Here is a 59,294-nt window from a genome sequence, read left to right on the forward strand (position 1 = left end):
TGAATTTTCCCTGAACAGTTGCATTATTTCTCTTATGCCGATTCAAGTGTCCTGTGAAAGATAAACAAAACGATAGCTGCTCTCAAAAGCAAAGAGTGACAGAAAAGAGAGTTGAGCAGAGTTAAGTGTGTGGGTTCATATTGGTGTGTGTCTCTTGGTAAGAATATAAAGTAGAAAGTGCTGAAAAATGCTTTCAGAAAAAAAAAGAAAGAAAAGAAATAGAAAATCCCCTTTGAGTTGTCCCAACTCCGCCTCCAGTTTCCTCATTCTGAGTTAAACACAAGAGAGTGTCACAATGGCTTTGGGAAATTTTCTTACTTCAATGCTGAAGGTAAAGTTTCTTCTGTTTGTCCCTCTGGGAAAACCTTTAAAGATTATAACCTTAAAAGGATTGTGTCTATACGGCAATGTTTTCCTTTCAGAGAGAGAGATTCAGGAAGAATCTGTTTAAGAAGCCAGCAACTTCTCAAAGAACTCATATTTTTTGCTCCCTTATGAAGTCATGTGATCATATGACCTTGTCAACATAGTGATACTGATGTAACGAGTCTGAATGCAAACAGTAAGTTCCCTGGACCAGAGGTGTAACAAGGTGAAATCTTAATGTTATAATTCTGCCAGAAGAATATATTATGACATAACCATGTGAAGCGGGTGATTCTATATTGTGTTATATTTAAACTGTTATTGTTAAATTAATAAAAATGTTTGGCAGTACATGTTTTATGTATTATGGTAAAGATAATCAAATCAACAAATCATACATTTTTAAGTAAAAATTAATCACAATATTGATGAATAAACATTCCACATTATATCACTTAAAAGTCTAAATCATGAGGAGCAGACAGCAATAAAAGCTTTGGCATAGAGATGTTGTTGGTAATGTCTTTAGACATGATTAGTTTGTAATTATTGTAGTTTTCCTGGTACAGTCTACTTGAATCCTGTTCTGATTTAAAAACACTGTTACATAGAACTGCTAAGAAGATTAAAAACCTTTAGGGTTGTATTAAATGGTTTAGGCTCACAGCTGTGCCGATATTCATCCAATCAGCACTCCCTTTTGGGTGATATTGTTTAACACTACAAAGCATTCAATTCAATTCAATTTTATTTATATAGCGCTTTTAACAATGGTCATTGTCTCAAAGCAGCTTCACAAAAATGAAAGAATTTTTTAGAAAAGAAAATTCTTAAAGGAAGCTTAAACAATCATTTTTCAAAACAAAAGTTTTTAGTCAAATTATGGAAACACATCTAAGGTTCTACATCGAGTTTCTTTTTGTCTAGTTACAACAACTGTCTGAAGAGATCTATATAGAAACCCCTCCACTCTGCATTTATATGAGAAGGGATTTAAAAAAAAGATCTTTTAAGGGTTTGATGGTTTCTTGTTCTAGAGAAACCTGCTCCCTCATTTACTCATCATCTATACCACTTTATTATACAGTGTTGTGGGGAGCCTGAAGCCTATCCCAAGAGACTTAGGGTATGAGGTGGGGTACACATTGGACGGAGTGCCAATCCATCACTGGGCACAGAAACACTTACATGCTCATTCACACACTACAGGTAATTTGGGAATGCCAGTTGGCCTAATCTTCATGTTTTGAGACTGTGGAAGGAAACCGTACTACCCAGAGGAAACCCACCAAGCACTTGCAAACTCCATGCACACAGGTGGGACTCGAACCCGAACCCTGGGCGCCAGGAACCGGCTAATGGCTCTTAATTTTGTGTATATGTCTGATGCTTCTATTTTTACTGAAAACTAAATCCAGAAAACAAATCCTTTAATTTATTGATGATATAGTGTAGTTATTATTGTGTAGCCTGTATGAAAAAGTGATCTAATCATCACCACGTGCAGTAAAAGTGTTGTACCCTCCAGCTTTGGCTTTCTTCGGGTGATTATTCCATTGTCTAGTTAAGCCCCCGAGGAGAGAGCGTGTGTGTGTGTGTGTGTGTGTGAGGGAGAGAGAGAGAGAGAGAGAGAGAGAGAGAGAGATCTCACTACGCCCTCCAACCGCTCCTCGGCACTGCTTCCAGCATCCTCTCCTCTCTGCTCTCTCTAAAGCCACACACTGATATTTGTGATCAACTCCCATTTGGAGGTTCTCTCCTCACCACCAGCATCAGCAGCCCAGAGCGGCCCCAGGGGGTCCGGCATGTCTGTGTCGAAGAGCTTCTTTTGATCACCCGCTTGTTTGTTTTGTGCCGCGCGCCCGTCTCGCCTTTAGTCCAACCGAGAAAGATGGCCGCCGCCGCCAAGCTGCTGACCAGCGCGGGCCTGCTGCTGGCGTTCGGCTCCCTCTGCCTCCTCGCCATGGCCATCTGCACCGACTATTGGTACGAGACGGACGCGCGGCGGCACCGCGAGCGCTGCAACAGCTACGCGAGCAACCGCAACGACCCGGGCTACATCTCCATCTCGAACCGCAACCTGCCTCTCCGGATGCCGCCGGAAGCTGCTGCTGAAGGGCTGACCAGAGAGAAGCGGCATCTCGCCGCTCCGCTGGCGGCTATAGAGTTCCACTGCAGCCGAAGGTTCAATTCCACCGTGTCGGGTTTGTGGAGGAAGTGTTACCGCGACGGCTTCGACCTGGAGACTGACGAGCTTATCTACAGAGGTGAGCTTGAGTGTCAGCCATACGTGTCCTATATGCAGAAATAGTAAGGGGGGGCATTTGCTTTAGTCGACAGTAGAGATTAGAGCTTTGCATTGTTTTGCATAGTGTATGGATTTTGATTGATATTATTATGTGTGTATGTATTCTTTTGTTTATTCCTACCATTATCCAGGCCCTGTGTTTTGTAAATGTCTGCACTTCTCCTAAACATTCAGCTCAAACTATCATATAGCTCAGATTCATTTTAAAATCTATATTTACAATCATTACATTTTATCAATGTCTTGTGCAATTCTAGTAAAGCCACTGGCGATTCAATCCTCTGTCCATGGTGCTGAAATGTAACTGACCTTTTTACTACTAAATTGTAGTAAAAAAAAAAAATACAAACCCATGGAAAAAAAAAGATCTTCAGGACTCCCGTTCTGCAGCTTGCATTTGCCTCAATGAGAAATCCGCCATGATATAATGAATTATAATGGGTTTAATGTGTGGAGGGGGTGTAAGAGAAGCAAAGAGTGAATTATTTATAAGCTCACCGGCAATAGGGATTTGAAGAGTTGGGGGGTACATGAAAACAGGGGCTACACAGATTTCACCCTGGTGTTTTACATGGCTGGAAGATGGCTTAGTAAGGCCAGAATTGTAATTTAGGATCAGAAAACCACCCTAAATGCTACAAACTTCGCATTGGCATAAGAGATGTTAGGTTCTACTTTGTCCAGAGCAAATGGCAATCTGTCCTAACAGATTATAAACTTGCCCACATAGCATATTTTTTATTATTTGACATAATCTATACCCATAGCTCAATATTTTCGCCTCTTGCACAAGTTCTGTTACATCTTGGCTTCCAGACAGCTTGACTTCATATTCATCAATAATTCGTTTATTGGATTTCCCTGGTGCATTTAAGTGGCTGCATAGATGCCGTGAATGATAAAGTAGTGATAAAGCACTTTGCCTTTTCAGTGCATCTGAAAGAGAGCCAGCAGTCAGGATAAAATTTCTGTCTGCTTTATAGCTCAGAATACATCTGCCTTTCTCACTCACATCATGTCCATGACCCATTTGGCTTTAACTTTAAAACATGTGAATCAAGGAATCTGGCCAGTTATACAATAATATTTGCTCTTTTTCGTGTCTCAAATGATATTCAATTACTTGTGCAGATGGTAAGAAAATTGAGTCTGATGAGACATCGGATTATATCATTAGTGTCAGAGTTAATATGTGCAGTTCATAACTGTACTTTGGAAATCAGTAAGCCTTGCCCTCTTAATGAACAATTATGTGGGGCGTGTTTAAAATAACACGAGAGTAATGAAGGTGGATATGGTTTCAGTTTTCCGAAATGGGAATCACTTCAGACAGGTATTTGACTGGCTGAATTGTACAGACAATTCAAGAAAATAGACAGAAACAATATTGTATAATAACTTATATTTTTAAAAAATCATTGTTTTTGGTCTAAAAGCTTTTTAAATCATAAGAATATTCTTAATATATATAATTTTCATTCAAACGTGGGAACTGTGGCACCCCTGATTTTACTTTATAAACATTGAAGGAGTCTGAAGGAGTGGTCCATGATCCATCTGTTTCAGATGAGGCCTCAAGAAAGGTTTTTAAAGCTAAACTTACAAGTCATTCTATGTGTAATGTAATTTGGAGCACTTTTTTTAAGGGTGCCAAAATGTTGGGTCAACTATTTATTTAATTTATGTAACCTTAATAGATTTTGTATTATTTGGCATTGGCATTATTCTCCATCTATGATTATCTGTAATTTCTGCTTATAATTAAAATGTGTCAGGTCAGATGAAATTAAGATGTAGAAGCCCCTCCTTGATTTATCATAAGTTGTTTTCAAACATTAAAACAAAATAGTTTCTTAATTTCTTTCAACTGCATTGAAGAAGATGTTTACTGGTATTATGAGTCATTTAGTGCTACGGCTTCCTTCCGTCTATCTTGACCGATAATTCACATTGTCTTGTTTGTTGTATGTTATAAATAGTAATCTAATTCATTAATCATCCAAGTAAACTGTATAAAATTTCTATCCGGTCTGTAAACTTGATGTTCGTAATGTTATAGTAGCTAAATAGGACATCCTCTAATCAAACTTAATCTGCATATGTGCTGTGTATGCCCTTTATACGTGTGCTGATGCTGCATTTCCACACACAATAAAACAAATGGTTACAGCCAAGCAAAACAACTCAGTGGTGTGAACCAGGCTATTATCTTCCACAGCAGGCTCTGGTTATATGCTGGCACTGATAGACAATTGAACTTCTTCTCTGGAACTGATGGTCTCGGCTTGGCCTGACTGAGAATGAACCTGATGCCTATTTAGAGCTTGCACTTATTAGGGAATCATTTTAAATCATTTTAAGCAATGGCATAATCTAATCTCCATTCATATATAGGTCTTAAAATTTGTATAGGTCCTTGTTCTCACTTTCCGGTGTGAATTAGCAGAGCAAGGTAGTGTGAATGTCTATTTTCTTCTGTTCATAGGAGATTAGTTTTTTCACCCTTCTAATAATGGCTATGCATAATTGATAGTGATGGATTTTCCGGGGTTTGTCAGAGGTAGAAAAGTGATCATTAATAAATACATTCCTGTTTAGAAAGAATTTGTTTCTAAGAAAAAAAATTGCATTATATATTAAGTAGACTGTTAAAAATAAAAAATATATTTTAAAGCCACCTAGATGCAGATAAAAAATAAGATAGTAACAAATGACTGAACATGATTATATGGAATTAAAAGTTGTGCAGTAGCAACATTTATACTTTATTTATGGCTCAGCACCTAGCATTGTTGCCTCATACCTCCAGAATTGGGAGGTTGTATCTTGCCTCTGGTCTGTGTTTGTGGAGTTTGCAGTTTCTCCCTCTACTTATTGCTTCTTATATATCAGCTTCCAAAGACATGTCATGTAGACTTACTGGTCTTTCCAAATTGCTCGTATCTGAATGATTGAGTGTGTGCTCCTATACCCTGCAGTGGGTTGTGCCGTGCCTTGTGCCACGAGTTTCCTGAGTTGGCTCCAGGCCCCCCCATGAACCTACATTGGATAAGCAATATAGAAAATTAATGAATGGTAATATCAAACATTTATTCATAACTTATGTGATGTTTCAATCTAATAATGGACCTGCCTTAATGTGTGCGCAAGTGTATGTGGGTGAAGCTTTTTAATTAGTCCCATATTTAATATTGGCTCTAAGGAAATCACTGTATGAACTTATATTACTATATACAGTATATCTCCAAATTATTTAATATCTTTATAAGGCAATTCTTTGCAAATCTCCTGGTAAATTCTGTTGTAACACATTACTTAAGACTGCATCTGAACAATCTAGACGCTATTATATATATATATATATATCACAATTACAATTACAGGACCATCATGCTTTCAAATGCTTTTAAATTAGCTGTAGCTAGTTCTTTATGGATTAGCACTATCATATAATAATGCAGTAGAAATTCCTTATTATTGTATCTAATTATGTTTTGAATGTATGAATTTTTCAGAACACGTATTCTACTTCAATTTCATTATATATGGCAATATTAATAATGTCCTGCCAGCCCATTGTAATTTCAAGGCTAAAATTAAGATAATGTTTCAACTCTTTAGATGTGAGATTTGAATTCTATTGTTCAATCTATAGGGATGATTTAAAGAGCCAGTTCATGGAGCCGACCTGTTGGAGCATAACCATTACTACTTTTACCTCATGAGAGAAAACACTGAGAGACTGGAGAAAGTGTTTAAAACAGTTCATAAAGGAGGAATCAGACATACTAGGTCATACTGCTGTTGGAAAATAATTCACAAAGGAGTGCTGACATTCAGCAGATTTATTTATTGATTAATGAAGTAAACATAGGAACATATCGTATAGGGAGGCCACAATTGTTTATATTTTTTTTACTCCTCCATTTATCATGTATGATGCTTTTATTACTGAATATATAAAAATATCTGAGAAGCTACAAACTACATTTTGTTGAATTTTCAATATAAAACGACAATAAAGAAGTTAGACCTTTTAACTATTTGTACTTGCATTTAATTTATGGAATGCCTGCAAGTTATATTCTGTATCATTTACGTTAATATCTCCAGCCAACAACTTCTCTTTTTTTCTCTGTCCTTAAGGTAGAAAAAAAAATACAATAAAGACAAAACTAAATACAGCTTGTCTTGTGCCTGTAGTTTGTCCTAAAGACTCTCCCATGGCAAAAAAAACAAAAACAGAAAAACATGCTAACTCTTAAATTTTTATCTGATCAACAATTATATACAGTGAAACCTTGGATTGCAAAAAAACGCGGTTTGCGAGTGCTCCGCAAGACAAGCAAAGATTTTTAATAAATTTTGATTTGGAAAACGAACAAGTCTTGGTTTACGAGTACCGAGTATCATGTATCACGCATGCGCTTCTTGTTTTGATGCCGAGCATCACGTGATCACAATTGAACCAATGGTTTTTCTCTTTCTTGTGCTTTTTTTTGTGGGTAATTGTCTTCTCTGCTGGGTGTTAGTGCGCCTACTGCGTCTCTTACTGGTATAATCAACATCCGTGCACTGTTACCATAACACTGTGACCACGTGTGTGTGTGTGTAAAACATATTTTATTTTGTGTCTGTATGTGTGTGTATAGCGCGTGTAAAGCAAAATCAAGTCTCATTAGAGAGGTTAAAAATCCATTTTCTCTCTCTGCTCAAGCCTTAGCCTGCTCTTTGCCTGCAGTGTGTGTGTATGTGTGCGCGCCTCATTGGACACTGGGCCACACACACACACAGACCTCTCCTACTTTCGCCTTTACAGACACACACACACAAACTCTTTCTCTCAGCTTTACACAAAACAATGCTCTGTCGTCATTCTTTTCAAAGGTAAAGTGCAGGTTAATTTTTTTTTATTTTTGCTTTACAGCAGTGATTCCTTTAGTACTGTATGTCACTCAATCAAGTGTCATTAGATAGATTTCTTGTTTATTTTTCCGATAAACCAGCATTTTAGTTGTGTCCGCGTGTATGTGTGAAAAAAGCGGAGGAAGGGTGATTGCGTAAGACGGAGAGGAGGGAGCTTACTTTAGATTCACACACGCAGCGCCTGCACGTACAAACGGAAGGACTTATCTGTCGGGATTTATTTTTACTTTTTTAAGAGGAAAAGTGCAGGTTAATTTGTTTTATTTCTACTTTTATTTTGTGTTAATTATTTTTATGTATTTATTTTTTTGGGCTGTGGAACAAATAATATGAGTTTCCATTATTTCTTATGGGAAAATAAAATTTGGTTTACGAGTTTTGGAATACGAGCCCACTTCCGAAATGAATTATGCTCGTAATTCAAGGTTCCACTGTATTTAATAACAGCACCTTTTTTTAAATTAAAAAAAATATGTTTTTAGATTATGGATAGTGCATGTCATACAAGTCCCTGTGTGTGAGCTGTTACTATAGAAAGAATAAGGTAGAACATTCAACACATTACTAGAAAACTGTGATTTACACCCATAACTGTTGTCAGAGCTGCAGCTATATAAAAATATCAACACCTTTAGATGCTAGAATTCAACACCCTATTTTAGTTTTTGTCTTCAGCCACACAGTTGGACCAAAGGTAGTGCTGAACATAAAGAAAATAGCAGACATGTTCTCTACTTTTTTTGTTCGTACTGTTGCTTTTTGATTATGCTTAAAATGTGTAATAAGTAAGTAATATGGACAGATACAGTAAGTTCCCTCTAATTTTCATACCCAGGTTTGTTTGCTACATGTATATATAATATATGTTAATTTATTACTTGAGTAATTTTCCCATGGCCCAATTTTAACTTTCGCAGCAATTATTAATTAATTATTTCATACTTATTTTTTACTGCATCTGACACAAAACTTGTGGTAAATAGTTTTATATAACACTGATGCATGGTACTGGTTTATTCCCCATCAGAAGAACAGACAGGGTTGAGATCTGATGTCTATAATGTATGATGGTGACTAATTGGTATGAATTTCTCACCTGCTAGCTCGAGTTTAATTAGGGGCTGATGAGGGAAAATGACACTTGCTTTTTTTAATTCATAGCTGACTGGCACTTCCATGCCTTCATCCTCTCTGTCTTTGTCATGCGTACATACATACTGTACATACATACATACATACATACATACATACATACATACATACCTGTACATACCTGTATTTATACATAGATACATACATACATACATACATTACTTTATTACAGCTGATGCAAAGTAAGAGTATGCACAGCAAACATTTTTGCCAGTTTATTTAATTCTGGTATAACTCCCCTTCAACAATCTTGAACCTTAAATGTCCCCACTTTTTACTTTGCTATATTAAAAATGCTGTTGCCAAATATTTACTATGATATGGACACTGTTTTCTAACTTTACTTGCAGCTTGGTTCACACATCCACTAAATATTGCAAAAGTTTATTTCTAGGCGTTATCAGTAATTAACGTCTGACACATTTGATCACGTCATTCATTTGTTCTTTTCACACATTATTATATAAATCATTACCGCAATATAGCAGTATAGTTCTCACACTACACACATCATATTTTTTACTACAATCTAGCACGTCTCATCCAGCATGCAAGTGCTGGGTAGCATAAACTCAAAAGAATAAATGTTAGTACATATCACAGTCCTGTTGAATTCTTGATGCTGAGCTGATTTGTTGATTTGATCATTGCTGGTTAAATAATAGTGATAATAGTGCTGACTGTAATTCAAATCACAGGTTTATATTGATTCATGTGTTCTTACATCATGTCTGTAGTGCTGATATACACTAGGGATTGCATGACCACATAAATGGATTACAAACCATGTCATTTTTGATACGTTGACATTTTCTCAAAGGAGATGTTTATTCGGCATTTTTGAAAGGAGTTTCCAATGTCAGTGCTTTCTAACAATCAGAGGTAAAATTCCAGAAATGGGAAAGATTTCAGGACAGACTTGTCACATTTTCTCAGTAACATGACAAGCTGCCTATTTTTGGGCAAGTGAAAGAACAAAGCTTTATAACTGCTGTGACATGTATAACATGGTAACAGGATCTTCCTTTAATTTAAATGTTCAACAGTATTAAACATGTGTTTAGCACTGTCACCTCGCACCTCCAGGTCCTGGGTTCAGTTCCCGCCTCGGGGTCTGTGTGCATTTGTGTGCTATCCCATATTTGGTGGGTTTCCTCCAGGTTCTCCGGTTTCCTCCTACAGTCCAAAGACATGCAGATAAGGCTAATTCCCAAATAGTCCGTAGTGTGTGAATGTTGACTGGAGGTCCTAGCATCGTCATACAAGTGTGAATACATTTCTACAGCTGAAAGCATCTAAATTCAGAGGACTGAGAAGGTTGTAGGCTGGCGAAACAATAGCATTGGCAATAATGTAGGAACATCTGTGAAACCCAACACCTTCTATCGTGTTGGAATAAATTAGCTTTTTTTAATCTTTCTAATTTTGCCCAATGTGTGTGCCATTTTCACACTCAATATTAACATTTTCCAGTGTTCCAGCATCAAGAAATGTTTTTCTGGCTTGTTTATTTTTAAAAGCATGTGGAATTGAATTGAAAATTCATTTATGTCCCATCATTGACATACAGACAACGGCCACTTCATTAGGCATATCTGTTCAACTGCTTGTTAATGCAAATATCTAATCAGCCAATGAACATGGCAGCAACTCAGTGCATTTGGGCAAGAACAAGATGATCTGCTGAATTTCAAACCGAGAGAGAGGTGAATTAAGCAACTTGGAAAATGGTCTTGGTTGTTGGTGCCAGACGGCCTGGTCTGAGTATTTCCAAAACTGCTGATCTACTGGGATTTTCATGCACAGCCATCTGTAGGGTTTACAGAGAATGGTCTGAAAAAGAAAAAATATGGAGTTAGTGGCAGTGCTCTGGCGACAAATACTTTGTTGATGCCAGAGGTCAGAGGAAATGACCAGACTGGTTTGACTAGACCTTAAAGCAGATGGGCGACAGCGGGCAGAAGGCTACTTCTGTCAGGTAAGAACAGGAGACTGATGCTACAAATCGCATGGGCTTACCAAAATTGGACGAGAGAAGATTGGAAAAACATTGCCTGGTCTATTGAGTGTGGATTTCTGCCATGACATTGGGATGCTAGGGTCAGAATTTGGCACAAAAGCATGAATCCCTCCTCCCTTGGAATAGCTGGTAGGTATAATGGTATAAAGGTGGTGGTATAATGGTGAGGGCCTGTTAGTACCAACTGAGCAATGTTTAAATGCCACAGCCTTGTCACGCCATGTCACAAAGCTAAAATCATCTTAAACTTGTTTCTCGAACAAGTACTTTCGTACTGTACTTAAACGGCCACAGAGTCACCAGATCTCAATCCAATAGAGCACCTTTAAGATGTGTTGGAACGGGCGATTCGCATAATGGATGTGTAGCCGACAAATCTGTAGAACCTCTGTGATGCTCTCATGTCAATATGGACCAAAATCTTTCATATAGACAAGGTTTCCAGCATCTTATTGAATCTGTTCCACAAAGAATCAAGGAAGTTCTAAAGGGGGTCCGTACTAGCAAGGTGTACCTAATGAAGTGGCCGGTGAGTGAGTGCACAGTTATACTTTTTACAATTTTCAAATCAGCCCATCATGTGTCCAGTTTTAATCAGTCTGTGGGCATCCAATGATAGCATTAGATTCCTCTTCTTGGCTGACAGCAGTGTACCCCCAGAGTGGTTTCGATGTTTCTGCTGTTGCAGCTTGTTTTCCTCAAGGATCGATGTTTTGTGCATGCTGAGATGCTTTTCTGCTCAGTTGTGAAGAGTAATTATGAGCTACAATAGCCTTCTTGGCAGCATGATCTGGACAATTTTTTGTCTGACCTCTCCTTTTCACTCATGGAATTGTTGCTGACTCAGTGTTTTTTCTTCTTCACACCACGCGGTGTAAACTCCAGAAACTGTTTTGCGTGAAAATTCTAGGAGATCAGCAGTTTCTGAAATACTTGAAACAGCCCATCTGGACTCGACACCCATGCCATAATTATAATTACAAAGATCACGTCTTGTCCCTGTTAAAATGTTTGATGTGAACGTCGCCGGAAGCTTTTGAGCTGCATCTGCATGATGTTACAGGATTAGTTCGTATTATAATTACATAAATGAGCAGGGGTACAGGTGTTCCTAGTGTAGGAGAGATATTTAATAGAAAATAGCTACTAATTAGATGGCAAAATCACTTTAAAATCAACAAATTAAGCTTCATATTTGGTTTAAATGTCATTGTATCAAATATAGGAAGGATTCCTTTGGTATAAATAAAATACTTTTGTTTGATAAGGGAAATTTCTCATACTCAAATATAGTAACCTATAAAGCTTTTTGGGAAAAGATGAACCCTTTTTTTCGCTTAGTATTGAAGCTATATATATATACAGTGGTGTGAAAAACTATTTGCCCCCTTCCTGATTTCTTATTCTTTTGCATGTTTGTCACACAAAATATTTCTGATCATCAAACACATTTAACTATTAGTCAAAGATAATATAATTGAACAAAAAAATGCAGTTTTTTAATGGTGGTTTTTATTATTTAGGGAGAAAAAAACTCCAAATCTACATGGCCCTGTGTGAAAAAGTGATTGCCCCCCTTGTTAAAAAATAATTTAACTGTGGTTTATCACACCTGAGTTCAATTTCTGTAGTCACCCCCAGGCCGGATTACTGCCACACCTGTTTCAATCAAGAAATCACTTAAATAGGAGACACAGAGAAGTAGACCAAAAGCACCTCAAAAGCTAGACATCATGCCAAGATCCAAAGAAATTCAGGAACAAATAAGAAAACAAAAGTAATTGAGATCTATCAGTCTGGTAAAGGTTATAAAGCCATTTCTAAAGCTTTGGGACTCCAGCGAACCACAGTGAGAGCCATTATCCACAAATGGCAAAAACATGGAACAGTGGTGAACCTTCCCAGGAGTGGCCGGCCGCCCAAAATTACCCCAAGAGCGCAGAGACAACTCATCCGAGAGGCACAAAAGACCCCAGGACAACATCTAAAGAACTGCAGGCCTCACTTGCCTCAATTAAGGTTAGTGTTCACGACTCAACCATAAGAAAGAGACTGGGCAAAAACGGCCTGCATGGCAGATTTCCAAGGCACAAACCACTTTTAAGCAAAAAGAACATTAAGGCTCGTCTTATTTTTGCTAAAAAACATCGCAATGATTGCCAAGACTTTTGGGAAAATTTCTTGAGACAAAACTTTTTGGAAGGTTCGTGTCCCGTTACATCTGGCGTAAAAGTAACACAGCATTTCAGAAAAAGAACATCATACCAACAGTAAAATATGGTGGTGGTAGTGTGATGGTCTGGGGTTGTTTTGCTGCTTCAGGACCTGGAAGGCTTGCTGTGATAGATGGAACCATGAATTCTACTGTCTACCAAAAAATCCTGAAGGAGAATGTCCGGCCATCTGTTCGTCAACTCAAGCTGAAGCGATCTTGGGTGCTGCAGCAGGACAATGACCCAAAACACACCAGCAAATCCACCTCTGAATGGCTGAAGAAAAACAAAATGAAGACTTTGGAGTGGCCTAGTCAAAGTCCTGACCCGAATCCTATTGAGATGTTGTGGCATGACCTTAAAAAGGCGGTTCATGCTAGAAAACACTCAAATACAGCTGAATTACAACAATTCTGCAAAGATGAGTGGGGCAAAATTCCTCCAGAGCGCTGTAAAAGACTCGTTGCAAATTATCGCAAACGCTTGATTGCAGTTATTGCTGCTAAGGGTGGCCCAACCAGTTATTAGGTTCACACAGGGCCATGTAGGTTTGGATTTTTTTTCTCCCTAAATAATAAAAACCATCATTTAAAAACTGCATTTTGTGTTTACTTGTGTTATGTTTCACTAATAGTTAAATGTGTTTGATGATCAGAAACATTTAAGTGTGACAAACATGCAAAAGAATAGGAAATCAGGAAGGGGGCAAATAGTTTTTCACACCACTGTATTAAAAACACTTTAATCTTTAAACACTTTAATTGAATGGATCTTGAAATTGAAATCTTCTAGCATATTTAATTGATGATTATGTATTTGTCCTTTTTCTTACTACTCTGCTCCTGCAGGTGTGATTCAGAGATGCACTCCAGTGACATATCACTACACCTCCTCCATCCTGCCCCGAAATCTACCAGTCAACATCACTAAAACAATCCGGCAGGATGAGTGGCATGCTCTGCGTAAGTCTTAATTAACCTTTATCCAATGATAGGATACCAAAACCTATTGGTATACCCATATTACTGTACATATGATTAAATTATTTACATTTTGCTATATTTTTAACTGCATAATTAAGAGGTTACATAAATTGTGTGTGTGTGTGTGCGCGTGCACAGATCTACGCAGGATGACTGCAGGCTTTGTGGGCATGGCTGTCTCCATCATCCTCTTTGGGTGGACCATTGGGGTGCTGGGCTGCTGCCAGCAGCACGACCTCATGCAGTATGTAGCTGGCCTGCTCTTCCTCATGGGAGGTAAATTTGTGTGTGTGTCAGTCTTTCTGTTTGTCTGTTTGTCTGTGTGTTCTTGTGTGTGCTTTGAATGCTGAGTTTATTTTTAGGCCATTGTTACAGTGATCACTGTAACCTGGGCTTATTTAAATCTAATCACTTTGATTATGTCGCCATCTAGTGGTCATATTATGCTATCTCATTTAGATGACCTAGTTGTAAATCATTTGTTTGCTTGTGAAAGTGGATTTGAGTATTGATAATTATAGATGTAGTGACTCAACTCTAAATGAGAAAACAAGGTCATCGCAAAAAAAAAAATGCTGACATTAAGAAAGGATTTGTTAAATTTATTTAAATATCAGGAGATTCACTAAATACCAGGCCTCACTGACATTATATGGGTATAAAAAAAAACACCTAGCACAAAAAGCAGTGACATGATTAATGCTTTTTAAAAAGTACCAATGGCGTTCAGGTTATATTCATAGCTTGTGGAGAGGTTTTGGTCTTGATCATGATGATGATGATGATGGTCATGATGATGGTGATGATGTTTTAACTAGTCTGTGCCATCTGTTGTAGCTTGCTACTCCTTCTGATGGCTTATTTTGTACATCTGTTATTTTAAACATACCGTGAATATTTAGTTAAAAACATGTTTTTTTAAGGTATATAGTTTTTTTGTAGTAGTCTTTTGTCGAAGGCGAGATTCATATAGTGCTAACTGCTAAGCCACTTTTCTGTCATTTAAAAAACTTTTGGTATTATGTTCGCCTATTTTGTTCAGTTTTTCACCATGCACATGTTTTTGGTCAGTATACACACCTTTGTTTTGAAATATACATATTTACATTTATTTTTCACAATTTATTATTATTTTTTTATATAAAGTGAAATTATTTTACAGTATGTATGGCTATTTTAGTTGTGTTAGTAGCATGCATAGTTATGTTGCACCTTAATTAAGTGTGCATGCTCAAAATTCACTGTTGTTTTTAGCATGCATGCATGTATACTTTGATGCCACAAAAAATTTGAATCTTGTAGGTTGCAATTTGTGCTGTCAATCAATAAACATATATATATATATATATATATATATATATATATATATATATATATATATAGTCATAGACTATGATTAATCACAATTAATCACCATTTTAAAATACAGGAAAACCTCGGTATAAAAAAAATACATTTTTGCGTGCAAAAATTTACATTTTGTAAGAAATTTGCATCAGCCTACAAAGCATTTTCAGTATATGGATGAACGAACCAAACTCAACCGAACGGGGGGGTAAGTTGGAAATGGCAATTATGATATATTCTTTTTTTTAGTTGTTTTTTTTTTTTTTCATTTTGTGCAAGATTCAGTGAAGTTTAGCAACAAGATAGCTAGCAAGGACAGTAGCAAGAAGAAAAGATATGTGCAATATATAATTATAATGTTGAAAATTGATAATATTTTTAGGTGTCTGGAACGCATGATCTTCATTAAATTATTTCCTATGATAAAATGCATCTCACAATACGAAAAACTCGCCTCCAGAACGAGTTAAATTCACATGCTAAGGTTTCACTGTACTCAGATTAACTTGTATTATACACGATGTTGGAATAAAGAAATGCAAGACAAACTGGTTAAAGTAAACAGATTCAGCAGTTATATAATATCTCAAGCATTAACATTTAACAAATGTTAAATTAAAAGCTCTCAAACAGTAAACTCCTTGCAGGATCAATCGTATTGTGAGCGCTGTCTGTTCCTTTAGTGCTGAACATGTCTGTCATCTCTTTTTCCACTTGACTAGAGCAAGTGTGGAGCACATGCTTCAGCTAAATATCTTCCTTGTTTTTTTTAACACGTCCAGAGTGAATGAGTGTAGTTGCCATTAGTCAACGATTAGATGTGCTGTCACACCGAGGTGGAGTTATGGTTACTTACTGATGTCCATTAAGTGTCGCCACTAAGTGCAATAAAAGTAGTTTCTGCCAACTGCCTCATTTTCACAGCCTTTTCTGCTAAAAATTCTAAATTAACCACATGTTAACTCGTTAATATTGAAAGTGCTAATTACAATATAATTGGCTGTACATACCTTACACAATATGCACACAATATGTTGCAAAAACTTTTAATTTGTATTACGGTCTACATCGTTAATGTCTTATTTATATATCACATGACCTCACCTACAGTTAGACATTTTAAATATTAACACTGATTGTTTGAATTTCAATAACTTAAGCGTCTGTGTTTTAATCTTATTCCATGTTTTTATGTACTCTTTGTGCACATATGGTTTTCCTTATGGTTTCTATTTTTCTAAACTATTTGGCAGGTGGATTGAGTGTGCTAAATTGTCTGATGTGCGAATGAGAATTTGAATGTGTGTGTGTGTGTACATGGTACAGGTCCAGAATTCTGGATTCAGGCCCAGTGAACACTGAGGCTCCACCATCACCATGATGAGATCGGGGTGAGAGTAATTAAAGACTCACAATGATGAATCATGATGATGGAGGAGAATTTTATTCTTGGATCCAGAAACATACTCTATGCCGTGTCAATAAATCCTATTTATACCAATGTCAAAAGTAATTTGTTTTTGAATCTAGTGTTCGGGTTATTCTGCATCTGTCTGTTTTGACCCCACATTCATTTTTCTCCTGCCAGGAACCTGCTGTATCATCTCCCTGTGCACCTGTGTGGCAGGAATCAACTTCGAGCTGTCACGGTATCCTCAATACTTGTACGGCCTTCCCGAGGACATCAGTCACGGCTACGGATGGTCCATGTTCTGTGCCTGGGGTGGTCTGGGGCTAACGTTACTGGCTGGCTTCCTGTGCACGCTCGCACCTTCCCTGAGCAGCACCTCAACCCAAACAACCGTCCACAAACCACGGCACGAGAATGGAACTGTGTGAGAAACCTTTCCACAAATTGTACACCACAGCAGCACAGGACGCTGGTCTGGTCATAATCACAAACACACACACACACACACACACACACACACACACACACACACACACACACTGCTGAAATTACTCTATCATCCAGTTTAACACCTCTCATCAGCGTCAGGACATGAGTGCTGGAGGTGACTGGATACTAATACTCATCTCCTGCATGGCAGCTAGTGACGTGTAACCGTACACAACAAACTAGACTGAGCGCTCACTGTCACTCCTTAAGCACACGGAATAAGACACAGGATAGTTTCGGCATAAACAATGTAGATAATCAGACACAAACACAAAGACGACATACACGTATAGACTATTCCAAATAAACATTCCACCTTCCTAAACCTGAACTGAAAACGGTTGCATTATGAACATACATCTTAAAATGGTGCTCTCTGTTCTAAATACCACGTGCACAAACATTTACATGCGTCAGGACTAACAGGGACAAAGACCATCTGGAAGCCATGTTTTATTATTATTTTTTAATCCTAAAGTACTGCATTTTTTTTTCTAGATTTAAATCCTAATCAGGACTTGCGTAAACACCACCGTGGTCCGAGCCCTTTGTGCTCCATCAAAAGTCTAGACTAACCTTGTAGCATTGGTACTTTCCTAAAGCCGCTATTGCAGCAGTATTAAAAGAAACAAATAAATCCTGCGACAGCAGTTCCTGATTAGAGCTTTGAAAAGAGCAAAATCAGCTAAATAAATAAATAAATAAATAAATAAATAAATGCTACAATGGTTTCCACCGAGGTGAAGGATCTGGACTTATCTCTGTAAAGACTGTGACATAAGCCCGAGGACTTAACTGAAGAGGAGAACAGCCGCAAGAGGGAGAAAAGGATGTGTGGAATTATGAGATAAAAAGAAATATCAAAGGTTGGATTGAAGCATTGATGCATTAGTGGAGTAAACTTTCTAGGGCCTCTGTAAGTCAGTCTGTACTGAAATTCATTTTCTTCTGTACTTTTTATTTCGCTATTTATTTGAAACAAGGTCTGGCAAAGAATGGGGCTCTATTTTTTTTTTTCTTTGTCATCAGGCTGACACTGGACGACTTCACTTTTCTTGAGGGATTGGAAATGTTTCCGTCCTTGGGAGTACGCAGTATAGTTGAATAGCTGAGCTGAATTTTGTAACAGTGCTCCTCTGAGCATCACGTCTTGTTGAGCAGAATGGCTGCTGTGAGCTCACCACAGGAATCCAAATCCAGATAAAATTACCTTTACAGTTGTTTTTCTTCCACAGTGCTCTCAGATCCTTTCTATAAAAGCACAAAGATGCATGAAGCCTGTTACAATTTCTCACAAATAACATGCTTAAAATGTGTGTTGCATAGAAAAGTGTCCTAATGCTACAGTATAGCGTAAGGTACACTGTATATCGGTGTGTAACATACAGTACTCTAATGTTTTCGTTACCCAGACTGCACCTTGGCGAGGGTGGGCTATACAGCAAAAATGTTACCGTGATATATAATCTTTACTAATAAAGTGCCTCCAAAACTCCAGAGCCACATTTAAAAGAATTAGTGTTATAAATGTCAGTGATATACGTGTAGTAGTGCTGGTAAGTGAACTGCACACCACAGTACTGTTCTGAGTTCTAGATTCTGACAAGACAGATGGTGTTAATTAATTTTCATTAAGACGAGCTCTGACAGTTTTAAAGTTGTAGTGAAATTTTCTGTAAGGACATACTTTAGCATATGGAAGGAGGTAAAACTGTAGCTTGCTGTTTTCTGACATAGCCTTCGGGACTGTGCAGTTTCACCAACATGACAAGCTGCGTTTGTTTCATTCCAGTGAAAGAAAAAACGAGGGATGGTCAGGGACCGACTGTTTATAGCTGCTATAACGTGCTGTGCCAAGAGAAAAGTGTTTAGCTCGTTTCATGTTTCCCACATTTTATTATGTTTCCCACATCTCTTAAAATGGATTCAATCCTTTTTTGCTCCTCCTCATTCTGCACATAATACTCCATGGTGACAAAGTAAAAGCAGGTGTTTGGAATTGTTTTGGTAATTTATTTTTATTTCAAAAAAAAAAAAAAAAATGAAATATCTAATTCCCATAAGTATTCAGATCCCTCTCAGTATTTGATTGACGCACCTTTGGCAGCAGTGTGAGTGATGCTGCAAGCTTGGCAATGCTTTCTTTTCGAAGGGTCTCCCATTCCTCTTGGCAGAATCTTTCAAGGCAATCCAAGTTGAATAAGCAAAGCCATTTCAGGTCTCTGCAGAGATGCTCTACTGGGTTCAGATCCAGACTGGCTGGACCTCTCCAGGACTTTCACACAAAAGCCATCTTCAGAAGCCAAGGCTGTGTTTTCTTAGGGGTACACTTTGGGTTTTTGTCTTATTGAAATGTAAACCGTCTTCCCCCAGCCTGAGATCCTGAGCATGTTGGAGAATGTATTCTATACTGACTAGTCTCCCAGATTGCAGAAAAATATCCCCACAGCATTATGCTGACACCTCCGCTCGAAGGATGGATTTAATAAAGTGATAAGCGGTGCTTGATTTACTGATTCCAAATGGTTTAATCTTGGTGTCATCAGATCAGAGGATTTTGTTTCATATGGGCCGAGAGTTCCTCAGGAGCTTTTTTGGCAAACTTTCAGCAGACTGCCGTGTGTGTAAGGCTCTCCCGTCTCCAAAAGAGAACTCAGGATCTCATTTATAGTGACCTTTGAGTTCATGGTTACCTGATTGCTCAGTTTGACTGGGTGGCCAATTCTGGGAAGATCGTTGGTTGCTCCAAATCTTGATGGAGCCCACTGTGTATCCTCCTTTCCCAGATCTTCCTCACCCCAACACTCACTCACTCATCTTCTATAGTACTAAATCCTGTATAAGCCTATCCCAGGAGACCTGGAGAGGGTGCCAATCCATCGCAGGGCACACAGACATACACACTCACACACCATGGGCAATTTGAGAACACCAATTAATCTACATGTCTTTGGACTGTGGGAGGAAACCAGAGTACCCTTAGGAAACCCATCAAGCAAACTCCATGCACACAGAGACAGAAATCGAGCCTGGCCAAGAACCGAACCCGGACCCTGAAGGTGCAAGTCGACAATGCTAACCACTACACCACCTTCGCCCCAACACATCATTAATTATTTAATCGGTTTTCTGTGTTTTTTGTTTGTAGATATTCAGTTAAACACTTTATGTTTATATATTTAAGTCATTATGTTTATATATGTTTATATATTTAAGATATGTTTATTTTGTTTATAATTATCTTTGGACAGAGGGGAGATTCGAACAGTGCTAACCATTAAGCCACCATGCTGACATTTTTTTGTAGTATGCATGTTTTTTTGTACTGTTTTTAAGCATGTCTACCCAGTTTTAAAGTATTTATGCATAGTTTTTTTATTACCTGCTTACTTATTACTCCTAGATGGATGGACGGATTGGTTTAATATGCATACTTTGTACTTTTTTGTGACACAAACCTCAGAATCTTTTAGATTGCAATATGTGTGCTAGTATATACTTTTGTGACCCTTTGTGGAGTATTGTGTGTAGAATGATGGGGGGGGGGGGGGGGGAGGATTTGAATCCATTTTAGGATGAATGCGAAACATAAGAAATGTAACAAACTTGAAAGGGTCTGAAAACTTTCTGTCGGCGCAGTAAGAGAAATCAGGAACTAATATTTTTCTCAGACTCTTCACAACATTAAGTGTACCTATAAACTGGCAAATGACTGTGGTATGAAAGAAATTAAACAGTTCAGGAAATGCTGTCATGGAAGTCACCTGTCAGGGGGATAAAAGCTGCACTGCTTCACCCTGTCAATATTTTCTTTCCTTAAGAGCACACTATTATTTATTCCTTATATAATTTATTTAAATTGAGGCATCAGATTGTATATAGTCCCTGCTCTAATTCTATTCCTCTGTAATAAACATATAGAGAGCTGCTGAATTCACAGGAAACAGGCTTGAGGTTGTACTGTAAGATATCAACAAAATTGGGATTTCAATCAGACCTAGACCGGCTTCTCTACACGAGGTGGAATAATTTGCATTTTTTGATATACATAAGAAATACACTAAAGGTGTCAAGATTACTACAGAACTAACTTTTAAAGCCTGAGCACAGTGCATTAATTTAAGCTTCATATTTTGCTCTGATGTGTTTCAGGAGAAATGTAAAAAAAAAAAAAACAATTAGAAAAATGATGTAATAAGGAATTAATAAGAGACACAACTACATTCTAGGCACAAAAAATGTTGCAAGAGAGTGAAAAAGCACAATCTATGTGCCCTGAATTACCAAGCAGCTATAAATCTGAAATTTCTATGTTCTCCGGCATTTCTTTTGGCACCGGAAGTAGCACCGTTTTCATTTTGTATGAACTGTTTCTAAGGGATTTATTTCATGAAGCACAGGAATCATTGTCTCGCATGACACTAATATGGTGAATTTATTTCAATGTTTGGAGATAATTGTGTCCATTTTTAATATGATTTTTATTTTACAGGAAATAAAATGTAAATACTGTGTAAAATTTGTTTGTGTAAATTTATATTGTAACAAAAGGAGACATGTTTACTCATATATACTCATATGTACATATGGCATTTGAAAAGAAAAAATATTGAGGGCGTTATGTTCTTAAACTAAAATATGTAATCAGCCAGTTAAAATTATAATTTTACAAATTCATCCAAACTCTAGACATAACAAACAAAGGATTAAAAATTATAATAATTAAAATAATTGATGATAAAATTAATAGATTTGATCATTAAGTCAACTCAAACAATAGGTATGAGAATTAAATGTATGAGTTCATTCACACATTCTTAAGAATCAAATTGCCCATAATTAGACAGAGCTGAAATATATATGAAAGAGAGGGAGAAAGAGAGGGAGAGATCCTGCCCTTCTGATTTTACAATAAAATGCAAATGTGTTCTTTTAATAAGGCACTTACATATTACATTATACATTATACATACATTAAGCATCTACATCCCTTCCACATCCATGTTCCAGCCTTATCTGCTGACTTCACCCTAAACCCAACATTGCAACAGGGAAAGTAATAAAAGGGCATTGCTGCAGATTGACTGTGCTTGTTACACAATTTTTTTAGTTACTTTTACTGCATATATCAAGGCTGGGACATTTGTTTTTTGAGGCGTGAGGATGTTCCTACAACCAGGTAACTGTCCCGTGAACGCTCCTTGGAAGTGTGTGACTTGCTGTTCAGCTTGGAGGGTTTCGGCAAAGCTCCCTTGCATGGGTCATGCTTCTGCAGGTACGTCCCAAGTGTTTCCCAGCCTCCACCAACACGCACCATAACATGCTTATCATTCAGCATCTGCAAAAAAACAAACAAACAAACAAAAAAAAGGCACACAGCTATTTATATAGGATTATTATATCTTTGTATTTTTAGATCTACTAAATTAAACTCGGTATCTGTAAAAACTGGCCTTCTATTAGGGCCATCTGACTTTATAAAACAATTAATAAGAATCATATTTTGACTATTTTGACACATATTGCTATTTGCTTATTGCAATTTACCCTAAAATATGTATTGATTAAATAATACAGAATAAAGTAGAGAGGCCTCCATGATGCTTTCACGCAGGTGTAGTAGTAATAGTAGTATTGGGTGTAGTAATAGTAATATAATAATCAGTTTAGCATTTCTAAATAATATCTATTGGTGCAGGTGTTTGTTTACTTTGAGCAAGAAGCTTATTAGTTGTTTATTATTCAGTAAACCATCAAAACTTGCAGTTTATAATCTGGTACAAAACTGCTCATAACGTCACTTCTACTCAACATTTTGATTTAATTTAGGGTGCAGGTTTAAGTTCAGGCAAATACCTAAGTACTGGAAAGGTTCATTAACATTTGTGACAAAATCTGGCTGGACATACAGACTGACATACCGACAAACAAATTCTGAGACTGTTTTCAGGTCCTTCAATGTATAAAATGTAAAGATACCACCAAAAGAGCGAGTTCTGACCAATGTACAGACAAAACCTATCTTTTATTTATATAGATATTTGCAGAACGATCAAGAAATGTGTTTGCTTTGTCTTCGGAGCCCTGAGCTAGACAAAATCATCCATTTTGGGGTTTAGTGAAGAATGAGCCCCTTTACATGAGCCCCTTTCTTTTGAAACAGATTAAATATTGAAAGCCTCCATCTCATTATACTTTAGTAAAAGGCAAATGAGAGAGAGAGAGAGAGAGAGAGAGAGAGAGAGCACTGTCAAAATCTCATTACGTTTAATGAAACACTGCCTCATGGCACCAGCTGAGCACCAGCTTAAGAGTAATCCAACTCACACACAAAGAAAGAGAGAGAGAAATTATTTAAAATAAAACTTTCTTAGACACACATATACAGTATATACACCCATTTATTGATGGACACTGACTAATTAATGTTGTTTTTTGTTGTTGTTGTTTTTTGTTGTTGTTATTTTTTTTTGTTTGTTTGTTTTTTGTGCAAATTTACACTTGCGACACACAAACCTCCAACACCCTCTAGCATAGTGCAAAAACTGCCATGGCAACAGCAGTTGAACAATAAAAAGCAGATACAGAGATGAGAAATGAAAGGTAGGGAAAAAGAGGGAAAGAGAGAAGATGCCCCTCTGTCCCTTGAGACATTCAGCCCTCCCCTCCCCTTACACACACACACATACACACACACACACACACCCCGCCCCAAACCCCTGTTCTCTCCTCTCCTGCTATCAGACATAACCCCTTCATTAGAGTGCTGTTCCACTGCTGGTATTACAAGCAGATTTATTTCAGGGTTCCCCTCCCACTTCAACTCCCAGCGGTCTCCTATGCATCCTAATCGAAAGATTCACACACGCACACATGCCAGGTCTTTTTAAAACGTGTGCTGTGTGTATCAGCTGCTGTAAAACTGATTAACATGTCAGGGTTGTCAGTATGTGCAAGTAAATGAATGTGATCCCGATGTTTTGACACCTTTAATTTCAGATAAACAGCCAGTTGTTAAAATAAATGTTGCTTTTTTTTTGTATTGCATTTCAAAACATGGACATTTCTTTTTTGCCTTCTGTACACTATGTTTTGCTTCTCTCTTAGACAGATGTCTCTTTGAAAATTTACAGCTTTATTTAATAACTGAATAGCCCCAATACATTTTCTTTTCTTCTACTGTTCTGCTCATGAGTACTGGAGGACACGTTGTGCTGGCAACAGTGGCTTTGAAAGCATTCAGATCAGCGTTTTGAGTCGTTGTGTACTGATATTGAACAATGAATGCACTGGTTCATGGCCAACACACTCCCCATCCTCCACTCCCTTTCCACATCCACTTTCCAGTGTGGAAACTAAATCCAGTTTATTTGCCTTCTTCTTCCTCTCAGCTGCACTTCAAGTCACAGCCACTAGATGCCAGACTGCAGTCACTCGCCACTCGCTTGAAATATGCCAGTATTTGTCAAGTTGAGAAGAATATCTCCCCAAGGATCGCATGCAGCCTATAGTAGAGATGTTCTAATTCAGGAGACAGCCTGCTCCATCTCTGTATTCTATTTTTGTCTAATCACTTGCAGAGCGAGGGGTGTGAATGCAGACACCATCCAGAACTGAAGACTAATCTGAGCAGGTTATCCCAGCTAATGGAAAAGACAGTCATTCAAGCATAATGACTGTTTAAGCAAAAGAAGAATAATGAGACTACATTCCAGCAAAGAACAAAAACATGGCTAAAATCTTTTTCATGCTTCACCTGATGTTCATGTTATCGTTCAGGGTTTTAAATCCTTTTTTAAAGCCGCTTAATGGATGCAGGTGTGAGGAACAGGAATGCATAATAACTAGGAGATACTGTAAAGACAACATCTTAGATATGTCTACATCTCTGATCCATGTTAATAGCGCATTTGATAGATTTTCGATAATAAAAACTCTATGTCATGCATCTGTTGGGTATCTATTAACAACGATTATTTGAGTAAGATGAATGAGGTAGATATCACTCCTATAATACTGTTGTCATGGCTCCGATATTGTCACATGTCCTTAATGCTGATTAAACGCTTCACGAATTGCTTTCTGTGCTTGTCCATGAAATATACCCATTCAAATGAGCTAATGAATTTGTGTCTTTTCCATTCATGAAATCATAAAAGCAAAGCAAATCCATCTCCCACACATATCTTTTCATAGAGAGATAGGATAAGAGATGGCATTAAAAGCTTTTTGATGGAGCCTCATGGATGAGAGCAAATGCAGACCTCTTTCTCTGTCTCCCTCATCTCTTCTCTGGATCTCCTGCTAATTGGCTCTGTGACATAAAGAGACTGCTTTTTCCCCTTAGGAGAGCGAACTGGAGCCCTGGAGGACTGGTCTGATTGAGAAATCACAGAAGATGAAGGAAGGAAGAGGCGGGACCAGCTAGAAGCCAACATCATTTAACGAGCTTCCCTGTGTAATCATACTGCTAATGACTTCAGCACTAAAATCAATAAATTGGCTCCTTTTTACAGCATGGCACTAAACTATAAGCTAAAGACACACCCTTAATTTATGTGTGGAAAATATTATTTTCTTAACGACCAGGATGATGGAGCTTTAACATTTTATGCAAAAATTATCTATGAACTATGTCACAAAAAATGCACAAAACAGTACCAAAGTCAAGACAACAGATTAAAAATATTGAAATGTTTCATTTAAACAGGAAATTATTTTGAAAAATCAATATTTTTATATTGTATATGTTTAAATTTTTTGTAAAAAAATATTTCTTCACTATTCAAATTTGTTTGTACAATTTAATTAAATTATAGAATAGTAGACTTCAGAGCATGTTAGCCATTATTTGTTTTGCTGTTTTTTAATAAACATATATAGGACTCAGGATTGTGCAGTATAGAGTGACATATCTGTTGAATTGAACTGAATTTTAGTTCATTCAACCAACTACCCAAAGGTGACTGTTAAAAAAATTGATTTAAAAAAATGGGTCACATAAGCAAAGAAACAGCACAGGTACACATGTTTTTACTGTTGTTTTTGTTTGTTTCGAGAGTTCCCATTATTCCTATTAGTGGTAAAATTGACCCTTTATTTCTTTGCCTATGTGATCAATTTATTTATTTATTTATTTATTTTTTCGGTGCTCAGTCACCTTTGGGTAGTCGGTTAAATGAAGTAAACTTATAAAAGTAATGATAATTTTTGTTCTACTTTACATTTTCGTAATCCCAAATACCGTACACAGTTTGAAATCTCCCTATTAACACACACCAGCACGGCTAATAAATTATATATAATATTTCCATACACATGTTGCAAAATTTGTGGCAGAACTAAATATTTTTAACAGTCATCCTTGAAATATACTGCGTAAAATATATTTAGAAGTGATTTAATTAGACATAAATTGCTTTCCAATGATCATATCATAAATGCCCTGTACAAGTAAGCTTATAGATCTAAAAAAAAAATAATAATAATAATAATAATTTAAAGTCCAAACAAGCATGATTACAATGCAAAAAATAAATTGCTAATGTTTTGAAAAATTAGCAGTAACTAAGTGCATGAATGTATTTATATACATTCAAGTTTGCTAATTTTCATGGAAGGTGTCAATCATTTAGAAGTTGACTGTACAGATGTGTATAATCGTCGATGGGGTTAAAGAGAAAATGCTAACATTAAAATAGAGAGAGCATATAGAATGTGGCCAAAGAATGAGATCCATCTAAAGAGGACAAAATTAATGTTTGCTTTTTGTAGTTTTAAATAATCAAAGAATGCCAGTCATCCTTGGTTGCTGAGCAGCAGCTCATATTGATGTAGGCATGCCACAGACATCTATTTGTTCTTTCTTCAGGATAAAAGCACTGGTGTTCTAAATCATTATATTTTTAACATGTCCGATGCTTCCAAATCTTGCCTGTATGTATCGGTTTTAGCAGGTGTAAGGGCTTGTTTTGTGTACATTAAGATGGTGGATGGTTATGAATTATAATAGCGAACCATAAGGCAATGTGTGAGGTCGGTATGGAAAAAGGCCTGGAAGTTGAACTGTCTCCGAAAACAGGCTGATTAATATATTGATCACTGGGACAGCAAAGAGAGATAGTGTGAGTTAAATAAGAGGTGTCTGATAAGTGTAATTGAGCATGTAATGGTTTGAGCAGGTCCCCTATTAGCAGAAGTGACAATGCTGTGAAGTGCTCTTTAATGTCTATTGCATGAGTGGCTATAGTGAGTGAGGAAATATTTGTTCCTTTTTTCCCTCTTATTTTTTCTCAAATATTTTTCATTGCTGTATCTTTAGGCAAATTTGTTTTATATTTACCTACTATGAGAAAGCTTGTTAAAGGGTTCATCATCTGATTTTATCTACTGGTCAGTCAGTACCTTTTTTTCTCTACTATTCAAAATGTGTGAACCTTTTCTTCATGTTGCCAAGCAACCCAAGCTCCCATGAGTGTTTGCCTTTGAATGAATTCCACACATTTCCCCCCTAACCCGGGTCCTAACTAACAAAATAGAAATTGAATAGGCAACAAGAAAAGCACTAGTTGAGATGTTGCTAATGCATTACATTAAAATTATTTATAGCATTAGTTATCATTAACAAGCAAGAGATTAAAATAAATAAACCATAATCGTACCAGAGTCAAAAATGCTTGAAATTAGTTTTTAGTAACTAATCAATTAAACCTTATAATAAACACTTAAATGAACTAATTATTAACAATCCATGTTATATATATATATATATATATATATATATATATATATATATATATATATATATGTATTATGAAAATAAATGTCATGTTGCTATTGGACTTCCAGTGATTTCTTTGAAATTGTTTTTTATTGTGGGACAGAATGACTATACAACTTTCATCTTTAATGCAATCCTCATTCTTGGCAGAATTGATAGTGGTTCAATAAGACCAACTTTGCTCCACAAATTTTAAATAGGGTTGAGGCTGCCAAAGCTTAAGGAACACTCTGTTTTGTCCTAGCTGATGATTTGAATTTGTGCTGAAGAATTTTAAGGTAATCGACCTAATTCATCACCCCTTCCACTTTGAGCAACGCACCTGTACCACTGGTCGCTAAACCTACCCAAAGCATGATGTTTGGTGGGTACAATCTTAGGGTTGAAGACCTCGCCCCCACCCCTCCATACATACCTCAAAACTTCAAGTCCATTAGTGGATCCTGGGTTGTTCCTGACCATCCAAACCAATTTCAGCTGAGAGTAACAGATTGGCTTTTCTTTCAAATCTGAGGAAAATAGCTACACCTGCCAGTAACTTTTAAATAAAATGATTTTAACTTGATGTGGTAATCTGCTGTTGTTTAACAAGTGACTTGTGTAAATCTCCAGTCAATCATCATCACTTATGGGAAATTAAAGAGGCTTTGAACTTGGTGAATAAAAAGACATTTCAGGATATTCAGCAGCATTAAATTATTGATCTAAGAGGGTGTATATATATTTTTGACTTCTTAGGTATATTCTTTACCATGCGTTGATATCTGTAAACCCAAAATAAATGATATATTGTGCTTCAAATATTTTCATTGTTTACATTTATTATAAAAGTATTCAGAAAAAAATTCAAAGAATAATTAAAAACCCAATATTGTCAAGCTATTCATATGACTAGCATCTGTAAACTTTTGAGCGGAACTGTACTTTAATGTATGTTGTTAACATTGCTTAGTGTTTATTATTTCTAAAGCTTAAGGTTTAATATTTTTAACGCTTTATTTGTTCCACTATTCCAATCTCTATTAAGGCTTAAGTATTATTTAGATTTTGAACAATTAGATCATATTATTTGATCTAATATGCTAATCTATGCATATCTAATATAAGCAATCTGCATTAAAGAAATTTTCTAACTTGAATGATTGATTTAATCTGAAGGTGCTTATACAAAGAGGAGGAAAGCTCAGGGCTATACTTACCCTCACATACAGCACTTTATCCCCTATTCGGTAGTGGCCTTTGGGTTGTTTCTCAATGCGGAACCTAACATCACATGTGCATGGTGGGTCTTCTGAAATCTGTTTCACCTAGAGCAAAACAGAGCCTTTTTATACTATGCATTCAAATAAACAGTATTGTGTTTGTTAATCATTTTAACTCACTATAGCATCCAGTAGGCCGTCTTTGCCCTTTGGGTTTCGTGAGGAGGGGGTGGTTGTTGGTGTTTGAACAATTGCCTGTGGATTGGGTTTAGGATCAGGTTTAGGCTTAAGTTCAGTTTCAGGTTCAGGTACCAACTCAGTATCTGGCTTAGGTTTAGGCTCAGGTTCTGTTTCATGTTTCAGCTCATCTGCCTTCTCAGCCTTAGGATCTGGTTCCAGCTCAGGCTCTGGTTCAGGTTCAGGTTCCAGCTCAGGTAGAGGATCCAGCTCTGTTTCTGGCTTAGGCTCAGGTTCAGGTTCGAGTTCAGGCTTAGGTTCAGGTTCTGGTTCCAGCACAGGTTCTGGTTCAGGTTCTGGTTCAGCTTCTAGCTCAGGTTCTGGCTCAGGCTCAGGTTCAGGTTCCAGCTCACACTCTGGCTTAGACTCAGGTTGAGGTTCAGGTTCCAGCTCAGCTTCTGGCTCAGGTTCATGTTCCAGCTCATGTTTCAGCTCAGGTTCATGTTCCAGCTCAGATTCATGTTCCAGATCAGGTTTCAGCTCAGGTTCAGATTCCAGCGTAGGTTTAGGTTCTGGTTCCTGTTCCAGCTCAAGCTCAAGTACTGGTTCTAGCTCAGGTTGAGGTTCTGGTTCAAGCACAGATTCTGGCTCAGGCTCAGGTTCCAGTTCAGACTCAGGTTCTGGTTCTGTCTCAGGTTCAGGCTCAGATTGTAAGACTGGGGCAGAGGCAAATTCTGAAGAACAGGTTGGAAGTGGAGAGGCAGGTGGTGTGATTGGAGACACAGGAGTAGGCAAAAGACAAGGAGGTGGAAAAGAAGGTGGAAAGAAAAGAGAACTGGATGGAGAGGGTAATGATGAACCAAAGACTATCGGTGAGGATAAGGAATGAAATTCTTCTTTCTCAATCTCTTTTTCCAATTTGACCAGACCAGGTGGATCAACACCATACCTGTGAGAAATGATAGATAATTCAGTGAGTAAATGGAATGTATGTTGCGCCACTTAAATGTTAAAAAACTGTAATCTCTGATTAAAACCTTAGCCTATTAGATTTAATCCTGGTTAAAGCTTAACCCTTCTTAGTGCAACCCGGTCTGACAAAGAAAGAACTGATTACACATGAACAACTATAACACACTATTTTGTGCGTTTCAAGATTCTATGTACAGTAGAACACCTCAAAAGATTTTTTTAGATAAAAATTTTTTACAGCATATTAAGCTATATATAAGCTAAGAGGTACTGCGGGAAACCCTGATGGACCATAGTTCCATCAACACAGGTCAGCCTAAGCTCTATTTGACCATTTACATAGAAAGCAAAAACTCAAGCTTAAATAATTTAAAATACTGAAAAAGTGTACAGCAGTTATCTCCTGAAAAACCATTATCTTCCAATCATTTTCTTCTCAGCAAAACAAACAAGAAAATAAACATGTCTAAGGAAAAAACAATAAGCTCTCACTTTGAGACAATTCTCCCAAGCTGCATGAGGCACACACACACATCCCGTGGATGCCTTCGGAGAACTAAAGAAAAACAAACACTGCATATTAACGACTTAACAATTTGACTCATGTTGAGAAACAACAGGATCCGGTCATACAACAGCCACTAAACCTGAAAGAGAATATGTTCCTATTCTGTGGTTTAAAATTCATTATCAAAAGTCAGTAAACTGAAGGAATGTATCAGAAATAAAACATAATACAAATCCAATAGCTGACAGGGTGATATTATACAAACTGAAATTAAGTAGATTTGTCTTCTTACACAGCACTTTCAAAAAATAATTTATCAAAAAGCATGTTTATCGTTACTTGCATTATAACAGCTATAAAACAGTTTTTTCCTGACTACCCTTTGTTTTTTTCTCTTTTTGTTTTTGAAATAAATAATAAATATAAATAATAAGTTTAGCTTGTCATTTTGCAAAAAAAACAATGCGTTCTATATACTAACATACATTCTGTCCTGAAGACTTTTCTGTGCATTTAAACTTTAATTTACAGCTTTACTTCTGTCTGTTACTAAGCATTGATACTGGAGACTCCTTCCCTAGTTGCCATCCAAGCTTGTGCAAGCTATTACTATAAAATCAATGTTAGAATTAGAAAATTAATCTAACCCTATGAAATGCAACTAGAACTATTGTCAGACCTAGTAAATTAATGAAATTCTTTTGACAAAAAACAGATTCACAAATTCAGCAGCACTTTTTAATAAGCATAACAAAACCTTTACAAAATGAATGTTTGCATCAATAATGATCCCAGAGTGTGTCTTTGAGGTACAATATCAGGATTAAGAAAAAACAATAAAATGACACAGGAAGATAAAGGATCTCATACACTGACAATCAACAAGATCAAAAGATAAAACAAAATACTTCAAAAGAAGAGAAGCTGCGTCTCGGAAAGGTTTAAGCCTTTCCAATTCTCAAAATATAGGAGCATATATCATATCTTTAAAAAATACACTGCCTGGCCAAATAATAAAAAAATTTACACACTATTAGATTTCACTTAATCACCTTTAGCTTTTATTACAGCACACAATGAGATGGCCAGTTCATGTGTAAAAATGATTCCTCATGCTCCCAATCTTCATTGATGTGATGTGACACCCTGGTCAGTACTTTCAGATTGCCAGCTGACTTTATTTTATAATGATGCTGAGTCTAGACCTAACCACATAATGATGCTGAGTCTAGACCTGACCAACTGAAGCAGCCCCATGCCATAACACTGTATTCATACTATGACCACTACGCATGCTGTTTGCATCTCTTCATGCACTCCCTATCTCACCCTGATGTACCCATCGCCTGGAAAAGGGTCAGTCTAAACTCCACAGACCACATGACCTTTTTCCATTGCTCCATAGTCTAATCTTTTATTAATATTTTTACTAATTAGTGGTTTTCTTATGGCCACACAGCTGTTTAGTCCCAATCCTGTTAGTTCTCATCACATTGTGTGTGTATGGAAATACTTTACCCTTAATTTTCAGCATTAAACATAGCTATTTCTTACAATGCGACTTTAAAAACTGTTGACGTAATCTCCACTCAATCTCCATAATTTTTTCCGACCTAATTTCTTTTACAAAGTTGACGGTTCAGCACTATTCTTCCAGGTGTTTATAATGATAAAGGGTAAGAAAAGATTTTTAACCCAGATCCAGTCATTTTAAATCTGTATGTGCAAGACCAGAAGTGTAGTTGTAAAGTGCAGTTTCTGATTTTGTGCTTATGAAAAGGAGGCACTACTTTTAAGGCATTGCAACCCACATACAAAACAAACATGGTATTATCTGTTTAAGTAACATGGAACGCTCTGTTTGAGAGGAGGATGACGCATGTAGAAGGGATTACCTTTTTATAACAGATCTGTGTTGAAACAGGTTTTAAATGCATTACTTGCAATTAAAGGCAAAAAATAATCATTGTTAACATTTTTTTTCCTGTAAAATGATTATTTGATGGTTTTGTCTGATTTGTTCATAAAGGCATAACAAGTTCCAGGACTTTTCTGTGTATCTTTTCCGAACAATGTCCTGTACTATTCATCTTTTCTAAACAAATAAAGTACATGTATTAAAGGACTGGAACACTCTCTTTTTTATTCTCTTTGCAACATATAATCCTTTCCTTCCCCTGATCCTACGCTTTTCACTCCCTTTTCATCTCATTCCAACAATATTGTCCTCATTTTTCCTTTTTTTTTTTTTTACAATATTTTTCAGCAAGCACGTCCAATGACAGCACAGCACAAAAGGGTCATGAGAAACCCTGCTGATACTGAACTGCCATTCAGCTCTATTCCCAGTGGAGCTTATATGAGGAAAGTGAGACAGAGAGATGGATGAAGAGAGAGAGCGAGAGCGAGAGAGAGAGAGAGCGAGAGAGAGAGAGAGAGAGAGAGAGAGAGAGAGAGAGCATAAGGCAGGGTGGGGGTTCTGTCTCCATGCCAGTGCCTCAGGCTTAACATCATCAAAGCAAACCATTAAGCAAAATATACTATTTATGTGATTTTTAATTAAGAAAACAGGAAGAAAGATATTTTGTGAGTTCTGTTTTTTGTAGAACTGTATCCCAAAATTAAATAGGTAATAAACAATCCATCTACTGGCATGTGAGTGGGAGGTGGGACGACGCTGGAGAATTCATTCTGTGAATTCATGTTAATTCTGTGGGGTGGACATGCACTAAAAGCGACCACTGAAAATTAACCTGAGCTCAGGAGTGACTCACTGCACCACCAGTTTTTAACATTTTAATACCATTATTCACTCTAAAGTTTATCCTTCTTTTTAATGGTGTGTAAGATTTAGTTATTTGCTAAAACAAGTACACAACACCGATCGTGTACACCGCCAAACAGCACTTATTTTTTCACTTTAATAAAACAATGATAGCCATAAAATAATCATAGTACCATCAATTTATAATTATAGAAATTTTCCTAAAACTTTAAAATGACATACCAAGATCATCTGACTCAAAAAGATGAGTTGGGCCTATGCCAATTTTACGGCACCAGAACAGAAAGTTGGCTGTGTTGTCTCGGGCAAAAAATGAACCAGGAGCTGCATCAGCTCTCCAGTGAATCATACGCCGGATGAAGGGCTGCAAAACACACAGTGTAATTATCGGCCATAAATGACTAACACATTTAAAATCATCGAAATATGTATGATAAAATATACACTGAAAACAGAGTATTGCTGAAAAATTTGAAAGCTATATATTTTAGAATAAGCACATTTAAGCAGATGTTCTTTTAAAAGTTACAGCTTCATTATCTGTTTCTTTTGTCTCAGACCACTGAGCAGACGATGAAAAAAGATGCAGGGAGAAATCGCAGTAGAAAAGAGGGAAGACAGCAAACAGCACACAGATGGCTCATAAGATGAGGGAGAAACCAGCCAAAGACTTTTTATTCTCTCTATTCTTTAGTGTGCTGTATTCCATCTGTAATCTGCGTCCATTAAACAACTAAATAATGCAAAGAATAACAGGCTGAAGTTGTGGCTCTTTCTATATAAAAAATATAGAGAATTAGATATAGATCAATATTACAGTTTTGTTGTTATAATGACATAAATGAAACCCAGCTCAGTAGAAAGCAAAAAAACCCAGAAGTTTAATAAACATACACAACATTAATCTGAAAGCTGCTAGACACTACTCAGTAGTTATGCTGTAGTTGACTGAGCAACATTTAAGGGTTTAGATAAATGTTCTGGTGTGAGGACCTTGCCATTGCTAGCCAGAACCATCCTCTCCTGTAACGCTTCAGCCAGCTGGCAGAGCACAACTCCAGTCTCGAGCATGTCCAGGAAGTTCTCAGCTGTTATATTGTTAGTTCCTAAATAACAGATTAACAGATATAGAGACTCAAAAACTAGTAATACACAGTGCTTCGGAATCAGTACTGTATTATAAGTTTGGAACAATTAACATTGGGTTTATAATGAAAACTATAAACTGCAGTATGTAACAATTAATGACATATATGGCAAAATTATTAATTACCTTAATCTTAAAAATAAATTATACTCAAAGAGATTTAAACACAATATAAAACAAATATTTTTTGGCTTGAACGACCCAAGATATATTGTACGCTACTGTATATAATGAACATATACTGTACATGCACAGGCAGTGAAAAACATCTTTAGGGCCAATCAGAACGACTTATTTTCCTTAATTTTGAATTTTGACAGTCTCCAAAAGTAGGAGATTTAACAGAAATTTTGCACAAAATGATAGTTCCTCCATGCCCAGTGACTGTATATGAGGCAAAAAAAAGTGCAAAGATCAAAGTTTCTGAACTGCAAATCACAGTACAGAGTGTAAAATATGGTGGAACACTGGAGCTTTGGGGCTGTTTTGCAACTAGTGGTTATGACATCTGACAAATAACAGGGCATTTTAGCCTAAGACATGGCTTCTTTGCAAGAAGGATAAGCCAGTCATAGATTGATATTTTTTCAAGTTTATGACTTACATCAATATCAAACCACAGATGGTAGGATGAAAAAAAAAAAGTTTTTTTTTTTACTATATTGGTCTCCTGATGTTATCCATAGTCTTGTTTGATATAGAAGATATGCAAAAACTTAAAAGAAATATTTAATCATTTCCATGTATCATCAACAGGTCTTTCAAAACTGTTGAGTGGGGCCAACATAATTCATAGTAACTTAAATTCAAAATAACTTTATAGACTAAATGAAACTATAATTATAAAACTAAATCAATGTTTGTTTCACATGCACAAGAATGACTCATTGGATGTGTTGCTCTGTTTTCATTTATTCTTTTTTACTAATTTTCATCTGTATGTGTCTCCAGATGTGTCTACAGGGGAAAGGTGTCTGCACAGTATGTGTGATCCTATAAAAACCTTTCTCCTCCATAAAACCGGTTCTTCCTTTTTAGCTGGTGTTGCATTCTTCCTGGGCCTCGGGCACACTCACAGGTGCTCAGAAACATCCTCTAAGTACTAAGTGAACTGCAAGCACCACTCCAGCCCCCTAACTGCTTACAGGGATGTAGATGAATTCCAGGGCTTGGGTGTTAAGTAAAGGAACTGAGAGTTGGGTACTGGAGCAAAGGATGAAGTAGAGGCATCAAAGGAGGCAAACCACAACAAAACTAGATGCATAAACAGATACTGATGTACAGAATGATGTGGATGCTCATTAACTCCATCCCTTTAGACAGAGAGCGAGAGATGCTGGTAATTAAACAAATTGCCCCCCCCCTGTAGTCCGCAGCGCCCATATGGCCAGACTAGCGCTGAGAACAGAAAGGGGTTGCCGGATATGGGTAGGGATGGTTGTTTGTTTGCATCAACAAAAAGGCCAGTGGAGTTTGAATAAGCTAAAATGTAAATAAGAATCTTTATGCAAAATGACCAGCAGGCTTTTGTGAAAATCTCTGGGTGGCTTGTGTTTATAATAATATGCTGGTCTCTGACTTGCTCAACCTCACAACTCTTTCCCCCTATCAAAGCAATAAGACAAGCAGTGGCAAGTCCTGCTTTATTTGTAAAAGCAAATCTGGGTGTTCGAATACCTGCAAATACCTATTTTTTTTTACTTTGCATTGGTCCTACCTGTAGGGAAATATTATGCAATTTAGGTAATGCAATTTGTCTGAAAATGTGATACTGGCCACAATTCTAGATCATCCATATACAGTATGACGGGTTGTTTTTGTTTTTTGTGGATTTTAAATCGCTTGTATAAAAAGGAAACATTCAGTATTGTTGGATATTATGTTATTTGATTATGTGCATAGAGGAAACATCTAATATTTACTTTTCTGTCAATTACATTTCCTGTCAGTTCATATCCAATCCTGCCTTTGTATTCAGTCCTTCTAGTCTAAATGTTGCTCGAGGCATGGCTTTACCGGAAACACTGAAGGGAGGAGTTTATTTGTTTGAGCTTTAAATTTCAAAGCAACCTCAACTAACATGCATCATGAATTTCACTGGCTTACCCAGAATGGTGTTGATCCACAGAGCGAGGTCTTCCTTCATGGGAAGTAAGCTTGCTTCATGCCTGCTGGCTAGCCACTCACTGTACTGTTGCTGGCAGGAGAGGACAGGAGCACGATCCCGACGGACACCGAATGGCCAAAACATCCTATAACACAACCCAAGACCTGCATTAATAAACATTCACCATCTTACAGAAGGAATCGAAAGTTTGCGTCTATTACCATGCAAGAAATGATGACAGTGGGATTACTGTCTAAAGTTATATAAACTTTATATATAATAAGTAATATATACGTGAAAATATCCTTTGAGCCTTTTTATTAGGAATATTTGCATGCACATAGGAATAGTATATATTTTTAAATAATCTGAACTAATTTCTTCATAAATGTCATTTGCTGTTAAAATGGGCAGTATATTGGTTTTAGCACTTTTTTCCAGGTCCGGGGTTTTTGTCGTGGAGTCTTTGTGCGTGGAGTTTGCATGTTCTCCCCGTGCTTGTTTTCCTCCCACAGTCCAAAGACATGAAGATTATGCTTATTGGCCTTCCCAAATTGTATGACTGTCTGTATGTGTGTGTGTGCCCTGCGATGAATTGGCACCCTGTCCAGATTGTACCCTACCTCGTGCCCTAAGCCTCCAAGGTCCCCCACGACCCTAATTACAGAATAAAGTGGTGCAGATGTTGAGTGAGTGGGGTGAGTCAGTGTTCTTAAAATGATGAGTTAAGCATTGTGTTGTTCTGTTTAGTAAAACAAGTAGTATTCATTTATATAACTGTTTTTGTTTCTTAGGACAAACGTAGAATCACAATGCATTTGTGTATCATATACAGTATTTTCTTTCCCATAACAGATTAACAGTATTATATATAATTAATAATTATATATTATAAATATTATATCATTTTTTTAATGAACACATGGTTACATATTTCTTATTTGTTAGTAGTAGACCGACCGACTTTGGAAACCTTGCCCCCTTTTAAGTAACTTTAAAAATACTCTGGGGGAAAAGCCTGCCTCAGTACATACAATGATTGCACTGAATGCCATCCTTTCACTATTTACTACTGTATAACTTTGCTCCTGGGTTCATCGTAAAACTGCAGTGTATTTATTTAAAGAGCTTCCAGGCTATTTGTAGTGCGCCATATGTAGCAAACAGCTCCAACAGATTCAGTCCAATTTTTACGTACATAAAACTGATGGAATTTGACATGCAACAATGAAGGAATTGAATTGAAAAGTCATTTTTGGCTTGGGTATGGACGCATGCTGGTCACATGTCTGTGCCTTTCTCAGTGGGCTACTGTCTGATCAGACCATGCACAGGTTTATACCACGTCTAATGAGCCAGAGCTACTGTAGAAACTGGAACATACTGCACTACAGGCAGGTTTAGAAAGCAGGATATAAGAATTTGGAAATAATGAGAGAGTCCAGCTGTGTCGTTCTGAACATTATCTTTCAGGGTGAGCGATGTGTAAATCAGTGACTCCATTTTTGTGTTGAATATTATAAATCTGATAGTAACAGAATATTTACAGCACAGTCTTGTGAATTAACATGTGCTTTGTCTCATACTAAAACAATATGCACAAGCTTCACTACACCAAAACACCCAAATATGCTTCTATTCATTAAGAAAAAATTTACTGGCAAGGACACATGCCAACTCCTAACAACTGACGCCTACTGCTTCTACATTCTAGACAACACAATCATCATGGGGGTCTTAATGTGTGTAGCAAATCATTTTCCCACGTCCTGTAACCGCACTGCTTTTCTTGAGGAAGAGAAGAGAAAGCAGACACCTGCGGGGCAGATGTGTGAGATCCAAACAGGAGCAGACAGGAATGATGGCAAAAACCAAGCCCCTGTTTATTTTCTTAAAGCCTATAGATGACAAGCTGCAGTGAGGAAGGGGCACAGATGTACAGATGTATGATGATAAAGAAACAGGTAGTGAACAAACACCCTCATGGTGCAAACAGCTTCATGGACCTTTCACCCTGTAATGACCCTCTAATGACCAGAGCATTTGCAAGTGGTAAACAAAGTCAACTCCAGTTCTTATCTGCATATTCTAAGCAGGAGGATAGGGGTAATGCTGAAACAACATTGCTGTGTAAATAAAGGTGAACTAAAAGAAAAAAGTTACGCAGATTCAAAACTTGGGACTTATATATAACTAATATATTGTTAAACGTTATGGGTAGAAGGTAAAAAAATTTACTTTCAATTTCAGAAAAGGAATGTCTAAAAAATTTTAATTCCATCAATACAGATTTGCAGCGATTTGTAAATGTAAATTTTAATATAATAAGTTAGAAAGAAATCACAGTCAAGTGATGTCCCCATTATAGCAATTTGCCAAAGATGACGTTCTATGTTGCAGAACATCTGTGACATACTGTAAGTGGGTTCCTGTTATCACTTAGTTATCAATCTATTGTTTTTTTTTTCTCTTCCTGAAACTGAAATTGAAATGGACCCTGGAGAGGCGATGCCATCATCCCGCCTAGTATAAGTTTAGTTCATGTTATTGAGAATAGGGAAAAGTGCATGGCATAAATTATTTGGTAAAGAGGAAATTGTTGTCATGGTCATATTTGAAATCAATATTTGCATTGTGACTAGTAAAGCATATAAAAGCAAATCAAGTTAATCCTGTATCTAGTGTTTGGAAAATGTAATCTCAAGATCAACTCATTTTCCGGTAACAGCATGTCCTAAAGTGTTTTATTCCTCTCATATTTAAGCAACCTGTCATTACTCACTCATCGTCTATACCGCTTTACCCTGTATTCAGGGTTACGGAGGGTGGAGCCTATCCCAGGAGACTTAGGGCACGAGGAGGGGTACACCCTGGACAGGGTGCCAATCCATGGGGTAAAAAAAACAAAAACAAAAAAACAATACTATTGTCTGATTTAAAAAAAAGAAATATTGTCTATTGCAAAAATCTTACTTAATGAAATGTTTTTAAAATCCATTACTACTGTAAATATTATTAAATTTCCATTGTGAGAAAGATCTGACTATACAGTATACATATCGCATTAAGCTCACCTGCCTAATCTCCCCAGCTCAGTCTGCACAAGCCTTTTGTTTTTTGCCTGCTTGGTTTTACATTTAGATTTACATTTATGGCAATTTCGGGCACCCTTAGCCAGAGTGACTTACATTTCCCTCATTGTACATCTGAGCAGGTGAGGATTGAAGGCAATGGCTTAGGAAATTAGGAAATACTTGATCTCTAACAAGGGTAAGGTGGGTTATACATATCAAAGAAACATCTTCATGAATCCCGGGTTTCCAGTAGAACTCTGACCAAAGTATCACAGTGCTTCCACCAGCTTGTCTTCTTCCCAAAGTGCAGCCTGGTGCTATTTCTTCCCTAGACAATTGAAGTACACACATCCGACTGTCCACAAATATGACTCATCAAATCAGGCCATGTTTGTCCACTGCTCCGTGGTTCAGGCTTGATGCTCATGTTTATATTGTAGGTTACATTCACTGGTGACGTGGGCACTCTGACCAGTTTGTGGCTTCAATCAGACCTGCTTCTAACACGTCAATTTCGAGAACTGACACTTGCCATTTGATATATCCCACCCAGTGACAGGTCCCAGTAATAAGACCACCAACGGTATTCATTGTCAGTTGTTTTAATGTTATATCTGATCACTGTATGATCACTGCAAAATGTTCTTTTACAATAGAAATGATAATGTATTAAAACAACCAAGTTTTTATAGAAAAATCAGTCATTGATAAATTATTGAAGAATTTGAAACATAATAAACAGAATAAACTTAAATTCTAATAATATATCCGGGTATGTATGTTACAAAAACATTTGCAACCTTTTACCTTGCACAACTTTAAACATTTTAAACATCACCAAACACAAATGATTAATTAGCTAATTATAAAACTGGATATGCCCGGAATCAGAAAACTGTTTAATGCAGACTAATGGATCTCTGAGAATGAGGCTAAGAAACCAGCTTTACTCAGCCCAACTTCATTCATTCTGCAAACGTGTCGGATTGCTCCCTCTTTACTGGTCTAATTTTTTGTAGCTGTCTGTGAGCTCTGTAATCCATTTGAAGTTAGTTTCTCTAACTTTGTATGTTCTACCAATTTGTTGTTTTAAAGGAGGTGATCATGACTACGGTTTAAAGCACTTCCAAGTACTGCTGATGGAAGCTGCTTTCATAGTCAGTTTATGGAAACTTTTCAGATCCTGTTAACACTAATCCATGTGACTAAGGTGTGGTCTTATTTCACTGGATTCAATGAATTGAAAGAACAGAGACTTGTGTTATAGAGCGGTCTATTTAGTATCAATAAAAAATATATTTTTATAAATTGACATGGTAAATTGCAGTAATGATGTTTAAGTATGATTTTAGCATTAATAAACAATCATGATCAGTCATTGTGCAGTGCTAGACGGGAAGACTGTCTGTCATATGAGTTCATGTAAAATGTTAAAGACATCACACATGAATGTGTATGTTGTCATATACTTCACCTGTCCAAACAATCACAGTCATAAGAACATGAGAGGAATAAATGTTCCTAAATCAGTGCTCTTATTCTAATCCATTTAAAAGAAGAGGTAAACAATGATTTCTTTTATATTTTTTGATGGTCTGTTTGAACATGAAGATCTACGCCAAAACCCAACCCTTGATCCAGGACGAACCATATGAAAGAGCCGTGAGCTTTCTAGCACATTGTGTTCTATGTAAACTTGAAATAGAAAGGTTGTATCCAGGTAGCATAACATAATCTGTTCCGATATCAAATCCAGCAGTTTGAGCTCTGGCAATTCAAAACGTATTTTCATTAAATATTTCCTGCAGTGTGTCTGTGAAACTTGAGCTGGTATCATCTACTATTAATAGTACTATTAATAACAGTACTGCATTTGACAACAACAACAGTGTGTGTGAAACACAGACCAGAGCAGGAAAGCTGAGACAAGATACAGAAACAGGATCCATTAATGGGTTATATAAGGTTCATTCTCTGACATTTAATCCAGAATTGCTGCTATCGCTGCTCCTATATATATGGATATATATACCAAAGTTCTCGTTTAAACCTTAAATTTGCATAATCAGCATCAGCCTCTAGACATTTTAAATGACACTTCTAAATGACAGTGATTTTTTTTTTATGGCTGTAAATGGAAAACATACTGTACACACCATGAGTGAATAAAAAATGTTAAAATGTGTCCTCACATATGTACTCACCATAAGTATACCAGCAGTTACTTGTATCTAATCAGACAATCAAGATTGTCTGATTAGCAGCAATGCAATCCAAAACATTACACAGATACAGGTCAGGTGCTTCAGGTATGCACACATCGAGAATCAGAATGAAGAAAGGTGAGATCTCTGTGGCTTTGCTTATGCCATGGATGTTGCCTCCAAATAGACTGGTTTGATTATTTTATAAAATGCTGATTTTTTTTGTATTTTTACATACAATAAGAGTTAAAACAGAATGTCGAGAAAACCAAAACACTGATCGAGCTGACTTTAGCTGGAAACACATTCTTGATATAAAAGGTCAGAGAAAACTGGGCAGATTGGGACAGGCTGCCAGGAGGAATGGCATTAACTGTGCTGGACAGAAAATCATCTCAGCATGCACAAAACAATGAACCTTGAGGTGGGTGCTACAACTGCAGACCGCACGCCTATCAGCCAAGAACGTGAATCTATTCATTTTCATCAACAATACTAAACATTATACTAGACTCAGTCAGAAACAACGTCTCGACAGGTGGTGTGCGTCAGAAGTATGTAAAATCCATATGAATGCCAGGACCCAAGGTTTCCAAGCGCTACACTGCCTGAGCTGGCATGTAAGATCAGACCAAAGGCGCTAGCCCTCACATCATGTGCCTTAATGAGACAAGGGTGGCATAGACCTTAATAGTTAGTATGAAGCTTGAAGACCACAAGACCTGACATTTTGGAGATGCTCTGGCAAGGTTTGACATTAGGTAGACATTTGGTGGATCTTTAGGCTTGCATATTTTTGTATCAGATGATGGTTGATCTGTATGTGTGGAGGTGGAGGGAATAATCTCACCACTAGGGTACAACATCATGTTATATCCATATTTGGCAACAGATTACAAGAAACCAAGTGCTTACTGATTATTTTCTTGAGCAACTTTGTATTATCAAGATTAAGAGATATATATAAGATGTATTTCCTGTAGCAAACAAATTCAACAGAAATTATAAACATAATGATGATATCTCTGCTAAAGAGGTTGGAGCCTAAGGATGAACATACATATTATAGTTGTAGAGTTTTATTTTAATTAAGAATGTCTTAATATCTTATTAATTTTCCTATATCATCAGATACAGATATGGAAACGATGTTTAAACATCTTTGTTGTACTTATTACTTTAAATGTCTTATTGCCCCATAATTTATATGTTCCTCATTTTGTTCTAATGCAATCTGTTGATTGAACACGGCTTTACTGTATATCTAAACCGTATTTACAGTACAATTTATAATTTTTGCATTACATAGCCTATGTATATCTGCTGTTTATAAATTTGCAGATCACTTCCCTCTGTAGTCTTGTATTGTATGTATTATCTTCCAATTAATAATAAAGCATGCCAATAAATTATATTAATTATTATATCTTAATTAATGTTATTTAGTTACAGACATTGTAAATCTTGTACCATGCACAAGGTCATTAATAAGTTAAAAAGAACATAAAAAGACAGCAGTACAAGACTTACCTTAGTCAAGTTCTTCACACCTACAGTATGTGGAACTCCAGCCAGTCTGCTGTCCAACACACCGTCAGTATTCAAGTTCCTTCTCTCACACACACACACACACACACACACACACAAACCAAATCTCATTGCCTACGTCCCAAACCGCGTGCATAATACGGAGAAATAGGCAGACTACCTGTGGTAACTATGGTAACGCAGCGTTGTCCGCTGATTTGACGGAATACTATGTAGCAGAGTAGAGTGCGGTTTGGGACGCAGCCACAGTCATACACTTTGAGGAAGTGCTCAAAGACAAAGTGCACTTGCTTGAGAGAGCTGTAAAGTTGTCCGACATCACTTATTTGCTTTTTGACCAAGAAAACAAGTAATATCAAAACTAGATGTCGGACATCATTACTCTTCCGTGGTCCTTTTTTTTCGTGGGAATTATTATTATTTACATTAAAGATGCTCTTGGATTATATTTCACTTTAAATAATCACAATAAATGTATAATAGTTTTTATCACTTGAAGTTTAAATCAAAATGATTAAAAGATCTATTTTGTTTAAACAATTTGTATAACGTTACAAATCCCGTCAAAATAAATAAAACTAAATTAAAAACTGGATGTTTTTTATATGCACATTTTTTAAAGGTATTGAGCCACATGACTAGGGCATATTATCATATTTGAGGAAGAATTGTGGCTGACCCAGAGTTGAAAAGAAGAGAACACACACACACACACACACACACAAAGAGATTATGCAAAGAAGAGTCTTGGCGGCACTTCTTAGATCAAAGTAGAGTTTTCCTAGAGGGCAGATTGAAAGACACCGATCACATGATATTAACGCACCTTGTATAAATTTGTGTAAAGTTATAAGCTTCTGCAATGCTTTCAGTTTTGTGCCAATCCTGGAAGTAATGAAAACAAATTCCTAAACAAATATTTATTTTTCATATTTATTTTGTAACTCCAAACAGTCTCCAAAAACTATTTATTTGTCTTATTTTATATAAACATACAAACCTTAAAATCATAATTTTAATAATAAAAATCAGATAAACTGAATGAATCTTTGAGGCAATAGCCTAGAATTTACTGTCATTTAGACTTTCTGCTTGCTCTGTAAAAGTTTGTTTCACTATGGACGAGCTACATTGTCCAAAAAATTGATCAAGCTCATTACCTGGCTGAAATTAAAGCTAAAAACAGTACCAACCAAAGAGCAAGGGGAGGAAGATTGTGTGCAGAAGGTAGAAACAGTTCTTACTCAGTGCTATATGTTTGCTGTAGGTATTTCAGTTTTATTGGAACATATTTATTAAATATAAGGGAACTTATGTATGATCTCATTGTTTGAATGTAAGGAAATGTCAGAATTAAATGTATCGATATAAAGTATCAATTTCCCCTTTTCCTAAATCAGATTTCTTGAACAGTTTGCTAATCTCATCCATTAACAGAAATGGACAACAGCTGAACTATAATTTGTTGATGGGCCATTCTTAATACAATTCTTTCCCATCTGTTTTTGTTGTTTACAATGTTAATTTCTGACCACAGCACAGCTGGTGGTTGTATAGTCTTGGCTAGTGAGCTTGTTTTTATTCCAGTATGAAGTTTAAGGTTTTTCATAAATCACCTCAAACCAGCACTAAGATGCCACATTATTGTCATTTCAGTGCTGAGGATGATCAAGAACACAAATAATACTTTTTGCTTAGTGAAATTATGGTGAACCCTTTCTACTTCTAAAGCAAGTAGTAACTGTAATGTCCAACACAACGGTTCTTCAATCAGTTGTGGACTCTGAGTGGTTTGAAGCGGATCAAAGTATTTAAAGAGTTTACTTTTATCTGAGACATCTTGTTCCTCTGAACACTTTGTATATCATCACGCGAGTTTTACAACCTTAGTATTTATCTCACTAACAAACGTACACTTTGTTCTTCAGTGTTGCAAGCTTACAAATCACTAAATTTGGCTCTGTTATGCCTGTTTATGTGATGTTTAAATAGTCAGTTCTTCTAATCAAATGTAGAGGAAAATTATGTACATTTCATATTTCAGTCTACTACAGTTGACTACTGTCATATTTGTAAATTTGACATATTTGTAAACATGATATCCTGTGTTAATTTTTTTAATTATTATTATTTGAATATCACATGATCTACAGTGTGTTTTGTGTGTGTGTGTGTTTTTTTTTTTAATAAATATGTCAGCATTTCACATTTCCAGTTCTTTCCTAAATACAGTCTCTATAGAGTGTCTGTATGTGGGTTTTCTATGGATTCTCTGGAGAAGGCCTGGGGTGCTATTAACATTCCAGTTCATCCAATATATGGTGTCCAGGGGGATTGAGGTCAGGGCTTTGTACAGGCTACTCGAGCTCTTCTACACCAACCTTGGCCCAAAATAACGTGTTTACAGATCTCACAGATTTGTGCACAGACGCATTGTCATTCTGGAAAGGTTTGGGTTTGCTATTTCCAGTTGAAGGAAAATGTTCATACAGAATGCAAATACATTCTAGACAATTGTGTGTCCAACTTTGCCGCACCAGTGTAGGAAAAGATCATGGTATGGGTATAATGGTCAGATATACACAAACTTTCGGTCATATATGATATGTGGGTCTATCAGTCTGTATCTCTGTGTTTGACAAACTACAAGGGCAGTGTATGGACAGTGCACAGAAGCCATATTAACACTGGCCAGCAGGGGGCAGTGTTCATTACAGTTTATTTATTTCAATCAGGCTCACTACTATGTTGAATGTATAACAGTTTTCTTCTCAGTGTAACATAATTCCTTTGTAGACAAATAAGAGTGTTGACAGTGTTTTTTTTTTTGTTTTGTTTTTTCAAAAATAACTGCATCTTGACCGGACTCGTTCACAGACTTTCTGTTTTTATGTGCAAAGGATTTGTTCCAGCTCCTTCTGGTAATGTGTGACACGCGTCGCATGTTTTATCGCAGGTCCTCTTCATCTTCATTTGCACGGTAAACGTTATTGTCGTCGCTACACCACAGGCCGATGGTGATCAGCGGCACGCGCGGCTGAGACAGATGGCGGCGTCGCGCGTTTCCCAGACAACCACATTAATGTTGTAAAAAAACAAGAAAAGGCGAGGATCTCCCGGCGCGTGCTGTCGGCGCGGATCCCAGATTGGTCCCGGGGGTCAAGAGGAGCCGTGCTCGATCAGATAGATGAGTCAACCCCTGACTGCAGTCCAAACCTGCAGCATTTACAGCCTGAAAATCCTTTCTGTTTCATATTCCATCAAAAATTCACATTCAGTCTACAAACCATCCCGCTTTTATATTTTAAAATGCAAAAGTATCTTATAGGCATTTATACAGTAGCCTAAGCCCCTATATACACTATGGACAAAAGTATTTGGCCAAACCTTTTAATTATTGAACTGAGGTGTTTCAATCAGGCCCCTTATCTCCAGCTTCAGCATACCAAGACATCTTGGACCATGCTACAGTACGCTTCTAACTTTGTGCCAACAGTTTGGGGAAGGACTTTTTCTTTTCCAATATGACAAATTTGATGAGAAGAAGAACATGACTGGCTCGCACAGAGGCCTGATCGAGCTTAAGTTCATCGAGCACATTTAGAATTAACTGGCGCTGAGATTGTGAGCCAGGCCTTCGCGTCCCACACCAGCGCCTGACCTCATGAATGCTCTACAGAATGAATGGGAACAAATTCCAACAGAAACACTCCAAAATCTTCCTTCCAAGAAGTGTGGATGCTGTTATAGCTGTAGAAGGAGGACTAACACCATATTGAAGAATATATTTTTGCATACAGTGTCATTGCAAGTTTGGCCAACTGCTTTTCCATGTGGTGTATATTAATATGGCATTTGAGTTGAAATGTCATGAAATGTTGCTTATTAAATAAATTGCAAACTCAGTGAAGGAAAAACAAGCTGTTACTCAGACTTCTGTCCTTCAGGAAAGCAGTTAATTTAGGTTTAATATGCACCCTGTCATTTTTGTTAATTTACCCGAGACGGTGCCAAATTGAATTATATCCTGTTTTTTTATTCAACCAGAGGCGACAGCAGAGAGAGGACAGCTGAGGAGGTGTTGGGGGTGATGTGGGGAAAACTGTTCATAACTGTCAGCTCTGCACCCAGGTCATTTGCCTTCCAGCTCTGAACAGAAAATAATTACAGAGAGTGTCAGACTTTCAGCAGAGCTGAATGTTCAGAAGTGTTCAGGCTTAGTGGTTAAATGGTTAGCTCTGTTACCTCGCACCTCCAAGACTGGAGATTCAAATGCACAGTCTGTGGATGCAGTGTCTGCATGTTCTTCACATGCTTGCTACGTGAATCTGACTGGATTTCCTTTGAAGAAGCTACTCCAGTTCCCCCCCTACAATCTAAAGTGATGACAGGCATTATTCCAAATTGCCCATAGTGGATTACTGTTTGTGTGTATGTGCATGTGCCCAGTGATCGGTTGACACTCTGTTCAGGGTGCCCATCTTGTGCCAAGCATGTTCATGAATGTCACCTACTAGGATTTATTTCTCCTTAAATAGAAATTCTCAGACTTTGGTTCTGGTCCTGAAGATGCACTTTTGGCATCTACCTGTCTTACACCACTCTGGTGTTGATCTTTTAACACCTTTTAATGGCAAAACTATTCGACAATGACTAATTTTTCAGTTTTTAAATAACACATTGTCTTTTTTTAGCAATTCATTGTTACAATTAAAGCTGAGAAATGTCAGTTAAACAAGTTAACTTCTTTTATTGATAACTTTATAACAGGCCTGGATCCGACCTTATGATCAGAATTTGGGTTGTCTTGGGCTAGTGGGCGAGCCCTAGGGTGGGAAAATCTTGTAGAAGTAAAAATATCTGAAAGAATTCAGATTATTAAAAAAATTTTTTTAATGATGCTCAGCATGTGTTCGAATTTCTGGCTTTCTCTGGCACCATTACACAGCACACTGGTTTTATTTCATTTTTTTGCATTTGGCATCATTGTATAAAAATGGCCCCACCTCCACTCTACCCCCATGATCTCCACCCTTTCTCGTAATCAGATTAAAGTGGTGAGAGAATGGGGAGCCGCTGTAATATCATTAGGATATGACGGAACACTGCTATCTGCACATTATCAGCTCAAAGTCACTTAACCCCTGTCGGCACTTCATCTCAACATCCAAACAAAGACCCTGAAAGAGAGAAGTCTTTTTGTGTCTTTATCTTTCTTTCATCTACAAAGTACAAAATGTACACAGTAAACCCTGCAGAGATTCCTTTTACAGTGATGGATAAGGGCTGTCTTGATAAAATAGATCAGTTTTATTTTGGGGTATAAGTGAAAGATCGGAAAGGTTCTTTGTTGTTTTATGTAGAACCATACAAAAGACTGTTAGCAGTAGTTTCAAAATAAAATTTAGGAAGCCAAGAAATCATAATAATCCAGTGGATACTTGGACACTTTAGACTTATTTCCCCCAAAGTATTTTAATAATAATAAGCAATAATAGAATGATATGTAAGATTTTAACGTATGTATATTATCAGCCCTCTGCTGTTTAAACCCACCTCCTCGCAGGAATATTTTACAATTTCACAGTCGCTTGCATTCGTAACCTAGTGAACAGATTCTCACTGATCAATTCATTTCATGATGCTGTATAAAAACAGATTTTAATGTTTTTTTTCTGTAAGTATCTCTGTCTCCATGGTAACCTCATGGAAGATGGAAGAGAAAACAAAAGTGTGTGGGTGTGCGTGCGTGTGTGTGTGTGTCTGTGTGTGTGTGTGTAGGAAAAAGAGAGGGGCCAGGGAAACATTCAGGTTTGAATGGGCACAAAGCATTACATGTAATATAAGTGTGTACACCTTTGTATATACAATAAACACACACGCACACATGTGGGTCTCGCTTTGCAAAATCTTTTTTTATACTTAATAAGTATAAATATTAATAATAATAATACTATACCGTAGTTAACATATCAAATGGTCTACATTATATTTATGCATTTTATAGATTATGATGGTGAACCCTAATGTAATACATTGAACATATAGTTTTCCAGAACATACTGTACCACACTGTCCTCTGTGGCACTGCTGCCTGCTGTCGAGATGAGCGAAGGTGTGGCCTCCAGTGAGCTTGGAGTTGAATCTGATTGGCTCAGGTGGGGTTTGTCGGGACGTCTGCAAGCTTGCATCAGCACATGCGTCAGAAACTCACGTTTCGGAATAGTAACATGGGGAGAGGAATGAAGGGGGAGGGGAGGTGCGGAAAGCTAGATGAATGAGGAGAAGAGCATCTGCCGCCAAAAAGTCAGAGTAAGGTAAAGTTACAGGGCCAAGATATGTAACATGAACAAACACTGAGAGCGGATGTGGAGTCTGAGACACGGCACTTTGTCTATAAATTGTGTGTGCACTTGTGCGAGATAGAGAAAAAAAGGAGCGAGAGAGAGAGTAAGGGCTCTGACCTTGACTAGCTCATAGACACTGGGTTGTGTGTCTGGGGAAACAGGTGTGAGTGACTCCAGGTGCAGAATGAGTCATCGTGTACCCACACACATAGCTGTATAAATGTTTTCCGAACCTATTGTCTTTGTGCCATTAATATACAGGTATATATGATTAAATTTGATTTTAAAACATATCATTTTGTAAAAGCTAAAAAAAAAGATTTATTTTATACTATAAATTATTGTATATTGTATTAGATTATAAATTATACCATATATTGCATGATCTCAAAGAAATAAGAACATTATGGCATCTGTCTTAATTCAAGAGAGTTGTTATAGAACAACTGTCAAATGTCAATGACTGTCCTTATCATATCAACATTAATTTTGATTTAATATCAAATGAAAGACAATATAATAATCTGCATCATCTAACTAAACCTACACAGCTTTATACTTTCTCCTTCTGATGACCTTTCCCTGTATGGGTCCTTATTATGCATGTGTGGCCTTCTGTAGAAAGCTGGTTGACTGGCTGTGATCCAAATCTGGTCTCACACCCCTGCTCCATTGTGGCCTTGGTAAGAAAATAAGATCTGCTCAGACCCTTCTTTTTAAATGAGTAAGAAGAATAATGAATAAGAACAGCTTTTGGGTGGGATTTTCCAAAACAGACCAAAACTAATGCATCGCTAAACAAGCATGGATGCACATCCTAGTCAACTAGCAGGCTGATTACAGGGCAGATTGGCAGATAGCCAAACACACAACACATTCTTTATTCAGTGACAGACAGGGACAGCACAGTTCAGTGAGCAAATGGGTGTCTGGGTGGGGCAGCAATTGATTGAGCACGCGTGGAAAGCAATCAATTTATTAATGCCACTTAGGAGAGCTGTAGTGCATGGCCTCTCGAAACAATCTCCCATCCCTGCGCATGCCAGGATTTACCTTTGATTAAACTCAAGGTTATTAATTAAATCTTGAATTGTGTACTGTCTTTTCTATTGATGTTTTAATCCCTCCTGGATTGTTTTCTTTCAAAGCTTAAAACGCCTCCCTGATCTCACATTGACATTAAAAAATAACATTTTGGCTGTGGATAAAGAGCTCTAGGAATATATATATATATATATATATATATATATATAGAGGGAGAGAGAGAGAGAGAGAGAGAGAGAAATAGAAAGCTTTGGGTTGTTCTTTAGATGAAAGTGCATTACTTTGTATGTGTTCAGGTCAGTGTTAAGGTCCAGCTGACCTGAATGATCAAAGATGAATGTTTCATGCATAAGCAAACAGCCAGGCAAGAAACAATCCAACAGTGAAAAACATGACAGCAGCTTTGATTATCTCTCGGCCTCTCCCTCTCTCCATCTCTCTCTCTCTCTCTCTCTTTCATACACACACATTGTCTGTTGGTGTTCTGGACAGCAATCACTGAGTGGCAGCTTTCTGATGGGTAAACAGGGGCCTGGTTGATCCAGACAGTTGGATCCTGAGATAATTGGCCAGAAACTACAGCTTAGATTCAAACTGCTGTCCTGTCAGCAGTAAGCGGAAAGAAGTTTGTGTGTATGTGTGTGTGTGTGCGTGTGCGTGTGTGTGTGAGTGTTGATTGAGGATTTATTTTCAAGGTAGCGAGAACAAAAGAGAAATGATGCAGTCAAATAAAAGCTCACGAAAGACAATGTGTTAAGTCGTGAACTCTGTGTGTGTGTGTGTGTGACTCACTAGCTACATCATTTCAGTCGGGCCAGTCTGCAGTGAGTGAGTCATTCAGAGTGATGGTGTGAGTACTGTGAAGAGGGGGGAAAAATGGAGGAATAGAGGTATGCAGACCAAATTCATTGATTCATTTATTGGCAAAATTTCATTGTCCCACATGGAGCAAATCATAATGCAGATATAAAGTAGAGTATATGGTCAAAATAGCTTTATATGCTGTAAATTTTTTTCTTCACTGGTACTAAGGTATAAAATAAATTATAAGTATAAATTATATAATAACAGCAAAGTGGGGATTAAAAGTAAAATAGGATTTTTAAAAAGCACATATAAGTGTGTTGATCAAGTGTCCACAAACATTTTGCCACGTAACTTATATAAGATGGTGGAAAAGAAAATTGGTGTCTTTTTTATTCTGTGGTTTGGATTCACCTGTCCTTCTTAAGTGAAGCGTCACTGCAAATCAATAGCAAGTTCTTCTGAATCATCACTTTTATCCTATGGGGAAACATTTTTGTTCTTATTATAGAGGTCTCTTTCAGATTGACTATGGTTCACAAGGTTCACAAAATGGTTTGATAATGAGCACAATTATGCAAATCATATGCTATGGCCTACAAGTAAACTATAACTGACAGATGACTGAGTCAGAACTTTTTCAAATGGCTTGTTTTTTTGGGAGTGCTTGATTTACAGTGGTTTGCACAAAAAGTGGTTCAAAAAAGAACAACCAGTGAACCAGAAACAGGGCCAACACTCATTGGTTTTACAGTACATCTATCTCATCCCATTAAAGAGCTACTGTATCACAAGTTGCTGAAAAGTATAAGTTAATGCTCATAGCAAGGTGTCAGAACACACAGTGCATCGCTGCTTGCTGTTTATGGGTCTGTATAGCTGCATGCTATTTAAAGTACCCATGTTGAGACTGATGAACATAGACGGATGAATTACAGCTTTTTTTTTTCTTTTTTTTTTTACATCATTTGTATATCCAGGTCCACGTGTGTAGCTTACCTGGAGATGGCACCAGGATGAACTTTGGCAAGATGGCAACCTGGCAGAAGCAGAACGATGCTCTCTGAAATGTTCTTCTGGGAATCTTTGGGTCTTGGCATTCATATGGTTGTTACCTGCCTAAACATTGTTGCAGGCTAAGTACAGCAGTACAGCCTTTCATGGCAACAATTTTCCCGAATGTCCGTAGCCTCTTTCAGCAGGAGAATTAACCCTGCCACACTGCACAGAATGTTTAGGATTTTTTGAGGAACATCACAAAGAGGTCACAGTGTTGCTTTCCTTAAATCATAATCTGATTAAGCATCTGTCAGACCAGCTAAGAAAAAAAAACAAGTTGGGTCTAGGAAGGCCCAAATTGGATCTAGGGAGGCCCAGTGTGTTAGAAAACGGACCTGGCAGAAGGATTTAATATTATGGCTGATTGCTGTAAATATTCTGCAAGAATGTCTTCTATCTCTGCAGTAAAGTTCCAGAGATGTGTAGAATTTCTGACAAGGTTGATCCTAACTTTTTATGTACGTTTTCATTTAGTTAGACCTTTTACTAAACGGTAAAGTAAATGTATAATTTTTTTAAATTCCCCATGACTTGCCAAATGACAATATTTATCCTAATATTTATATTATTTATGGTCTGAATTTATCTGAATTTTTACGTCATATTGTATCTATCAGGAGTATGTCATATTAATATGCAAAGAATTAATAATACATTTAATTACAAGATGTGTATCCATGTGTATGTCACATAGAGTACTCAATTCTAATAAACATGTATGCATTTTATTCAAATTTAGCTTATACCATTAACATGGTTTCGGTTAGAAAACAAGCTACACTGATAACAGGCTTTGGCTAGTTGAGTTTTATGGACTCATGGACAAGTGAATCTGTAGGTAATGAGAAGGTCAATTAGTTATGCACTGAACTCAGAAGTGATGAGCTAGTGCCGGAGGTTAACACTCACCGATCAGTGTCTTTGCCACATGCTGTGTGTTTTAACACAATTACATAAAGAAAGTGAGAGAGAGAGAGAGAGAGAGAGAGAGAAGAACCTGTAAAATATGGGGATATATTAGTGAGGTGCTCTTACTGACCGAATGTCAGAAAACTGTAGATTCAGAAATAACACATGTAGAGATATTTAAAAACCAAATGTATGAGTATTGATTTCATACATTAAATAATGAATTTTATATATTAAAATATATTTACTGCATTAAAATATGAAAAGTGACTGCTTGTGTTTAGTTTTTTCTCTCTATAGAAATTTGAACATAGATTTTACACCGGCCAGTGTAACTCTAATTGTAGCTTTCTGCTTGTAAAATTAGTTGATGTCCAGAGAAAGTTAAACAAAATCTTAACTATTTAGCAGATATTTAGCTAGATAAATATGTTTTTCTTTCTGTGGTAAAATATGGTGCAGCTGGCTTCAACATGTCTGTTATTTAACCTCACAAAGTGTTTTACAATTCAGTCTCGAATTAACCTTAACCAACAAAGCCGTTCATACATTCTGTGTGTGTGTGTGTGTGTGTGTGTGTGTGTGTGTGTGCATGGTTACCACAGCTTCTTTCACCATTTCAGTTGAAATGTATCATTTTCCAATTAGTGAAATTGCAGGTTGTGAAAATCACATTGTCCCTCACAAAAAGGGAAACATCAGCAGCAGTCAAGTCTTTCAGATCATCAGACCTTGACCAGGGATTTATTGTTAGAGCGTAATTGGGGTACTAATTATATATTTGTATTTTTTTTTTTTTTTTTTTTGCAAGTTAATAATTTTTCAACTACATAAAATGATGTTACCTAGCAGCTTAGGCACAAAGATTGTAAAGTATTCAACCTAATTTTTAATAAATAATTTAAGAATATGCATTCAACATGACCATGTTTTAGTTCCAGGATCTCCAGGAAATTTGTATGATGCAATGTATATGTGACATTTGGAATATTACAACTTTTCATAAGCATGTTTGTCATCTGGGTTCACCATACGTTTAGGTAACAAGGTTGAGTGAATGCCGACACTTAAATGCACTTTTTCATAACCTTTAATGCTCAATAAATTGACACATTATTCCCAAAAGAAAGCTTTAATAAGCATTATATTTACATTGCAAGTATAGAAACACCTTAGCCTTTCTATTAAAAGTTTCAAGAAAATAGATTTTTAATTTCTTAAGGACAAGGTAATTATCTCTTAAACGTTTGAAACAAACACTACTGAGAGTGTAAATGTGTAACTATAAATCACTATGAATATTATCAATCACTTCATTTCAAAATACATTTACTTATGCTATATTAAAACACTGGTCTACAGTATTCATCAAGATACATGAAGCCCAGCTATCAGGAGAGTCAGTAATCAATCAGTCAATCTCTCTCTCTCTCTCTCTCTCTCTCTCTCTCTCTCACCTCAGCTTCACTAATCAAATCTGCAGAGGAGGTGTGTGCACAACACAGGAAAAATCAATAAGCAACTGGGAGAGGAAGAAAAGGGTGTGTGCAACTGTGTGTATTTCTCACATGACTCACACAAGTCCCTATTTCAAGCTTCGGTTCATTAATTTCTTAAATTGGCTAAATATATAGGCTACTTCATAAAACTTTTAGCTTATTCTTTATATCTAGCTATTTTGTTAGTATTTTCTTCTGACACATTGTATCCAGTGTGACCTCAAGAGCTGTTTGAAGTGCATATAGACGTCTTAATAGGATCTCAGTCTTTTTTACTGCACCCTCACTTTTAATGAGATTTTGCTGCACCCCCCCAATTCACACACAGGGACACACACACATATACACCACACACAGTGATGTTATTGAAGGCTGCCACTGAACAAAGGAGCTGAAAAGCCCCCATATCTGGTTATATAGGGACACCCCTCCTCTCTCTCTCTCTCTCTCTCTCTCATACACACAGCATACACACACACACACAGCACACACACACACACACACACACACGCACATACACATACACACTCTTCTGGCTCCCATCTGGTGAAGAGTCCAGGATGAATAAAGCCTGTACTGGCAAGCAGAACATAAAAGGTTCTACTGCTTTCTCTTCTCTCTCAACCATTTTTAGTTATTTATTTATTTTTGCTGGAGACATATTCGCCTCTGTGGTTTAAACAAAAAAAAATCAATGATAACTAAATACTCAAACCACTGGAAAAGAGGAAGAAAAACTCTTATTATACTAAATCATTTGAATGGCATTCTTGACACAAAAAAAACTGATAATATTATACCATGACAAATTGTATTTGTGTCTATTTTTCTTTGTGTAAGTATATACTGAATCATCAGAACAGGATGTGGTGTGGGTCTCCTGACAGCACTATGGATTGGCAGACTGAATTTTGTAAATCAGCTCCTCTAAAAGGTCAGGCCACCTCCCAGGAGTCCCTCAGTCTTCCTCTCTGGCTATGTGCCTTCAGCCACTCGCTGTCTTATTATCTGGGGTCCAGGACTGAACCAAGAGCTGTGATTTTCCATGCAGGAATACAAATGGTCAGTAAAAGTATCATTCTTAGTCTTTAGATTGGGACTCCAGTTATATTGAAATAAAAAGAGGAAGTTGGATGTTTTTGTTTTATATAGCTCATCTAAAATCATTTTTACTAGAAGATATTGAATTCAGCACATTTAAAATTGAATTTAGAAAACTTAATTTTCTGACACTTGCATAAATATAAATATCAGTATTATCGACACTATTAACCTGTTGTGAAAGCAGGCTGATATCCGTGAATTGCACTGATCAGCCATAACTTTACAATGCAAAACCAGTATTTTGTAGGTTGTCCTCTTCCTGCCTGGGCAGCTCTCACAAGACCTCTAGAGGTGTGCTGTGGTGTCTGGCACCAGGATATTGGCAGCAGATTGTTTGGGTGCTATGGGATACGAGGTGGGACCTTTGTGGATTTAACTTGTTTGTCTGTTGCATCCCATCAATGCTTGATCGGATTGAGATCTGGGGAGTTTGGAGGCTGGGTGGCAGCCTTGGGCACTTTGCCTGCTTGGCCCCCATGTGTGGCATGCTCTGGTGCACTGGGTGTTCTGGTGCCATTCTGTTTATGTTTTTAGTGAGTTATGCTGTAAAGGCTTTTTTTGGGTTTGGACAGGATGTGCTAGCTTATGTTCCCTATGGGCATGGGTGAGCCTTGGGTGCCCATGACTATGTTACCAGTTTACTAGTATATAATTGATAATCAGTGTTAATGTTTTGTGGGGTTAATTTTATGGCTGATCAATGTAAATACGCCTGTAAATCTGTTAAACAATTAAACTTAAATTCAGTTTACTTCAAACTACTTATACATGTACTTTTATATTTGTTGGCCTGTCATTTGTCATTCCTTAATTAGAAGGTAAAGCAGGTTCCTTCACTCCAAACAAGCACACGTACACAAGCATGTGTGAGCTTACGTCAGCATATGAAATCCTCATTTAAAGCAAACAACCATGCACAAAACACGTAAATACTTGTTGTAAAGCAAAGTTGAAACTGTTGCTTTAAAAATCTGAATAGCACATAACCAAACATTATATTCAAAGAATGCCACGGAATATTCATGCATTAAAAAAGAAATCCCTAAATCAGATTACACTTTCTGGCTGATAACAATGCCAAACCTAATGAAAGTGTGTAATAATTGATGAGGGTGGAGTAGGAAGTGATGGAGGGGAAGCAGTGGGGGGAAGGGTGCAGGGCATTATTGGATTTTAATACCCACGGTAAATTCATTTTGGTGTATTTCCATCTAACAGAAGAGAGCTGGAGGAGATGGATTACATGGCTTCCTTTCAGACCCCTGCCCCTGGTCCCAGTGGAGCTTGGATACTAGGTAGCCACACCTCCCCTTCTCCGCCATCCCTTTTCTCGTCTCCTCAGATCAAGGGGATATTTATGAGTCGACCAGGCTTTTCCCTAGTCCCTGAGCTGCCCCTGTCATCAAAGAGTGATTTTCAGTCACTACAACTCACATGCCTGTCCCTCAGGGATGACTGGAACACCTGCCCCCCACCAGCAATGACATAGTCATGCGTGAGACGCTGAGCATACTGTATGCGTGAGCACGTGCACATGAACATGATCATTAAATTCTCATTACAGCCAAACCTATACACTCCCCAATTAACCAAACGTTCTATTTAGGCCTTAATAAAAATATTCACACCACATTGGATTCTGCTCTCATTATGTTGCATTTTGCACTGTTTTTTTTTTTCGGACAAAGTTCAGTCGCAGTAGCAAGCGACCCGTGACGTTCCGGCCAGCCGAGTGTGAGCTAACATGCTTTGCAGGGGGAGTGACACTCATTGTGCCTGTCAAATTAACACAACGTAATGGAGCTGCGCTGCTATGGCACGAGCTGTGATCTCACCACAGCTGCCACTCTTCCTGTTTAGATGGAACGTTATTGCAGACAGAGTCCAATGCTACCAATAAAATGGGATGCTCTCTTGAAAATTAAACTATCAGTCAAGATTTCAGCTCTGTAATAGCAAGGACTGCAATTTTATTGATTTGTTAATCAAGCGATAATTTTCAGGAATATAATGACACTGTATCATTCTTCCTCTGAAGAAGCAAACTCCATATGCATGTTGTCAGCTAAATCTCCAGCTTCATTATGTCATCACATACAATTGATGAGTTAAGCTTATTCAAGCACGAATGTCTTTCTCCGGCTCGTGTAAATCAATCAACTTCGGGAAGGTTATCCAATTAGCGACTCACTCACACTACGTAATAAAGTGAACGGGTATAATTGGATGCCAGCTGCAGCGCGTCACCTTTGGCGTCAGAGTGGTCTGACATTGTGGGCTCTGTGAAGGTCCCTGGATGTGATGAGACAATCACTTCCTATCATATATCCTGCCTGAGTAAAATGAAACATGACCCCCCTCCCCTAAACATGTCTTATTTATCCCCCTACTCACCTGTCTTTCACACAGAGAAATAAAATCAAAAGGAAAAAAATATCTTTCTTAGCAAGACTAAAAGGTCAATCTGTTCTGCTAGTCAGGTATAGTCATATTTATAAGATCAGATATTTTTAAGACTTTGGGGTATCAATTATTGGCTTGCCTCATCAGCAAGCAGAAGGGGGTTCTAATAAAAGCGAGGTTGGAACACATCCTCCAAATAGCTTTATGAGTGCAATTCCTACTTGCTGTGGCCAATAATAGGTTAGAGGGGCCAGTAGGGCTTTAGAGCTCCAGGGACTAGACTATTGATTTCACCACAGATAAGTCCAGAGGTTTACTATTTATACACAATGGCTTATCAATAGCATGCATGTTTTAACTATTGATGTTTTATTTGAGAGCTGTTGGGTCTAAATGGCACGCTCCA

The 59,294-nt window shown here is 37.2% G+C and overlaps 2 protein-coding genes across 2 annotated transcripts; one reads left to right on the forward strand and one right to left on the reverse strand.

Annotated features, from left to right (window-relative positions):
- Positions 1–2,038: 2,038 nt before the first annotated feature.
- tmem276b (transmembrane protein 276b) lies at positions 2,039–20,761 on the forward strand. Its single transcript, XM_053491480.1, has 4 exons — positions 2,039–2,633; positions 13,834–13,947; positions 14,107–14,244; positions 16,904–20,761. Exons 1-4 carry the CDS (start codon positions 2,258–2,260, stop codon positions 17,152–17,154), a joined length of 879 nt encoding a protein of 292 aa, XP_053347455.1. The 5' UTR covers positions 2,039–2,257; the 3' UTR covers positions 17,155–20,761.
- A 1,213-nt stretch (positions 20,762–21,974) lies between these two features.
- gas2b (growth arrest-specific 2b) lies at positions 21,975–43,782 on the reverse strand. Its single transcript, XM_053492940.1, has 8 exons — positions 43,702–43,782; positions 36,893–37,038; positions 34,633–34,745; positions 33,862–34,003; positions 30,839–30,902; positions 29,378–30,323; positions 29,195–29,302; positions 21,975–22,553 (listed from the first exon to the last, which is right to left on the reverse strand). Exons 2-8 carry the CDS (start codon positions 37,035–37,037, stop codon positions 22,344–22,346), a joined length of 1,728 nt encoding a protein of 575 aa, XP_053348915.1. The 5' UTR covers position 37,038; positions 43,702–43,782; the 3' UTR covers positions 21,975–22,343.
- Between the last annotated feature and the right edge of the window lie 15,512 nt (positions 43,783–59,294).

Source organism: Clarias gariepinus, chromosome 3 (assembly GCF_024256425.1).
Source record: "Clarias gariepinus isolate MV-2021 ecotype Netherlands chromosome 3, CGAR_prim_01v2, whole genome shotgun sequence".
NCBI classification, from domain to species: Eukaryota; Metazoa; Chordata; class Actinopteri; order Siluriformes; family Clariidae; genus Clarias; species Clarias gariepinus.

Coding starts and splice junctions, on each gene's coding strand:
- gas2b (XM_053492940.1), bottom strand. CDS start 37,037: ATGTTTTGGCCATTCGGTGTCCGTCGGGATCGTGCTCCTGTCCTCTCC. Junction 30,324..30,838: donor CTTGGGAGAATTGTCTCAAA/GTGAGAGCTTAT, acceptor CATTTCTCACAG/GTATGGTGTTGATCCACCTG. Junction 22,554..29,194: donor ATAAAGTGCTGTATGTGAGG/GTAAGTATAGCC, acceptor GTTTTTTTGCAG/ATGCTGAATGATAAGCATGT.
- tmem276b (XM_053491480.1), top strand. CDS start 2,258: ATGGCCGCCGCCGCCAAGCTGCTGACCAGCGCGGGCCTGCTGCTGGCG. Junction 13,948..14,106: donor GGATGAGTGGCATGCTCTGC/GTAAGTCTTAAT, acceptor GCGCGTGCACAG/ATCTACGCAGGATGACTGCA. Junction 14,245..16,903: donor CCTGCTCTTCCTCATGGGAG/GTAAATTTGTGT, acceptor TTCTCCTGCCAG/GAACCTGCTGTATCATCTCC.